The sequence below is a fragment of the Lactuca saligna genome, chromosome 8, assembly GCF_052625555.1.
Source record: "Lactuca saligna cultivar CGN05327 chromosome 8, ASM5262555v1, whole genome shotgun sequence".
In the NCBI taxonomy this organism is placed as follows: domain Eukaryota; kingdom Viridiplantae; phylum Streptophyta; class Magnoliopsida; order Asterales; family Asteraceae; genus Lactuca; species Lactuca saligna.
In genome coordinates, this window is record NC_136424.1 from 177,245,397 (window position 1) to 177,317,485 (window position 72,089).

Genomic DNA, 72,089 nt, shown 5'->3' on the forward strand with positions numbered 1-72,089 from the left:
TTGAGAAAAATAAGGGTTTTTGATTGCTTCGAGGATTCCGACCATGTATGTTTGGAACCAGCTTATATTTTTTTTACGATTATACCCCTTTATTTTTTAAATGCGATGTGTTTTGGAAGCAATTAACTTATTTACATTTATGCCACCGTATCGGATACAACTTTCATAGAGATGGACAGTCCCAACAATATAACTGGATAGGCCCTACAATATAACTTTTGTTCTCAAATGTTCTCACGAGATTGAACGCTCCCTATATATATATATATATATATATATATATATATATATATATATATATATATATATATAGAGAGAGAGAGAGAGAGAGAGGTTCATTTGAGACCACCTATATTTTGTGAGACATGGGGACCAAATTTGAGCCTTTGATCAAAACTAATCTTGTGGCTCATAAGAAACGTGATTAACACTAATTAATATAAAAAAATAGTTAATTAGGGGTAGATTAGTCACTAGGTTAAATTTTAGATCATCAGATCTGTTATCTTCACATTATCACAAAACCCAGTTGCTTAGATTCTTTCTACCAATTCACACTAATCGATCAACATTCCATAATCTTCCATTCATGCTGATCAATCTTCTATTTGCTTTGATTTGAGTGATTGAGGTTTATGTTCATCTATCGACATCAACAATTCATTACAAGATTTTTATCGATTTTAGTTCTGTGATCATCGATTTCATCCACGGTAGAAGTTCAAGCGTTCAGTCGATTTCTGCTAATCTTCATCTTCAACAATTGCTACCGATCTTTCAAGCTGTGCTTTTTACTCTACATCATGATTTTATCAATTGATCAAGGTTTGAGTTTTCTTCCCCTGAGTTTTCATCACTTTCAGATAAGCGATTTTTAGCTATTCATCAACATTGGTAATCAATCATCAATTGAAATCGATTTCCATCACATTGATGCTTCAAGTTTACTCTCAAATTAGGTGTTTTATCAATTTAACTTCATCTTAAATCTATTATCATTTCAAGTATTTGATTTCAGCCATCGATTATCAATTTCAAGCTTTTGGTTTTTTATGTGCATTCGAGCACATATTAAATGAAGATAAGCAAGCAAAAACAACGTATTTTTGTGTTATTTTGTGCTCATTCTATAAAATCAATGATGTATGTATATAACTATTATTCTTTTTGAGCCAATTCTCTTACATTATACGTGCACTCCACTTGTTTGATGAAAGTCCTAAATGAATAAAGAGTCTGATGTAGAGTCTAATATATCACTCCTTCCTTCCCACCCTTAAACTTTGTTACTATTTAATGATATTAACCCTAAATTCCAAGATGGTTTTTCTTAAATTAGTGATGATTGGTGTACTTCTTTTTTCAGTGGTTGAAGGACATACAACTATCATCTATGCAAATGTTCAGTGTATATGTTGGAAGAAGCATATCATCCCTATCTTGCCACCATTAGTTAATGATGAGAACTTCAAGATTCAAGAAGCATATTGACATGTTGGTTTCAATGGTTCTTGGTCCATGCTAAGAAGTTGATGGATGATGAGGATTTAGTTCATCTTTAGATTTGAAATCTGCAATGAAGATGTTGGTTTAATTTACTCCCTGCACTCTCTTTATTTATTTCTTGATGAAATTGTTCTCTACATTTGTGCAACTTTAAACATTGTTATTGCAGTAGATATATATATATATATATATATATATATATATATATATATATATATATATATATATATATATATATATATCCTAATACCCATAAAACCCCTTTCATCCCTCGTACAGTGTAAAGTGGTACATACAATTATTAAATTAGCTAAATCTTTCATGTCTTCTATCATTACAACTTTTTAGGTAAGTCTTGAATGGAGCTGTAAAGAATGTGGCTCGATAATAATTCTTGTAGTGTCTCATTCAATGTAATGGGATGTTGTAAATTTGCTTATATATATATATATATATATATATATATATATATATATATATATATATATATATATATATATATATATATATATATATATATATATATATATATATATATTTGGTTTCAAGTGATGTAGTTGAGGTAATTGAATAAAACGATAACACTATCTTCTAAGTTTTTTATTTTTACATTGGTATTTACAAATAAATTGTGCATTATTTTAATTTTCTTACATATATATTGCTATATTCTAGTTTGATATTTGATATTCATATAATCATTTAGTGTTACATTCTATTTAGAATGTTCTACATATACAAACATCCTATAGCATTATTCTATAAGAATATTAAGTTGTAACTTGAATATAGACAAACCTAATTAAATTATTATGTTAGAATGGTATGTATATTCAGAATATTAAATATAACATTAGAATCTTATGTAATATAAGTTCATTTTATATGTTATAACACAATTTAGAATATTACACTTTAATATTATAATATTCCATATAATTTCATAATATTATGTATCAATTAACAACATATATAAATACTGTAACCTTGTGATATATTTTTTATAATACAAACTTGAAATTTGGTTTTTAATCTATGAGGTTTTTAGAATAGGTTTCAACTTCCAGAGAAAAGTTTGATATTTATCCTAAGAGTATTCATTTCATTTTATAAACTTATATGTTTCTCACTCATTTAAAAAGTTTATTAGTCTAGGTTCCTACATATTATTTGGTTTTCTACACACTTGAAGGGAATGATGGTATGAATTAGAATATTTCATATTATAATATAATATTACATCATATTACAATCTTTCAGATTATTACACATTAACATTATAAACATTTCTTTTCTATAAATCAATTTTTTTCTATGGACTATTCTATATATTCCTATAACACTATAAGTTGTAAATTCATAATATTATATAATATTTCATATACTATTAGAATCTTACAAGTTAATTGTACACATTACAACATAATTTTAAAGGGCAAACATCTTTTGTATGATGATTGCAATATAATATTATATAATCTTACATAATTTCTGCATTGAAGTATATATAAATAGTCTTATGTATGATAATTAGAGTATAATGTTTTGTTACCAAATTATTATAATACAATATTATACATGTAAGAATATTATATTAGTATATATATGCAACATCTTTTATTATTCTAATAGAATAATGATGTCTTTAACATTATTCTATTAGAATATTCTAATTTTTTTTTGTTTACTATTGAATATTCTACCATGACCATTAAGAAGTGATCATATTACCAACTATTCATTAAGCATTAATCACCTAATAAACCATATCAAATTTCTTACATAATACTAGACAACATTTTTTTGTATAATTTGTTCAAAATAAGATAGATATTACAAAAGGAATTGTTGTTTAGTCACCATAACTACATTTAAGTAATTCCAAACTTCTATCAAATCCTATTTATTACCCTTTTCTCGACTAGAAAAAAATATAGTTGAAAATATGTCTCTAAACTTCCTTATCATCTCTTCGTTCTATTGTCTTCAGAGAATTTCGATAGACAATGCAAGATAATATCTTCCATATTATCCTTTTCAGTTGAGACATTGTTGAAAATTGTTTCATACTCCTGGGAAAAAAAGGCATTAGAATATTTTTCTTATATTAAGTTAGGACATAATTAAAGTATATTCTAAAACATAATTAAATAATATATTCTACTTAGAATATACCTCAATCGTGTGTCCTGATTCTCATTCTTCTAATTCTCATTCTTCTCACGTTCTAAATTTGAACTTTGTTCAATTAGATTTCCAACCCCAAATCTACCAGCTTCAATCTCAAAAGATTATCTTTCCTTCAACTTATCTGTTGTTCACATCGTAACAAATAGTGTTTTACGTTCTATTTTTTGGAGCTTGCATTCAATTTCATCACAGTAAATTAGCTGCATTATTTCAACATCATATTAGATATCCATTTTTAAGAAAAAAAAAATAAGTATATGAAAAAACATACCAACAACAACAAAAGCGGGCCTCTGTAATAACACTTGGGGTTGTCTGGACGCCATCTCCCTTTTGAATTTTTTACACAGTACAATAAATACGCACACCAATCGATTTTAGAAATATCATCTACTTCAACAAGTGCTCTAACTGGAACTAAGTTGTTTGTCCCCATAGGAATGGATTCTGCAAACGTATTAACAAATAAAGCGATGAAACCCAACTTGAAATTCATATCTACCTGTTCGGATTTTTGAATAATCTTCTTGTAGTTTGTTGCATTTGCCTTTCCACCTTCAAGTTCCTTCATCCATCCATCAAACACTTGATGATCTTCGCTAACCATATCCAAGTAAAATAAGCCTTTTCTAGTTTTGGGTAAACCAAACACTTTATGAATTTTTTCCTTTGTGATCTTTATTCTTTTTCCTTTAATCAGAATACTGTTTGTGCCTTCATCATAATGCTCAAGCATAAAAAGGCAAAGTTTTAAGAGAATACTCTTAATGTTGATCTTCAAAAATGCTTTAAATCTCATCCGTTTTACCCACTCTTTTTGTTCTAATGTCAAAGAACTTACAGCATCTGTCATCAATCCAGGTGTCGATCTAGTGTTTATTGAAGGCAACTCCTTGACGGTTTTTCTCTTTGACAGCATCTTTCACAGTCTTTTTCTCTTTGACGGTTTTTTGCTTCTTTATTGCTGCACGATTGTCCTCACTATTCTTCTTCCTTTTTGCTTCTTTAATCTTTGTCACTCCTTTAACATATTTTCCATCACCGATTCTCTTTTTTACATAGATTCCTTCATTAGATTCATCATATAATTCATTACATCAGTCATAAATGTTAGTAACACCACAAAAATCCAAAAATCCTATATCATTTAATTACAAAGTGATATTCCAAAAGAATATTATACATATACACTTATTATATCAGAATATTTATATGGATCAAATTGGTGTTTTTGTGTGCTGAACGAAAAAGAATGAAAATTTCCGTTTTTACCCCTCTGTGTCTTGATCTAATACCAAAGTCCCATTCAGTTATTCTATTAGAATAAGATTAATAGAATGTAGAAAAACATTAATAGAATATAAAATATTTTATTATAATACATAGAATAACATAAACAAATAAGATAAATATTTTATTAGAATAGAATAACTGATAATGTACCTTTTTTTTCTTTTTCTTTTGAAGTTGTAGTTGTTGATTCATCGATAGACTTCGATGATTTTCTTTTTTGAACCAACCATTTGCCTGTTGAAGTTTCCACTTCATTACTTCTACCCGCTGTCATCATTTTTACTTTTGATTTTGTCATTCTTGTTATAATATTAACTGCATGAAAATAATTAATGTTAGTATAAACAGTTGCATAATATTATAATTATAAACTATAAAGTCAAAGATTGAGCTTAAAAGTGTAGCAGTTTAAAAGTATTTTCTTCCTTCTTTAATTGATCATCATTTTTACTTCATATGTTATATGTTCTGTTTAGAAAAATAAAAAATCTAATCATTATATTTATACCAGGGAATTGTCACCTAATTTCATCTTTCAACAAAGTACCAGTCAACAATTCTAAAAATCTCTCAAACCAGCCATTTTTGAAACAGGGGTAAAATTTTCAATACTTTGCAATGCATTTGCACAAGGTCCTTACTCCTGCTAGTTTGATTACTACCGATTTTGTAGATTAATTTAAGGTTATTTTTTACATTTTCGCTTGCTTCTTGAAAGTATGGTATATCTTGCATCTTATTTCATTTCGTTTCACCTATTTTACTTTATGATCCTAATAATGGGTATTTGCCTAACCCTAATCACTAACAGTGTGTAGATTTGGAGAATGGAGCAACAATAGAAGATCAATTCTCGAAGCAACATCCTTGTTATCAAACGAGAACAATGATATATAATGATAATTAACAGAACTATTGAAATTACCTGGAATTTCTTGAGAAGTTTTGGTAATAATGTCATTTAGATGATCTAATGGCGTAGATTCTAAAGCACGTGTTGATGTATCCATTTTCTTTGATAGAAATATTCGATAAGAATCAAAGTAAGTAAGTTTAGGGTTTTATCGAGGGATTAAAGTGCAGAACTCCGCAAATGAAATCGATCCAAAGAGAAATCAAAGATGACGAGTTCAACATCACAAGAAGTTAGTGTTCTAGTTGATTATCGAGGGTTTTCGTGTAACAATCGGAAGATGAATTTCAGGAAGCAGAACGATGATTGAGATTTGGATCAAATGGGTTTTAGTGTTCGTATCTAGGGTTTTTAAGAAGAATACCGAGTGTTTTTGTGTGCTAAACGAAAAAGAATGCAAAATTCCATTTTTGCCCCTCCGTGTCTTGATCTAATCCCAAAGTCCCATTAATTTACAAAAATGTCACCGCCTATTTTATGGTTTAATCTAAATTAATATCAGCCTTTGATTATTCAAGATGAGTGGTCAAGATATGGTCTCCCCGTCTCACAAAATCTAGTGGCCTCACATGAACCTAATCCAATATATATATATATATATATATATATATATATATATATATATATATATATATATATATATATATATATATATATATATATGAGTTAGGTTCAAATGTTTTCACTATCTATTGTGTGCATGTATGATTAATTATGGACTAATCATTTTAGTTATTTTAAAAAAGAAATTAATGCATATTAAATGCTGAAGATGTAATTAATATCCATTATATCTTCAACATTTAATATACATTAATTACTTTTTTTAAAATAACTAAAATGATCGGTCAAGAATCAATCATACATGCACAGTGAAAACAAAATAACTAACTCATATATATATATATATATATATATATATATATATATATATATATATATATATATATAATTTTCATTGATATTTTAGCAACTTTTGAAAGAGATTATACTGTATTTATGAACAGTAATTACAAAAGATATACGGCATGTTTTAAATTTTATTTTAATTGCACCAATATGAATAGTTTTCCAGGTTCTTGTTAATCATCTAGTTAGTTGACTACTAACTTTGTTCTAGAAACAAAACAGATTCTCAGCCTAACATATACCTACATATAAAAATAAGAGTTGTCTATTTTTTTGCTTAATTAAATTTATGACTCAACAACGTTATTGAATTTGTATATAGATTATAAACCCTAGCTTCAAACATAATCATTACTTTGTAAATATTAGAAAATGCACACAAAATCATACCTTTTAAACAGGGAAATCACGGCCGCAGTACTCTGGATCGAGTCGGAAAATCCATTGACAATAGTTTGTGAACTAAATTCATCGAAAATACCATATAAATATCGAAATTAACAGAAAAATTAACGATTCCATCCACCATGAACATTAGGATAACCAAATGATTCTTGAAACTCATATCCATAGCAGCTAGGGTACAAGCCCTAATCCCATACACTATTTTGGAAGCATAAGAAGAGAGGGTTTAGTAGTACCAGGTTAAACAATTTGAAAATTACCAAATTGACCCTGGAAGGATCTGGAATATTTTAGTGGCGTCAAATTCGAAATCACTGTAAAATCCATATTTTATGCCTCAAAAAATAATCCTAATAAAATATCATCTGTAAAATTTAAATATAATAGATTGGTTTCATTTTACAAAATACTTTTTGTCAATAATACGATTTTCAAAAAAATAAATAAAAATAAAAAAAATTATAGAAGATTAACTATATTTGTAAAAAAAATGTAAATATGTCAAAATAGTATTGTGTTTGCTATTTGATTTTTTTCTACTAGAACTATATATATATATATATATATATATATATATATATATATATATATATATATATATATATATATTACCATGTTACCAAATGCTTAGATTTGAAGTGAATCGAACTCGATGCATATGCTTGACTCGAATGCTAGACATGTATCATTAAATTTGTAATAAGCTTGTGTTCAAGTCAACATACAAGAACAAATAATATTTACCTGTTACATTAGAGAGCCATCCATAGAGAAACAAGAGAGATCCATGCCACAATTTAAATCTCGTTTTAAACTTCCCAATAAAGATGAGGTTACTGCAAATTTAAGCAAACAAACTAACTTTGTGGTGCCTGATTTCATTGGAAAATAATGATAAAGCACGACAACCATAAAGAATTGAATTAGTGTACATATAAGAGTATCCAAATCAACAAAGGTTTATGTTGTCAAAACATAAGGTTTCTTGTTCAAAACACCAACCACAATCTTTGCCACAAAATAGTAAATATCCAAATCAAATAAGATTTCTTTTCTTGTACACCGTTGTGATTGGATAAAGCCGAAATATGTTTTTTTATAGAATTTAAGAAACATACATACATAAACCCTTGAAAGAAAATATACCAATAGCCTAATTAAATTCAATATCATTGTTGTACAAGCTCTTCAATGGCTAAATCTTCTCCGCATTAAGACGGATAGTAATGAAATATGAGAACAAATCTAAAGCAACATGTGATTTGTCTATATAACATTTAAAAAAAAGGTTGTGATCTTTTGAGAAAAATGCATAAGAGTGTTCTTATAAAACTTTATATTCATATAGCATAATAATTGTGCTTCAACATTCTATCTCACGACTCAAATAACATAATATTATACAAGAAAACAAATGTATTAGAAGAAAGAAAACACTACAGCTACAGCTTCAGGAATCTCCAATGACAAAGACCACAATGTTATGATACAATTGACTTAAGTACTTTGAGTTTGTATGTTCCTTGGGTATTGTTATCAAAATTGGAAAACCATACTCTAAAAGAGATTAAGTTTTCTTTTTCTTATTTACATTTTTCCATAATTCATATATGGCTGTTTGCGATGAGAATATGGTATCAAAAGCATTCGGAGTTGGTTATTGTCATTTCTTTATCTAATGGGTCTTATATTTTGGTTTCAATTTACGAGCATCAAGGGATGAGAAATATATGGGAATTGGATTGTCTGAAAGAAGAAAATTTTGCCTTAATACAAACTCCAAGAATTACGCACATAAATAAATTAAGACCTTTGATGGGTTAACCCATTCAACATACAACAAAATTTTGGTAGTTTTTTAGAACATTTGTTAGTTACACTTTTCCTTCATATTGGAAATTCAATTTGTAATCATGCTGTAGATTTGCCAAGGTGTTCCTGCATGGACCCTCTGGAACATACAAAGGTAAAACAAGTGAATTAGTGTTGGTGTTTATAATAATCATTTTAAAAAAAAAAAAATAGTTTAATGGTTTGAATATATTGAGAGGGATTAAAATAAGAAGGGAATGGGATTAATAATTACCTCCTAAAACAGTATGAATATATTGGAGATCATCTGATGAGCAAGCATCTATTAAAGCATAAACACCTGGTCTCAAAGCTTCATCTATCTCCCTGCAATCAAAAAATTTCCATCAGATGTTGTAAATACAGAATGAAACGAAAGTAAAATTACAAAACTGACCTTCTGATTCCGGTTTTCAGAGGACCATATCCTGAAAACACCACTATGTAACTGGATAAAAACAGGCGACAATTCTGCCCAATCACATCTTTCTGTTGTCGTATCTGCCAACAAAAAAATTTAAAAATCTTCATAAATTGATAAGGGATGAAAATTAACAAAGTGAAAGGAATCACATTTCCTTGAATGAATAAACAAACCTCTTCATAAATTCTTCGAAGGAAAGCTCCACATTTTACCCCCTCTTGTAACCCCCATACAACACTTTCGAGGGTAGTTTGGTCATTGTTTACCATCTCCAAACAATGAAGAAGAACAGAAACAGAAGCTTCAAGCAAAGCAATGTGCTGTAAACTTTCCCTGCAATGTACTTAGTTTTTTTTACCTATAATTCAATCGAATATTATCCACATTAAAAAAAAAAAGTAAAGATTTCAAACCTTTTATGATGCCTGAGTAAAGTATGAAGCATCCTGCAACATGCTGCATATAATTCAATCGAATATTCTCTATCTAAAACATCGGTTTTCACACCCTTATTCAGAATATTTTGGAAAAGTGTAGCAGGAATACTAAGAGCTTGTGCCACATGGCACGAATCCATTTGATAAAGCGCGTGTTTTCCCGACACTTTTGTAAGTACTTCAATACACATAAGAACAACAGATCCAGGATCTGGATCAGTAGAATAGAATGTAACTGAAGTGAGGTCTCTGTAGAAGATTTGTGGGCCCTCCAAATGAAGAACAATGTTGAAGAGACAACAAAGTGAGCCCAATATATCTGTTTTCACTGTGTTCAGACTCTTCCTTCCTGTTTAAAGAAAATGGAAATTTTCAGTATCATATTAGGAAAATGTTTTCAGAAATATAAATGATGAACATAACTTTACCTGTAATGGCCTCAAGGACTAAATCAAGACAATCAATTCCAGCTGCAACAACTGAAGAGACATTTCCTACAACCATTGCTCTTTTAATAGACTGCATAGCAGAAGATATATACACCTCTGAAGATTTTCCAACAAAAACTTTGAATGATATTCTTAATCTGTTTTTGAGTTCATCTAAACAAGAAACTCCATTAATTTGATCATTCATTGTTTTTGTACTTGATTCAGTCTCATGAGACTCTAAAGCAGCTTCTTTTCCTTGTAAAGAAATGCATTTTCCAATTGCCTTTAAGTGCAAATCAATCAATCTTTCATAAACTTTTGGAGGCAAAGTAGGGTTAGATGAAGAAATATGGTTTCCCAATTCTTCTAGAAACTTCCCAATCGCATCCAACAACACGAAAGTTAACTCTGATGGTGTTGTTGTTCTATTTCCAGTGTTCTTTGAGAATCCCAACAACAAAACTTCTGAGATTTCTAGGAATATAACAACCACCTTTGACAACAATGGAGTTTTCATCTGTGAATTTAACCTTAGAATAGCGGAATAGGAAATGAATAGCTGTCTAAGAAATAAACTTTCTCCTTCTAGAAGATTCTGAAGAAAGGACTTGTTTATCTCTGTGTTTCCCATTTCTAAAGTTTCCAAATTTAGGCGTTTTTCATACCCATTAGAGGAAATTTCGGAAAAAGAAGCTTTCAGAAAGAGCTCACACAAAGATTTGTTTATAGAAGCTGTGTAAGTATCTATGCAGAGTTTCAATTTGTCAATAGGTTCAAACTTTTTTCTAGAGAAAATGGCTTTGAGATTAATATTCTTTGTGTCCATACGAGATAAAGCAGATGAAAGTCCCCACAAAAATCCCTGAAAGCAAGAAAGAACAGATGTCGCCTTTCCATAACAACTGGTTTCCCTTTCCCCTAACATAATTTCTGCATAATCTTTTAATTCCTCAGATACATGAATCAAAAAGTTTGTTGCATTAATTCCATCTTCTTGATCAGATGGAGATACAGATTCAGTATTCTTGTGAAAAGGATCCCTAGAGGATATAAGGGAATGGCTTGCATTGACAAGAGTACCCTTGATGAGGGTGAAAAACACATATGATGTGTAATCAGTAAGTGAAAACATCATATTCTTCAATTCAGTGTTGTGATTTGTTGAAAATGTGTTTTGTAGTGAGAGTAATGACTTTAAGAGCCATAAAGCTGGAAACTTGCCTTTAAAGTGTAGGGCATTAAGAGAATTTTGATTGGTGGAAATATTCTCTTCACAGAATGTCATCATTAGATACTTTAGGGTTTTTCTACAACAAAGAAAGAGCCTCAAAAGCTCAAGATGATCATGCAATTTTTCACCCAATAAAGTGTTGAGTATAACCCTGAAAAAAAAAAAGCATTTTTAGTTGTTAATCAATAAGAGGAAAGAGGAAAGAGTATTTTGTAATTGTTACCTTTCAAGATTTAATATACAAGTTGCATAGAGAGAAAAAGATTTAGAATTTATCCATCTTTTGGGCATCCAACAGAGAAAACTGAGTGAACTTTGACAAACTTTATATATCTGACTTGATTCATCAACTTCTTGCTTCTTGATAGAGAGAGAAGATGATGGATCCATTGAAGAACAATCATTCACCTCACTGATATTATTTGCAACTACTGAAGGAATTTTAAGGGAGCTTAAAACCTCAGGCCATTTGGGTTCCTCTTGCAATTCAATATCTACTCCATTGTTAAATAATGGTGACACTAACTCTTGAAGAAAGCTGCAAAACCTTGATGCCATATGTCTTCGAATAAACTGAATTAAAGAACAATGTGAATAACATTAGATGCAATTATTCTTCAACAAAGAATACACATACACAAACACTAATCAAGTAGAAGGATTAATTTTATAATACCATCTTACTTTTTCCTCATATAGCATTGTATTGCTGAGAAGCTCCAATGAGATTTCATGTATCATGACCTTCTTCAAGTTTCCACCTCCAACAACACTCTGCTCTCCAAATTGCTTCAAATTACTCTTCACAAATGGAAGAGAATTTTGAAGAAGAATTGAAAGAAACATCTTTAATTTCTTCTTAGCTGAATGAGCACTCCAAACATCGATATTCTGACAAATCATGCACCAAAGTGCAGAAGGTAATGACTTCTTATCTATGGAAGCAACCGAAAAATCCCATCCACTTTCATAATTTGGCTCAGATTTATTCAATAAAGACAGGTGTCCCATTATATAACTTGTAAGACCTTTCGCCTCTTCTGATAACTTCATAAGTCGCTTTCCCAATCGTTTATTTTGTTTACCATTAATACCCTCTGCTTCTTTCCCCTCACTAATTATCATTTCATTCCTCTTGATCACAAACTCAAGGGAGTTGACCAATCTATTCAAGTCAACAAGCCTCTGAAGTGCCATAGCATTCAAAACATATGTTAGAGGAGAAAGATCTGTCTTGCTTTCTTTACTACAAACATCTGAAATTGCTTCTATAATGAGAAGAAGAGAGACTGAAGGTTGGAGAATCCAAGAAAAATACCCTTTGTCCTTTTCTGTCTTTTCCAACCAATCATTTCCAGAATAAGCCGTAAAGGGGTCCCGCATTATTTCTGACATCTTTTTGGATGTAGTAGGAGGTGCAAGAGTGATGGCTTGTCGATATAAGCTTCTAGAAGACATATATAAACGAAAAAAGAAAAGAAAAATCCAATGAGATTTCACTTTATTGGAGAATTTTCTTCCAGAAACTACAGAAAGAAACTCATCAACTCCTTTTGGTTGTGAGATCAAAACACTCATAGTAGGAGAAATGAGTTTCATCAAATCATTTAGAGAAACTCCAACAAGACTACTATTACCTGTAGTGACAACCAATGAGTCCACAATTAAAGTGTACACTTCGGATAAACCACTACCAAGAACCTCTGCTTTCAACTGGACATTATGATGTGAATTGTCTAAAGTACCCTTCATCCATTCAAGGGATTCGGAGACATCAGTAGCTAATTCTTTAATAGATAAACCCACTTGCCCTTCAGGTATGGACTTTACAGCATTATGGATGGAAAGTTTTAACTCTGGTGAGCATAATATCAGTCTCAATGAATTTCCCCATGATTTTGAATGATTAGATTCTTTTTTGTTTGCAGATGATATGAAACGCCTGATTGCTTTACAAAGTGCAAAAACAGATGTTCCCACCTATCAAATATAGATGGTTTATGTTAATAAGTCTAACTTCAATTTGAGATAACAATTTACATAAACAAGTTAAGCTTATTAATATGTCAAACAAAGTATTAGTTCAAATCAAAGAATGCTCCACTAACCTGACGAAGCTCACTGTAAAGGTTAACCATGTGGCATCCAAGATGAAGAATTTCTGGAATTATCGAGGGCTTATCCTGTGAATTTGTCAAACTGTGTCCAAGTGTCCCATATGAGAACATCAAAAGCCATAAACTTTCAAGATCATTCCCAAGAACCTCATAATCAATTTCCAATAAATAATCCAGGCATGAAATAACATCTTTGGCTACCAACTCCACCAAATCCTTACATGTTCCATTGTTTGCATCAAAAGTTGAAGAAACTAACTGATTTATTTTGGAAGAAAGTAGTGTTATTTTATCACAGACCAATTTCAAGAAATTAGCACAAGCCCCTTCAGATGCATCATCTACCCTTGTGTAGACTTTCTCTTGCATTAAGTTGATAAGAATTGAGTTGAATGATGTGAGTGTGCAATGAACATCTTCTAGCATTGTTCCTATTTCCATTTCATCTTGAAGGTAAATATCAATGTCACCTAACAAAGGCTCTAGAATTTGTACAAAGAAATCAAACAATGACTTCCGAGTTTCAGCATTTAAAGCAGATAGACTATCTTGCCTTTTGATACAATGGACATACATACGAAAAAGCTCCCCTTCACCAGATAATGCCAAGGCTTTCTTCTCCACCACTATTCTTCCTAGTTTATCAAACAAGTGTCTGTGATAACTTCTGATAACTGTTTTTGAGTCTTTTGGCTTTCCTTCATCAGATAGTTTATACTTAGATAAGCTTTGTAAGCTCAAAAATCCATCAATGTGAGAGGGATGAAATAATCCCTGAGAGAAGACTTCTTCAATTAGCTTCAATAATTTACTTGTGGCAAGTTCAGAAGAGTGTATTACATGCAGTAAGCATAGCAAAGGTTCCAAAAGCTTATCCACAAAATCTTGAAAACCATTTTTCCGATTTGGATGAAGCCTTAAGAACTTGATGAATGGATCAAGTACTATGCATGTCAAATTCATGACAATTGTTCCTGATATGGTATCATTGAGATTACTGGTGATAACTTTCAGAACAAGATCAAGTAAAGTACCAACTAACAAAATCCATAAATCTAGATTTTCATTTGAAACACCACCATGTGATGTGAAAATGAGTGAAATGCAATCAAGAATTGTGTTGTATAATGTTAACTCATCTTCATTCAAATCTTTGATTTCCATGTTCCTAGTGATGCAGTGAATAACTTTTAAGATATCCTTAGAAAAGCTCAGTGAAATGTTTAATTTCATACCCTCCTCCAGGCAGAACTTGAAAATCTTCCAGCATCTATAATCTAAACAAGAACCACTTACACCAAACTGAGGAGTAAGCCCTGAAACCCTAATTTCTTTCTCTGAAGAGATTAACGTTGACTGGACCCAATTGTTGAGAAATGTAACTACTCTATCAAAGCTAACAGCCTCTGATGGATGAGTTGTGTCATCTGCTACTTGACTAAAACTCAAATTCACAAACTTACATGCGAGTTCTACCTTTCTGCACAAAAAGTATTCGAGTATCAGAAATGTATAACCAAATATTACAGTCAATATAGCCATGTTCTTGTTACAAGCCATTTGACCTCAAATTCATTCCGTTTCTATGATTCTTCCCTAACGTTTTTCATGTAAACAAGCATAAAACCTACAATATACGCACACACGGAAATGAAAACAAATACCAGGAGAGTAGAACAAACACTGTTGTACGAAAAGAGGCTTACTTCTCAATACTGAGATTCTTCTTCTGTAGTGACAAAATTAACTGCAAATTTCTCCACGGAGTTGCATCTTCAAGCAATTCTGTTGTCGTTTCCTTATCTCCTTCTATTGGTTCGTTTACAAAATCATCCGATTGATTGATACGAGATGATTTCGAAGCCTTGTCCTCGTATTTATTCTCCGAATCTGGAAGCTTTCTCTTTTTCTTCCTCTTCATTGCGCTGCTACTGCTGCTCTTTTCTGCTCGCGGCGACTGATAATCCGCCATTGTTGAAGTTCAAGCTTCCAAGGGTTTTGTGGTTTCAAGGGTTTAAGACTTTAACCAAAGTAATGTTACACAAATCATCCTTTAACGCTCTGAATAATTACATTTAAGCCCACTACTCATATGTTGTTACACAAAAGTTCCTTGTATTGAAAGGAAATACATCAAAAGTTCAAAACTCGTTGTTAGATGAAATACGTACACAAACCATCCCTTGTTAATTCTAATGGAATGCCTAAACGGATTCCGAATAAAACCAAAGTAGGTTACATGTTTATTAAGAGATATAAATGTGTGTTAAGAGATATAAGCTATAAATACAAAAATTTGGAAACATTTTACGAAGAAGTGAGGTGTTGGTTATTAATGCTAAACACTTATGAAGAAGTGAACAAATGTGCTGGTTTCAAATGATAGGAGAATACAAACACAAATAATAATGTAAGACAGAATAATAAAACCAAAAAAATAAACAATTGCAAAAACATAAAGATTTAAAGTGGATCATATCTACAATAAAAGACTATTGTATTTTGTCAAAATAATTTCATCTATCAGGTAGATTTAATCTCAAAAAAATATTCATTAAAGAAATGAGTCACATAAAGGTGGAAAATCAATCTATCTAACTTTCCATCAAACATTAGTTTCATTAGATAAATTCATATAAAATCTAGGTTAGGTTTCATTACCTTCCATCTATATTTTTTCTGCTCGAATCTTTTCATATGGTAAAATATTTTTTACTGTGTTAACTTAATTTTACATTTTTACTAATGCTCGTCATTGGTGATATGTTTTGAAACACCACTTCTTGTATAGGTGGTTTAAAATAGGATTTAAAAGTATTTTTGAAAACAATTTAAGGAAAAAATTGCAAAAAAGCACAAAACAACCTCTTCCTAATTTGTCAAAGAGTATACTATGCATTGCAATCGATGTAAGATATATGGCATCATAATAATGTCTAACTATTTCAAAATTCAAACATATAAAAAGATTTTCAAAAATCAATGTAAGCTTCTCGACCTTCAAGATGTCACTACAAGACTATTGATAGCTAAACACATATCAAAATAATGTGTTATTCATGAAAAACATCATATGTATATCGGGGTTATACACAATAGGCATCCAAAAACATTATATATATATATATATATATATAAATATATATATATATATATATATATATATATATATATTGTTGAAAAGAGTTAATATATGTCTGCAAACTTAAACATTAATTTTATTAATTATAGGGTAAGAATTGTAATATTATATATTTGAGGGGAGGTGTTGTGAATTGATTATGCATGTAATGGATATACACGCGGGTTAATGGGTGATACCCGACGTTAAAGTGATCTGATGTATATAATGTGTTAGCTTGATTCAATAGGGTATGAGTCGAGATATTTTCATATGTATTTTCTTAGTTCACTCTCATCTTCAGTTTAGGGTTTGTTCATAGATCGTCTTCATACTTGAGTTGTAATATGAGTGTGACTGATTGTGTAGTGAGGTTTGATTTGTAATCTGTTAATGTAAACCATCTATTTCATAGTGAATGAAATGATGATGTTGGGAATATTTTGTGTCAATTACGTTTCTTTACATGGTATCAGAGCTTAGGCTCCTTTGGTGTTCTTGTGATGCTTGTTGAGTAACTTTTGTTCATCTCACGATCGTACCGGTAACTTTAGCATTTTGGCCCATTATGGGCCATAAAGGATTTAATTAGCCATAAAGTGCCCTAAACCAATTTATTTTACCAATTTGGGTCGTGAGCCTCCTTAAGAGCCCAATGGGCCAAAAAATAATTCTTGGGCTCCATAAAAATTAGACAAGACCAAAATGGGCCAAATTACTTCATTCTCATCTCACATAAGCTCAATTCTCGGCCCACAATGCTTATTTGACAAAAAAAAAAAAAAAAAAAAAAGGGAAATTTGTTCATATGACACCTCATGTTTGCATGGTGGATATCCATGCAAACATCACCTCAAACTTTCTCTCCTCCCTTCTTATTGTCTCTTGGCCGAAACACCACCATACCACTCTCATATTTTTCCCCTTCAAACACTCTCAAAAAACCTCTCAAAACTTTTCCTTCTTCCACCAAAGTTTCGAGATTTTGGTTGTGTTTCAAGAGGAGTTTTCATCAAAGATCATCATCCTTGGTAAGATCTTACAACCTAAGTTGATTCACTACATCTTTAAACCCAAATCATTCCTCTTACACCATATTTTCGTGGATCATGATCCCTAGAACCCTTTAAGTTCGACAACATCCTCAAGGAGTTTGCTAGAGCCGAGATCTACTCATCTCTTCACCAAAAATCGAATCCAACACCCCAAGGTGAGTTCATACCCCTTGTTTTCGGTTTTCATATGATTTTGGGGGAGAATACAAGTTGTTTTGTGTAGATCTATGTGTATTTGCATGAGTATATGTGTTTTCCATGAATTATTTGGTGATTATGTGTTGATTACTTCATTAATCTAAAAATATGTTAAGAACTTGAAGTTTATCACTTGGATATTCATAAGAACCTTGAGAAAAGTATGTTTTTATCACATATATTACATATAAACTTGTAGATCTGGGAATTATACACTTAAAATAGCAAAAATAAGTGTTGTGCTCAAAGATCTATAACTTATACTCAAAAATCAGCTTTTGACAGGAAAGTTTTAGCCCAACCTCGAACTATTTTGACCCTCTTAATGGAAGTATTTTTCAAAACTGTTTTACATGGATAAAGTTACGATTTTTCTACAATTTTTGGCGAATTTTACAAATCTGCCTATCAGATTTTAAATAATTTCGGATCAGCCTGCAAATGTGAGCAATTTCACACTTGTTAGAAGCCATTAAAAATTATGAGAAAAATTGTGAACAAAGTAGACAAAATTTCCAAACTTCTAGAATTTACGGATCCAAATTTCAACTTACGATGATTTTTCTACAAATTTTCCAACTAGGTCGGAAAAGCTCAAAAACAAGAAAATGTGTATTTTTACAAAAAAAAAAAAAAAAAAAAAAATCAAGCCAATAATGATATTTTTGACAAATTGGGGTTTTAAAATGTTGTTTTTACCACAAAATAGTCATCAACACAAATTTTGAACAAAATGGAGACTAAAGTGTATTTCTTACAAAAATTGGGCTTTAATTGTAAATTTTTGGCTTATTGGGCCAAGAACGTCATTTTACAAAAAGTGGGCTTTATGCTGTTTTAGTGAATACTTGAACCAAAACCAACGATAAAATAACAAACGGATTAATTTCATCATTTTATAGGTTATTTAGGCCTTAGTGACCCATTTTTATGTGTCATAGGTCATGTATATTATTTATATGTTTATTAGGCCTCATTGATCCATTAACATGTACGACGGACATTGGATACTATTAGTGTGCTATTTGGGCCTTAGTGACCCGTTTTTATGTATGATAGGTCTTGTATACTATTTATACGTTTATTGGGCCTCATTGACCCAATAACATGTGCGACGGACATTGGATACTATTAGTGTGCTATTTGGGCCTTAGTGACCCATTTTTATGTATGATAGGTCTTGTATACTATTTATATGTTTATTGGGCCTCATTGACCCATTAACATGTGTGACGGACCTTGGATACTATTAGTGTGCTATTTGGGCCTTAGTGACCCATTTTTATGTGTAATAGGTCATGTATACTATTTATATGTTTATTGGGCCTCATTGAGCCATTAACATGTGTGATGGACCTTGGATACTATTAGTGTGCTAGTTGGGCCTTAGTGACCCATTTTTATATGTGATAGGTCATGTATACTATTTATATGTTTATTGAGCCTCATTGACCCATTAACATGTGCGACAGACCTTGATACTATTTGTGTGCTATTTGGGCATGTAAATACCTTACGTGTGAAATGAGCCTTGGTTGTCCTTGAAATGATTTACATGTTTAGCGATGCCTTAGTGGTTCATTTACATGGTTCATTGGGCTTGGAATGAGTTTGTACTTTTCTTCGCGTAAATTTAATTAAGGATCTAGTGAGTTTTGTCGGTTGGCACCTATTAAGTGTATGATCGTAGCCTGTAGTTATAACCATAACCAAAGTCTCTTGGAGAGAGAGCGGGGATTTGTGTATAGATTTATACGGGGATGACACCCCACACCTGAGTTGTTCGCTACAGTTAGACTAACTCAGTCTAGGGTGACGAAGACCTTATAATCAAAAATCAAAATTGGCGTCCAAAAACGCCAAGACATGCGAAATTGTCATTATTTAGTATGGTTATGACGGCTCACTTAGAGGAATTAACGTTATGAAGTTTATAGAATACCATTCTCTTTTCTCTTGGATTACTCAGAAACATTCTTGTACTGGTACTCAACCTCGGGGGTTGGTATGACAGCTTTCTCTTTTACAGACAACATCGGGTTGTCTGGGAACATTCTCTTTACATGCTCATTACATTCCCTCTACATTATCTTTACATCTTTTAGTCAAATAAACAAAAACATACATGCATTAATACAAGATCTGACACAAACATACTAAACAACTTGCAGAAAATATCGGATTTTCTGGTGGTTTTCAGAGTTATACAAATCATTTTCACAAACATGTTTATGAACTCACCAACATTATATATGTTGACGTTTTCAAAATAACTTGTATTCTCAGGAAACCGTTGAAGCAGGATGAACGAAACAAACTAATGGATATTATGTTATATTTTGTTTCATCATACTCCTACTATTTTGGCACGTAATATTCAAATACAATACTCGATGTAAACAATAAATGTTGCTATATTACATGTGTGATGATGCTGATGATATGTTTCAATTATATACTCTGTAATGATACTACAACAATGATGTAACAGCCCGAAATCCAGGTATTCTTCTTTTGGCCTTGCATCTTGGTTAAGTTGTTAATTTAGGGTTTTCATGGTAGGCGAGTACGTTGGGCGTACAAGGTGTACGCTGCGCGTACTCGCGCGCCTCCTTTGGACGCGTTCCCCCTCAGGTACGTTGGGCGTACCCAAGGTTACGCATGGCGTAACTTGCCCAGATCTAAAAACCCTAATCTTTTTGGAGGGCTATAAACGGAATGTGTGGCTGGACTTCTCAGCCACCATCCCTCAGAGTGAAACCCTAAATAGTGTGTACCTTCATTCTTAAACCTTTGTGTGTGCATTCTAAGCTTGGTGGTGCCATTCCAAGGTTACACAGGAGAAGAAGAGCTTATTGGAGAGGCTAGAAATGGTGCTCAAGTGTAGATCTGAGCTTTGCAAGGGTTAAAGCTTCATTATCAGGTAAAAAATTCGGATCTTGTCACTTGGTTCATGTTATATGCTTAAGGTATCATTTTCTAGGGTTTAAGACCCAAAGGTGGAGACTTTTTGTGCAAATGGTCTCCATAAGCTTAGATACTTCATATTTCTGATCTATTGGAGTTGTAGACTCATAAAAATGACATCTTGGACGTGGATATTGCACCATGCATGAAATCTAGGTCCTTAAGTTTGAATAGAATGTTGTTATGTGATGTTGGAGCCTTTACAACCATGCCAAGGCTTAAAGGTCTCGACTTTATGGGTTTAGACACACTAAAAGAGTCAGATCTAGAAGTTGGAGTAATGGCTTAACCGATTAAGACCAGAAATGAAGAGTGGTTGATTCTGATGGTTACGCTGGGCGTAACTTCCAGTACAAGCAGCGTACTGGGTGGAGATCCCGATCCAGGGGATTGGCGATGTACGCCCCGCTTACATCTAGCAGTACGCCCCGCGTACTCTCAGGGTTGACTTTTGTTGACTTTTAGGGTTTTGGTCAACATGAGGACTTTAGGTCAAGGAAGGGTAAAATGGTCTTTTACCCTCTGAGGAATGATGATAAGGGGTAAAGCTTAGTGGTGGAAGTCTTTGTGTATTAAATGATATTTTATGTTTAGGTGAGGTAGAGTCGTCGTTGGGATTCGGTGATAGCAAGGACGCGGGATCTTAGACTTTCCACGAGGTGAGTTTTCTCACTATACTGTACCCGGAAGGGTTTGACTGTGTGACCGGAAGGTCGGATATGATATGAGATATATGTATTATGTGTGATAAGTTATTCGTTATATGTGCCATGTATGATATGCTTGATATGGGCCGGAAGGAGAATATGTTATGGGCCGGAAGGCGTTGTGATGTGGACCGTAAGGTTGACGTGGGTAGGACCGGAAGGTTTACCTAGTCGGGACGGAAGTCCCCTGAGACACATGGACCGGAAGGTCAGGGCCTGGAAAGACGTATGTGCGTAAGTTGTATTTTGGGAAAACTCACTAAGCATTTATGCTTACAGTTGTTGTGTTATGTGTTTCAGGTACTAGCGAGGACCGTGGGAAGGCGCCGGCGTGATCGTACACATTGTCGGGGGAAAACTATTTTATGATCTTTGGGATGTATTTTGTTGTGATAATATTGTTTACGTTTGAATTTGAAATATTAATCGATGTTTTTGATGTTTACAAAAATGAAAAATTGGTTTTAAAATTTACGTCGTTACAAGTTGGTATCAGAGCCTTGGTTTGAGGGATTCGGATACACCTTCGGGCGTAACTGAACTCAAACCGGGGATTTGAGAAATTTTTAATTAATAAAATCAATAAAAATTTGATAAGAGATTTTGAAACAGCCAAAGTAGAAGAAGTGTGTACCGTCAGCCAGCGCCCGAACGGTAAACTCCCCAAAATACTCTTACAATATGTGTTATGAGATATGAAAAGATATGATACGCATGCTACTAGACTAGGTATTCATATTAGGACTAGAGTGGCCTGATTTGTGATGCCTTAGTCTAGGGAAATCTGCTGCTATGAGGTGCTTTGAGAGCGAGTGAGTAGCTAGTGCATGGCAAGAATAGAGTACTCATGATCCAAGGTTTGGGGAGGAGGACTTGGGGTGAATGCTGATGCGGTGTAGTTGGTAGTATTGGGCCCGTACTACTGAAGACACCGGGTCAGTGGGCAACCCAAGTAAGAATCCTTAGGTATCGGAGACTGAGTAGGGTTGCGTTATCGAGTGCGATTATGCTCCATAGAGTCTCTGATATTCCTATGTTGTATTTCAGAGGTATCATGGTTGGACCACGCCACAGACCTGGTACGAGCAGTGTGGGGGACGAGAAGCTTCGTCAGATGATTCATGAGGAGGTGGTTGCAACGATCCGGGCTGAGATTCTGGAGATGTTTGGGTCTATTAAGACCACAATGATGGAGACTTTTGATGAGCGGTACGCCGCGGTGACTGAGGTCGCAGTCGCTGCAGCTACCGCAGCTGTGGCCGCCGCCAGACCATAGGGAGGTGACTCGTTACTGTTCCGGGAGTTTAGCAACACGAAGCCACCCGAGTTTAACGGGACGCAGGATCCGATCGCTGCAATGAGATGGATTGCTGATATCGCGGGATGCTTCTACACTTGTTCATGTCCGGAGCATCTGAGGGTACGGTTCGCTTTGAACCAGCTCCGCCTGGGAGCAAAGGATTGGTGGAAGTTCGTGACGGCGAACTTCACTCTGGCAGAGGTTTCATCCGTGACTTGGGAGAGGTTTACTGCTATGTTCAGAGACGAGTACGTTCCCCCGGTGGAGAGGGAACGGTTGGTTCAGGAGTTCTTGACCCTCAAGCAGCGTAATGATTCTGTCATGGTGATCACACGGAAGTTTCATGAGAGGGCGATGTTTTGCCCTGAGCAGGTTTCCACGGAGCAGGCTCGGATGAGCCGGTATTTGGGTGTGCTGAGGAGGGATATCCGGGAGTTCGTATCGAACTCATCATACCAGACTTTTGTTGAGCTCCAGGCGAATGCCAGGAAGCGTGAGATCGAGTTGGAGACCCAGGCTAGGGAGGAGGTCGAGTCTCAACGGGTGGATCAGCGGCCGACTCAGTCTCAGCCGGCAGCCAAGCGGACCAAGTCCGCCGATTCGAGGTCGGGAGGTCAGAAGGGCCGCACTTGCAGAAAGTGCGGCAAGGGTCACGAGGGGGCATGTCGATCGGGTGTTTGCTACAAGTATGGCAAGGAGGGGCACATTGCTAGGGATTGCCCCAAGGGATTCATGGTTTGCTTTCATTGCAACCAGACTGGCCATCGGAAGGCCGAGTGCCCCCAGCTTCGCCAGGGATCTATGCCTGCTGCCAGGGTTACCGAGACTCGGCCGGTGAAAGCCGAGGCTCCGAAGGCTCGTGGGAGAGCTTTTCAGTTGACTGCAGAGGAGGTCCGCGCGGCGCCTGATGTCGTAGCTGGTATGTATTCTTTCGTGTATTTACTTTTATGATAAGGTATTGTGCTTATATTATGATATGCGTAGGTACTTTTCTTGTGAATTCTGTACCTGCCTTGGTATTATTTGACTCGGGTGCGAGTCGGTCTTTTGTATCGTTGACTTTTAGCCAGCACATCGGTATTGAGCGGGAGGTGATGAGTCGACCCCTGCGAGTTTCTATAGCGGATGAGAAAGTGGTATACGCCACTGATGTGATTCGAGGATACGTGCACGAGATCTTTGGGGTCAAGTTCCTTATAGACTTGGTTCCTATAACGATGGGGGATGTCTACGTCATCGTGGGCATGGATTGGTTGAGTAAATTTGGGGCAGTCATTGACTGCGAGAGACAGTTGGTGACTATTCGAGACCCTAGTGGGGGAGTGCTTACTGTGTATGGCGAGGGGACCCGGTGTGGATCGGCGTTTTGTTCGGCTGCCAGGACGAGGCAGAGTTTGCAGCAGGGTTGCAATGGATTCCTAGCCTACGTGATGGATACTCGAGTGGCCGCGGTGAGGCCCAATTCGGTTGACGACGTTCCTGTAGTATGCGAGTTTTCGGATGTGTTCCCCGAAGAGTTACCAGGTGTGCCTCTGGAAAGGCAAGTGGAGTTCCGTATCGATTTGGTTCTGGGAGCGGCGCCCATCTCCAAGGCGCCTTATCGCCTCGCTCCACCGGAAATGCAGGAGTTATCCTCGCAGCTTCAGGAGCTGTTGGAGAAGGGGTTTATTCGACCGAGTAGCTCACCTTGGGGAGCGCCGATTTTGTTTGTCAAGAAAAAGGACAGTTCACACTGGATGTGTATCGATTACCGGGAGTTGAACAAGTTGACGGTTAAGAACCGGTATCCGTTACCTAGGATCGACGATCTGTTCGATCAGTTGCAGGGGGCATCTTGGTTCTCCAAGATAGACTTGAGGTCGGGTTATCATCAGATGAGAGTTCGGGATGAAGATATTCAGAAGACTGCACTCGGAACTCGTTATAGACATTATGAGTTTGTGGTGATGCCTTTTTGGCTCACCAATGCGCCGACCGCGTTCATGGATCTTATGAACCGGGTGTGCAGGCCGATGCTGGATCGGTCGGTGATCGTATTCATTGATGATATTTTGGTATATTCGAGGTCTAGGGAGCAGCATGAGGAGCATTTGAGGGAAATTCTTGGGTTATTGAGATCGGAGAGGCTGTATGCCAAATTCTCCAAGTGTGATTTCTGGTTACGAGAGGTCCAGTTCCTTGGGCACCTTGTTAACCAGAAAGGGATATTGGTCGACCCGGCCAAGATTGAGGCGGTGTTGAGATGGGAGGTGCCGAGATCGCCCACTGAGATCAAGAGTTTTCTGGGATTGGCCAGTTATTATCAAAGGTTTATCAAGGATTTCTCCAAGATCGTCGTGCCACTTACTAGGATGACCCGGAAGGGTGTTGCGTTTTCGTGGGGACCGGAGCAGCAGTCCTTATTCGAGACCCTTCGTCAGAAATTGTGCGAGGCCCCGGTGCTTGCACTTCTGGAAGGGATGGAGGATTTTGTAGTGTACTGTGATGCATCTATATCGGGTTTAGAGGCGGTGCTTATGCAGAGGCGGCATGTGATAGCGTATGCTTCGAGGCAGTTGAAGCCTCATGAGTCGAGATATCCCACCCACGACCTGGAATTGGGGGCTGTGGTGTTTGCCCTCAAGATCTGGCGGCATTAGCTTTATGGGGTTCGGTGTACCATCTACACGGACCACAAGAGTCTAAAGTACTTGATGGATCAGCCAAATCTGAATATGCGATAGAGGAGATGGTTGGACGTGGTGAAGGATTACGATTGTGAGATCCTGTACCACCCGGGCAAGGCTAATGTGGTGGCCGATGCGTTGAGTCGTAGGGCGGAAAGCACCCCGATCCGAGATATTTGTATGAGGTTGACGGTGATGACCCCGATTTTAGATACCATTCGAGGAGCTCAGGCTGAGGCTGCGAAACCAGAAAACTAGAAGAGGGAGCGGGTTGTAGGTCAGGTATCAGGATTCATTATGGATGGTCGAGGGCTTATGACTTTTCAGGGTCGGATTTGGGTACCGTTTGTGGGCGGTACGCGTACTATTTTGATGGAGGAAGCTCATCGATCGAAATTCTCGATTCATCCCGGGGCTACAAAAATGTATTTGGACCTAAGGAAGGAGTATTGGTGGCCCTGTATGAAAAGGGATGTTGCATGGTTTGAGAGATGCCTGACTTGTCGACAGGTTAAGGCCGGGCACCAGCATCCGCACGGTAAATTGCAGCCGCTAGAGATTCCCGAATGGAAGTGGGAACAGATTACCATGGACTTTATCACCAAATTGCCGTGGACTGCGAGGGGAGTCGACGCGATTTGGGTGATCGTGGATAGATTGACGAAGAACGCTCATTTTCTAGCCATCAGCGAGAGCTCTTCTGCGGAGAAGTTGGCAGAATTATGCGTGAGGGAGGTGGTATCGCGACATGGGGTTCCGATGTCGATTGTTTCAGATCGGGATGTGCGTTTTACTTCCAGGTTTTGGAAGAAGTTTCATGAGGAGTTGGGTACGAGACTGCATTTCAGTACCGCATACCACCCGCAAACAGACGGACAGAGCGAGCGGACGATTCAGACGCTTGAGGATATTCTCCGAGTATGTGTTTTGGATTTTGGAGGGAGCTGAGACACCTATCTACCTTTAGCAGAGTTTTCATACAACAACAACCATCATTCGAGCATTGGTATGCCACCCTTTGAGTTGTTATATGGTCGGAGGTATCGCACCCCCATCTGCTGGGGAGAGGTGGGGCAGCGGGTGATGGGTAGCACGGAGATTGTACTCCAGATGACCGAGCAGATTCAGCAGGTCAGGTAGAGGTTGTTGACCGCGCAGAGTCGCCATAAGAGTTATGCGGACAGGCGGCGGTCCGAGCTCGAGTTTCAGGTTGGTGACCTTGTACTCCTAAAGGTCTCTCCTTGGAAATGAGTGATACGATTCAGGAAGAGGGGAAAGTTGGGACCCCGGTATATTGGACCCTTCACGGAAATTGCTAGGGTAGGCCGGGTGGCCTACCGGTTGGATCTACCTGCTGAGTTGGGGCAGATCCATGATACCTTTCATGTCTCGCAGTTGAGGAAATGTATTGCCGACGAGTCGGCAGTGGTGCCATTAGATGCTATTCAGGTGGATGCAGGCCTGAACTATGTGGAGAGACTAGTAGCGATCAGGGATCAGAAAGTTAAGGTTCTGAGGAACAAGGAAGTACCCCTGGTACAAGTGCAGTGGCAACATCAGAAGGGGTCCGAGCTGACGTGGGAGTCCGAGTCTGAGATGCGGGATCAGTATCCAGAGTTGTTTTTAGTATGAGACTTCGGGGGCGAAGTCTGATTCTAGTGGGGGAGAATTGTAACAGCCCAAAATCCAGGCATTCTTCTTTTGGCCTTGCATCTTGGTTAAGTTATTAATTTAGGGTTTTCATGGTAGGCGAGTACGCTGGGCGTACAAGGTGTACGCTGCGCTTACTCGCGCGCCTCCTTTGGACGCGTTCCCCCTCAGGTACGCTGGGCGTACCCAAGGTTACGCATGACGTAACTTGCCCAGATCTAAAAACCCTAATCTTTTTGGAGGGCTATAAACGGAATGTGTGGCTGGACTTCTCAACCACCATCCCTCAGAGTGAAACCCTAAATAGTGTGTGCCTTCATTCTTAAACCTTTGTGTGTGCATTCTAAGCTTGGTGGTGTCATTCCAAGGTTACACAGGAGAAGAAGAGCTTATTGGAGAGGCTAGAAGTGGTGCTCAAGTGTAGATCTGAGCTTTGCAAGGGTTAAAGCTTCATTATCAGGTAAAAACTTCGGATCTTGTCACTTGGTTCATGTTATATGCTTAAGGTATCATTTTCTAGAGTTTAAGACCCAAAGGTGGAGACTTTTTGTGCAAATGGCCTCCATAAGCTTAGATACTTCATATTTCTGATCTATTGTAGTTGTAGACTCATAAAAATGACATCTTGGACGTGGATATTGCACCATGCATGAGATCTAGGTCCTTGAGTTTGAATAGAATGTTGTTATGTGATGTTGGAGCCTTTACAACCATGCCAAGGCTTAAAGGTCTCGACTTTATGGGTTTAGACACACTAAAAGAGTCGGATCTAGAAGTTGGAGTAATGGCTTAACCGATTAAGACCAGAAATGAAGAGTGGCTGATTCTGATGGTTACGTTGGGCGTAACTTCCAGTACGAGCAGTGTACTGGGTGGAGACCCCGATCCAGGGGATTGGCGATGTACGCCCCGCTTACATCTAGCAGTACGCCCCGCGTACTCTTAGGGTTGACTTTTGTTGACTTTTAGGGTTTTGGTCAACATGAGGACTTTAGGTCAAGGAAGGGTAAAATGGTCTTTTATCTTCTGAGGAATGATGATAAGGGGTAAAGCTTAGTGGTGGAAGTATTTGTGTATTAAATGATATTTTATGTTTAAGCGAGGTAGAGTCGTCGTTGGGATTCGGTGATAGCAAGGATGCGGGATCTTAGACTTTCCACGAGGTGAGTTTTCTCACTGTACTGTACCCGGAAGGGTTTGACTGTGTGACCGGAAGGTCGGATATGATATGAGATATATGTATTATGTGTGATAAGTTATTCGTTATATGTGCCATGTATGATATGCTTGATATGGACCGGAAGGCGAATATGTTATGGGCCGGAAGGCGTTGTGATGTGGACCGTAAGGTTGACGTGGGTAGGACCAGAAGGTTTACCTAGTCGGGACGGAAGTCCCCTGAGACACATGGACCGGAAGGTCAGGGCCTGGAGAGATGTATGTGCGTAAGTTGTATTTTGGGGAAACTCACTAAGCATTTATGCTTACAATTGTTGTGTTATGTGTTTCAGGTACTAGCGAGGACCGTGGGAAGGCACCGGCGTGATCGTACACATTGTCGGGGGAAAACTATTTTATGATCTTTGGGATGTATTTTGTTGTGACAATATTGTTTACGTTTGAATTTGAAATATTAATCGATGTTTTTGATGTTTACAAAAATGAAAAATTGGTTTTAAAATTTACGTCGTTACAAATGAAGTCACGCTCAAGCCCTCGGACGTTTTCGCCATCTGGTTCGGGGGTGTGACAAAGATGGTCATCCACTTTCTTTCTGTTATCTCGTAAGTCCCACATCCCTAGTGATATGTAAATATCAGTTATCCTCACCATTATATAGTAAATGAGCTGAGGGAAATTAAGAAATAAGTTTGAGATTTGGTTTCCATTATAAAACCGAAACCGAACCATGAAACTGAAGTTTAAAACCGAAAACCGATAAACCGAACCCATTAGTTTGGGTTGAAATTTTTAGAAACCGATCATGTTCAGTTTGAGTTCGGTTTTAGGTCAAAACCGACCCATGCAAAACCCTAGTTATGGATCCAATACATGCATTTATTTGTATATGTATCAATATTTTGGGGGAACTCACTAAGCTTTTGACTTGCATTTTCAGTTTTTGTTGCAGGTACATCATATGATCGCGGGAAGGCAAAGGCGTGATCGTACAACTCTTCATATTTGTGTTTATATTTTTTGGATACTCTGATATTATATTATTTTAAAATCAAGTTTTGTAATAATTAATGGTTTTGAAATTTTTAAAAATGTCATGACTTTATGGATGTTATATTTTTTCCACAAATAACACTAAGTTTTCACATTTTTCAAATTTGACACTAAGTCTTTTTTTTTTTTTTTTTTAAAAATTATTTTTTAATAATTTTGACGCTTTATTTTTTTTGTTCTAAGTCAACATATTTTTTTTTTCCAATTTTATTTAATATTGACCATTTTTTAATAATTGCGGGGTATATATAATCACAAACATATATGCCACATCATTAGTAGTTCCAGATCCTTTGAATATAACAAATATTTTAATTGTTGTGTCTAAGGATCCATGATTGGAACAATATAATACATTCTTATTATGAGAACCAATTAACCAAACTAATTATAAACTTCAAACAATAATAACAAAATTTTATCAATTATCGCTAATGAAATTTGATTTTATTTAACTTTTTGTTGTAGATTTTATACATATTTTATTTATAATTAAATATTCTACTAGGTATATACTTAAAATGAAGAACCAATAAAAAAGTAGAATACAATTTTTATATAACTAAATCATATTTATACATAAAATTATGATTCAGATGTAAATAAACATTGTATTTATACAAAATTGTGGTTTTTTAATGAAAAAAATATATTTATAAATGTTAAGAAAAACTCTTTAATTATATGGTTTCAAATACAAAACGGTCAACATTGAACAAAATTAAAAAGGATAATGTTCGATTTGGAACAAAAACATGGAGCGTTAAAATTGAAACAAAATTAAAACTTAATGTCAAAATTGAAAAAGTGAAATATTAATGTCTTTTATAGGAAAAAAATTCAATTTTGACATGTCAGTGTGTCATGTCAATATCCATGTCATCAAAACCGACACACCATCATGCCACATTAGCAGACAACCGGGTTGACCGGTCAAGTGACCAAAATTGTAACAAATTGAAAAACGCGATGTCAAATTTGAGACAAAAAAACACAACGTTAAATTAGAATTTTCGTGTAAACTTAGTGGGTTTTGTGCTATTTACCTTAATTAATATTATTTAATTAATTTATTTTAAAATCGATACCAATGATATTTGAATAAGCTAGATAAAAAATATTCGCTATATATTATATAGAAAGTTGAATAATTACCATTAAAATTTATTAATGATAAAAGTTAACATTTTAAAAATTAAACAATATATATTTATCTTTAATAAGTTTTGATACTTGTGATATTTTTAAAATAAATAATAATATCCATATGTCAATTTATGATTTTTTTTAATTTTTAAAATTAAAAGCTACATAATCTTATACTTATATATGTAAAATATCAAATGTAATAAATATTATAATAAATTGCAATAAATATGTTTTTTCATTATTTATTTCAAAATTTTATTTTAAAAATACTTATTAGTTATATTTAAACATTTTATTTTTTTAATCAACCCGCATAATATATACGTGTGTGTGTGTATATATATATATATGTATATATATATATATATATATATATATATATATATATATATATATATATATATATATATATATATATATATATATATATATATAGGTTTAGGTTCTATGGAAAACAAAAAACCCTAAAAAAAATCTTAAAAATCATAAAAATGCATAAAAAAAATACTTAGAGATCACAAAACTTTTTTTGAATTTTTTTTATAAAAAAATCGCAGCTTTTTATAAAAAATCGTTAAAAAAAATAATATATATATATATATATATATATATATATATATATTTGTAAAAAAAAAGTTTTTTTTTCAAATTCTTTTCAGCGATTTTCTTTAAAAATCTGCGATTTTTTCTTAAAAAATGTCAAAAAAAAGTTTTGTGTATATATATATATACACACACTTCAATTTTGATTTTGAAGCCAAACTGAAACCAATTTTCGAAAAACTCTTAGAAAAAAAAACTAATTCAAATTTGATTTTGAAACAAACCAAAACCAAAATTTGGAAAACTCCTAAAATACCAAAAATATAAAAATAAAGCCAAAATGAGAGTTTCTGAAAAATGTAATACCAATCGAGGCCCGTCACCCGTGCCATTTCTATTTTGGTCCAGACCAACTTTTGTACATTTCAAATCGGGTCTGTATGAACTCATAGATTCTGTTTTACCAAATTACCCTCCGATTTCCTCATTTCTCTCATCATCGGCGTAATTCAAGAACTCCAAGAACCTCTTGATTCCCTTGATTCTCCGAAGGTTTCTTCTTTTCAACGACCCTTCCGCCCACAATTCTTCGATTCATCATCCTCGAATCTTCAAGTAAGATTCTTTTTTCAATTCTCAAGCTTTGAATTCGTTTTAAGGGTATCATTTGTTTTCAATTTCTGCTTTACTTACAAGACAAGAAGGGTTTTGCTTCTCGTAACAGATGGATCGATTTGTGCTTTTGATCTCGTTCATTCCCCCCTAATTTGCGCCTATTTTAATGCTTGATCTGGGGCTTTCTTTGAAGATCCTAATTTTATTTAGGGTTTTGAGTATAGACTAATGAAGATCTGTTACTTGATTATTCGTTAATTGATTTGATGATTATCACCTGCACATTCTTGATCGTCGGAATTTTGAGAGAATTAGCTGTTACATGCTCCGTTTGACTATAATTCTACCCTAATTATGCATACATTACTACTCTCATATGGATCGGACTCTCTCCCTGGATTAGTCATTGACATTAGAAACTGCAAACATCATTGGTTATCTTGTGCCAATTTTAGTTTTCATTGTTAATTTTATAATTCACACTTCACAGCTGCTATTGTTTCCTTTTGTGACTTAATCCAGTAAGCTATATATGAGTTTTTCTTTTTGACTTAATGCAGAAAGAATGACTTAACTTATAAAGTCATGGAAAGAAGGGTTTTCACCATTTAAGTCTCAATTTTTTTACCACATTTTCTCCTTCCATTTCCCAAGTATGCTATTGTTTTCTCAAATATCTTTAAAACACCATTTATAAATTTGTGTAGCTAATGTGTAAATCTTGTTTCCAATTTGCTAATCAACTACTAACAATGCTTCAAATTTGGACTCTTTAGATGATTGATTTAGTATACTTACATAACACTTACTTTATTCAACACTAATTCCACTTACACTTTTATCAAAACAGGTTTCAAGAAATCTTGATTTTCTAAGGTGTAGAGGTTCTCACATATGAGCGGCAATGGCCGATCATCAGCCTAACTTTCCCGCCGGATACTCAGTCGGAATTGCCCCCTCCACCCCCGAGCCACCACCATCCCGGAGACCCGACCCCAAAATAAGTCCACCACCTTTCACACCACCACCGGGTCCCATTTTTGCACCACCCACCATACAACCACCACCAAACCAGATACTCTCCCCCTCCCCTTCCATTAAGTCCTCACAATTATCTGCAAATGGAGTCAGAACAGGTGGCCCTCCTCCACATTTGAGCACGCCGCCAGGACCACCGGTGTTTTCTTCACCGGTGCAACCTGCCGCCGTCCCTTTCCGAACATCTCCGGCGACTCCTCAGCCAGTTGCATACTCTTCCATGTCATCTTTGTCAGCTTCACCACCACCTTCTGGTTTTTCAGATGGGAATAATGAGTATCAGCGCCAGGTGTCGACTGATGGAGATGACATGGCGGCTCTTTCTGATGCTCCAAATGTTTTACTTTCAGCACGTAAGGTATCTCTGTTATATCCATGTTTTTTCTTGATTGAATTTTTGTACATTTCTTCTTTTAAAAGCATTACATTTTATATGAACATATAAAAACACATTTTCCTGGTTGCATGGTTTTGGTATAAGGGTATTCACGTCTTTTACATAAACATGAGTGCAAGAACGAGTCCCTATCCCACCTTTTTAGGTGGGGTTCAATGCAAAAATTAGCAACATACTTTCATTGATCACTTATTATAACATCCTACTTCCATTTCTTCATATTACAACATTGCACTTCAAAAACTCTACCAATTATAGCAATATTTTATTGCTATAATTGGGTAGATATTTCAAACTTCAATGCCTCAATAAGAAAAAGAATTGAAAGTAGAATGTTGTAACAGAAAGAAATGAAAGCAAGATGATATAATTCACAAATCACTCAAAATACATTGCTATTTCTTGCATTTAAGTCTTTCAAGTGGGACAAAAGAATGCTATTATCCATAATGATTTTACTTATTTACCCCTTCTATTTTCTACATGTAGGTACTAAAACAAAAGAAACTCATGAATGTACCAAGCCTAGGTTTCGGGGCACTCGTGTCCCCAGGTCGAGAAGTCCTCCACGGTCCTCAAATAATCCAACGGGACCCACACCGTTGCCAAAATTGCGGGGCCTACGCAAATCTCTACTGCAACATCTTACTCGGATCCGGCCAATGGCAATGCATAATTTGTAGAAACCTAAACGGAAGTGAAGGCGAATACATCGCCTCCACCAAAGACCAACTCCTTAACCTCCCGGAACTCGCTTTCCCATTGGTCGATTTCATCCAAACCACAAACCGTCGCCCCGGTTTCATTCCCGTCTCCGATTCCCGTGTCTCCGCCCCTATCGTCATCGTAATCGACGATTCCCTCGACGAACCCCACCTCCAACATCTGCAGTCTTCCCTACACGCTTTCATCGACTCCCTTTCCCCGACCACAAGAATCGGAATCGTATCCTACGGTCGAACGGTCTCCGTTTACGACCTCTCCGAACCGTCGATCGCGTCCGCCGATTTGTTACCGGGACACGTGTCACCGAGCCAAGACGCGTTGAAACAACTTGTGTACGGAACGGGGATTTATCTTTCCCCGATCCACACTGCGTTACCTGTCGCGCACTCGATTTTTTCGTCTTTAAGACCGTATAAGATGAACGTTCCGGAAGGTTCTAGAGACCGTGCGATGGGGGTTGCGATTGAAGTCGCGTTAGCGGTTATCCAAGGTCCGAGTCCGTCTGGCGAAATGACGAAAAAGCCCGGAGGGAGTAGTCGGGTGATAGTATGCGCGGGCGGGCCGAACACGTACGGTCCCGGGTCGGTCCCGCACTCGTTTTCCCATCCGAATTATCCGCACATGGAGAAAACCGCGTTGAAATGGATGGAGCATTTGGGCCGGGAAGCTCACAGGCGGAACACAGTTATCGATGTTTTATGTGCGGGGACGTGTCCGGTACGAGTCCCGATTCTACAACCGCTCGCGAAATCCTCCGGGGGCGTTTTGGTCCTTCACGATGATTTCGGCGAAGCGTTTGGGGTAAATTTGCAACGCGCGTCTACTCGCGCGGGCGGGTCCCACGGGTTGATGGAGATTCGGTGTTCGGACGATGTTTCGGTTACGCAAGTTATCGGACCGGGAGAAGAAGCGGTTACGGATAACCACGAAGCGTTTAAGAACGACAACGCGGTCGCGATCCAAATGTTGAGCGTTGAGGAGACGCAGTGTTTCGCGGTTTCGATGGAGACACGCGGGAATTTGAAGAGCGATTTCGTGTATTTACAGTTCGGGATTTTGTTTTCGAATTTATACCAAGCGGATATCACGCGGGTGATTACCGTGAGGTTGCAAGCGGTGGATAGCGTCCAAGCGTATCTCGATAGCATCAACGATGAGGTGGCGGCGGTACTTATCGCGAAGAGAAGTCTTTTGCGGGCGAAGAATTTTAATGATGCGGTGGATGTTAGGAAAACGGTTGATGAAAGGGTTAAAGATATTACATCTAAATTTGGATCTCAAATGCCGAAATCGAAGCTTTATCAGTTTCCAAAAGAGTTGTGTAATTTACCGGAGCTTTTGTTTCATCTTAAGCGGGGCCCGCTTTTGGGGAGTATTTTGGGACATGAGGATGAGAGATCGGTTTTGCGGGATATTTTTTTGAACGCGTGTTTTGATTTGTCTCTTCGGATGGTGGCGCCTAGGTGTCTTATGCATCGGGAAGGCGGCACTTTTGAAGAGTTGCCAGCTCATGATCTTGTCATGCAGTCGGATGCTGCGGTTGTGCTGGATCATGGGACAGATGTCTTCATTTGGTTGGTAAGATACATTTCTATCCATTTATCTAAAAATGTGTAAAATAAAATAAAAGAATCTTCTAATCTTTTATTAAACTTAGGGTGCTGAACTTTCTGCTCAAGAAGGAAGAAGTGCAGCAGCATTAGCAGCATGCAGAACATTGGCTGAAGAGTTGACAGAATTGAGGTTTCCAGCTCCTCGAATTCTTGCGTTCAAAGTAATGTTTTATTCTGATAATTTGTATTTATGTTTTTTTTTTTATATTACAAAGAAGAGATTTTGACACGTTATGAGATTGTTTTTTTTTTAACAGGAGGGAAGCTCTCAAGCGAGGTATTTTGTATCTCGGTTAATACCTGCACACAAGGATCCTCCATATGAGCAAGTAAGTCGGGATTTTCTTTTTTTGTTTTTTTTTTTGCTTATTTGGATATTGTACTTTGAAAATTTACTTTTTTTTTTTTAATTCTTTTAAAAGTAAAGTTGAATGTTTTTTTGTGAATAGGAAGCAAGGTTTCCACAGCTTAGGACATTGAGTACAGAACAAAGGACAAAGTTGAAAAGCAGTTTTATTCACTTTGATGAACCGAGCTTTTGTGAATGGATGCGTAGTCTCAAAGTATTGGCACCTGAACCGAGTTAACCGGGTGGTTCTGATTGAGATTTCTCTTTTGTTTTTTTGGTTTTTTCTTTTGGGAGCAGTTGAGGATTTGTTTTATTTTTTGTTTACATTTGATTTCGATATGCTGAAAAGCAGCAGAAGTGGAGGAAATAAGTAAGAACATGGGGGAAAAAAGAAACACAAGGTACTTTTGATGATAAAAATTATGGTTTTTTTTCTTCTTCATGGGTTTCTTTTTGGTTTATGATGTTTGATTGGTATTATTCTGATTAACAACAAAAGGAAAGACATTATTATTGTGTAACAAAATTTCATATCTTTAAATAGGTCATTGAAGATATGTCGTGGAAGTAAACCGATAAGACTCGTCACTTTATTAGTAATAATGGTTATAAATAGATGTCACAATGTGAGTACTAACTCAAAAGGCACTTATACAATTCCGGTAAAACAATGCTAATTTAAATTATAGCAAATATGTTACGTAAAATATAATAATATAATCAAATGTTGATGTGTATGGTATTAAAAATAAGTTAATAATTGTTTATACTAATTTATAATAATATATCCTAATTATTTTATATAATATGATAAAATAATGTACATATAAAAACTATGATTTCAATAGCAACTGTTAACTACAAATAAAAATAAAAATAAATCTATTTTTTTTATTGATAATAATTTTAACTATTAATAATTAATTAATTAAGGTACATGTTTTTATAATTAGATCAATTAAATTTAATTGTTTGTGAATTTTGATATTTGGATTTAGTTTTGATATTTGACATTGTATTTAAAAAATTTATTATTTTTTAATATTCAAGAACCTAATTTTTTTGAAAAAAGTATTAATATAAAAATAGTTTTTAATAACTCTCTTCTTCTTCTTCTTCTTTTTTTTTTTTTTTTTTTTTTTTTAAATATATTTTATAAATTTGGCATTTAAAGTTAAGATTTTTTATTTAAAGATTAACCATTATAATCATTATAATTAAAATTAAATTTCAATGAATCGCCAAAAGTTTTTTGAATTGTAGTAGCAAAGTGAAAAATCATGGAAATTCAAAAATATGAAAAAAAATCATCTTTTTTTATAATAGATATAATTTTGATTTAGATTTTATATTTAATCAAACTATTATTATTTTAAAATTAAAAACCATCTTTTTCGAATATATAAAATATTTTTTTTGGTTAATTTACCATTTCAATTTAAGTTTTATATTTAAAGATAAACTCGTGTAATCCTTATAATTATCATATGTCAATTAATCAATTAATCATCATTAGTAAAAAATGGTCTCTTTTATAACTAGATATATAGATTTTGATTTAGGTATATACAAATTTTATAATTAGTAAAAAATTGTCTTTTTATAATTAGATATATAGAAGTTTACCATCCGACTATATTCGTTTTATTTAAAATTACAAATAAATAGTAAATTTAGTTTATATGGTATATCTTTTTTCCGTTTTGGTAATTGGAAAAAATAATCATATAAAAATACAAATAACAAATAGTAACTATAACCATATTTAGGTGTGTTTGTTTTTTTAAAGCCAAAATGTCTGCAGTCTGCGGACCACATCTACAAGCCTCTGCGGCAGAAAAGGTGGACCAAATATCTGCAGTCTGCAATAAGAAGACTGTTTGTTTTTAACGTCTGCAGTTGTTGAAATAAATTAATTTTTCAAACTTAATTTTACGTTATAAATATTAAAAATACATTTTCAGCAAAAAGAGAAAGAAAAAAACTGGTGGATTTTTTTTTATTTTTTAAGGTAAAAATGAGATCTGAAGACCTTTGAAGACAATGGTCCATGTCTGCGTCATGAAGACCTCGCGCAGACATTTTTTGATCTGCACACTTCCAAAAAACAAACACTCTGCGAGCACATATGTCTGCGCGGCGCAGACAAAAGTGATCTGCACACTTCCAAAAAACAAACACTTTGCGAGGGCATATGTCTTTTTGTTTGTGACTTCAAACGTGCCAACAAATAAAATTTTCTTAACAACGATTTTGCTAAACACTACTTTTATAACATAAAAATAAAATAGTATCGAAAAATAATATATTAATATATAAAATTTACAATATAATTTATTGGAAATTGAATCTATTTTGAATTTAAGTAAAATACAATAAAATATTTTGATACATAAAAACTTCATATGTACAATAAAGTTTAATTTTTGACTATATCAAAAGATCACATATATACATATATAATAATAATATCAAATTATTATATAACTTAGTATAACTTCTAAAAAGAATATCACTTTAAAATTACCAAAAAATGAGATTGCTTATATAGTTTTGTTTCCAACAATATAAAGAATATCACTTTAAAATTACCAAAAAATGAGATTGCTTATATAGTTTTGTATCTTCCAAAATAAAATATTTCTTCATCATTCAATATGAATACATGTATGAAAAATAGAGCTTAATGTATTCTCATATCCTCCTTTTTTATGTATCCAATTCAAGTCATTTTTTCTCCATCTTATTCTTTAAACCTTAATAACCTCAACTATACTTGTGAAATATATATATACACGATATCATAAGTATCTATTAATAACCACAAGTTAAAAAAATCTGTAACACCTAGTTTTAGGATGTTTCTAATACCGGATATTAGACCGTAAATGGATCGAGTAAAGGTCGTGAGCTTCAATGGAATAGAGTCCAAATCCTTTCAAATGTTGATAATGTTGGATTGAGCGATTTAATCCCCCGATTTGAGCTTTGAAGCAAAGGGTAAAATGGGAAAAGTAATATTCGGGCTTCTTGCAGGAATTATGGTTTTAGCTCGACATGTATTAAGTTAAAAGTAATTACATAAATTTGTGGGGCTTGTCAATACCTTTCTATGCATATAAAGATTGTCAAAAACAAAGTTGAAACGAAGAAGTTATGACTGTTTGGAGCTGGAGTGGAATGGGGTGAAAACCCATCGTCATGAGGTGACAAGCATGTTGTCACGAAGTAAGAGCTGTCATGAGGTGAGAACTGTCACGAGGTGACTAACATGCTGTCATGAGGTGAGCATTGTGCAACCTAAGCCCATTGATTTTAGGGTTTTCAATGTATATAAAGGTAATGATTGATGTTTTAGGGTATTTACTTAGCCTCCATCACATCTAGAACTCATTGGGAGCAACCATAGCCTCAATCTTCAAGATTTGAGCTCCACCCCTCTCCTATCTCCTTTTTTGGATGCTCTTGGTGATATTTTGATGAAGCTTGAAGATCAACAACATTCTTTTGGTTTCTAGGAATGTTGTTTCAAGTTTGGATACACCAAAGTCACTCCATTTATGACTATTGTGAGTATAAAGATCATATCTTGCTCTTTAGATCTCTTCATTTGTGGTTTTGGCACTTTTGGTCCATTTTATAGGTGATCTTGGAGTTGAGTGAACTCCGATACCTTTTGATCAGTTAAGAATGCTTCTTGGACCTCACAGACTAGGAAAGTTATGATCTTTTTCCTTCCCTTTTAGCCATGCAAGTTATCTTGGTCCTTTAGGTCATTTTGGTGTATTAAAGCTTAGATCTTGAAAGATTGAGACATTATTATGGATAAAGTTGGAAACTTTATCCAACTTTATCCATCTAAACATCATGTTGATTCGGATCTGGAAGTTGGAGACTTGGACTTAATGGATTAAGTTGAGAAAGATGCATTATTGGCTCCTTCTGAGACTTAAAGACTAGATCTTGGTTCTTTGGACCATCCTAATGGATAAATTTGGAAACTTTATCCATTATGAAGCTATTTAGGAACTAGATCTGAGGTTATGGGCCTTGGCCGGAAGAGGTTAAGCACTTAATGAATATTTGGCTTTTTGACCAGATGTCACGACGTGGCATAGGATGTGTCACAACGTGAATGTGCCCATAATCACGATTTTTTTTTTTATCTTTGCATCACCACAACGTGACTAAGGAATGGTCACGACGTAACATTGACTTTGACTAAGTTGATCATTGACCTTGTGGACCTTTAATTGCTGACTTTTGACCAATTTGACCTTGGGTCAAACTTGGAGGAAGTTAGGTGTTAATTGAGAATTTATCTATTCTAGGTGTTAGTTAGTTCGAGGGATTGATCGATGCAAGGAGCTAGAGCGATGTTGTGCTTCTTTGGTTATGCAAGGTGAGTTTTCTCACTATACCTTGTATTGCAATATGTGTTCTTGTGTGTAGGATGTTGGTATACTATAGTGATATTTTATATCGGTAGATATGTATGGTTACATGTATTTGCTGGTTATTGTTTATCTGTTGCATATATCGATATAATACAATTGGGTTAAGGCGCTACGACTTTTTGTTGTATGCTAACAAACCTGAGGGAATCCAACCTTGTGTTGTGGGTTGGGGGCATTCCAATATGAGGATTGTGGGCCTGGGGGAAATCCAGTCCGATGACTATTGGCCCGGGGCAATCTAGTGTTATACTGTTGGCCTGGTGTGTATACATTATATATGTATTGTTGTGTGGGCAATCTAGTGTTATACTCTTAGTGTGAGTCGGGATCGAATTATTAATTAGATGTTATTTTATTTTGATAACGCGAGGATTTTAGCAGACCAGCAACCAGAGATTTATTTGTGAGATCCAGTAGTCTCAGGTGAGTTTTCTCACTGGGTTTAGCGGCTCGAAGGCACCAATGCCGGCCCATGATTGTTATGTTAGGATGCTAGATGTTTGTGTGACTCTTGCATGTGCTATGTGTTGGTAAGTATACCGAGCGGGGCTCGATGCCGGTCGAGGCCCGAAAACTGTATTATATGATATTGTCTTTGTGATTATCGCACGTGTTAGCATGATTATATGTTTATATATATACCGACATAGGCCTAATGTCAGAAGGGGCCTAATAAATGAAAGATCTGTAATCCGAGCGGGGCTCGATGACGGGTAGGACCCAAGGCCGAGTGATACCCGATGCCGGGCGGGGAACCAATATGTTTTTATTATGTATGGTATGTGGTGTTATGAAGAAATCACTAAGCTTTGTACTTATGGTTTTCAGTGTATGTTTCAGGTACTTCTGATTGAAAAGGGAAGAGATTGGGATGATTGCAGAGGACACACCACCTCGTTCCACATTTTGTGATTTACTCTCATATTTTATGATGTAGCGATACACTTTGATCTATCTTGGATGTATGACAAGACTTTGGATTATCGTTTTATTAAATTAAAAATGAAAATTTTGGGACATTACAACTACAGGTAGAAACATCCTATATACAAGGATACAAATCTAACAGATCACTACATCATAACAACATCCTATTTACTAGGATATAACTGTAACAAATCACTACAGCATAAAAATATACTAACTACCAACAATCCAAAGAATACATGACCATATATACTCAGAGGTGAGATAGACACCCATATAAGTGATCATACTTTAGAACCACAACCAAACAAGGAACACACAAGAAAACCTAGATCAAGAGTCCACGATCTATCCTACATGACTATATGAATTCCCTATGGTATCCTTCTACTAAAAGATAACCAAAACTAGTGGGGCGACATTGGTGCCCTCAACCCATGGGTATAATGAGGCAAAACTCGCATGAATCGAAGAACTCTGAAACACTGCGATACGATCCCTTTTCAGCATTACTTGCATCCATGAATCTGCTAATCACCAAAACCAAGTAAAATCTTAATCAACAACCCAAAACCCTCACGTTTGACTTTGGGTCAAACTTGGTAAAAATGTCAATGGTCAACGCCACGTCGTGGTCCTCCGTGGCAATGCCAAACAAGGCAGTCACGATTTTTGACTTCGCCACGCCGTGGCCACTGGAAAATTACCAATTTCTTAATAAGAGCTTAATGCTTTCAGATCTAAGCTCACACTTCCAGATCTACTCCTCCACACCGACTTAATGGATAAAGTTTCCAACTTTATCCATTAGTACCTCACCATAGGACATAATTTTAAACATTAAGTCCATTAAGTTCTTATCGCAACCAAAACTCAAACATGAGGCTAAGAACACTCAAGTTAAGACCTTTTTCTCACTATCTTAGAAGTTCATGACCAAATGAGTACCATATTAACTCTTGAGTTCCTCAAACTCCAAGAGCACTCAAGAATGGGACCAGATCATCCAAATTAGGCTCAAACATCAAACAAGAAACACAAAGGTCAAGATATGAACTTTATACATTCAATAACTTAGAAATGTGAAGAAGATATTGGATCCGAGCTTGCTCCTTACTTCTTTGCAACAAAATGAACCACCTTCTTCTTCAAGTTTCGCCAAATGAAGCAAAAAACCTCAAGATATAGCCACTAAGCTCATTTTCATGGAAGAGAGGCTAGGGTTTCGAAATGAAGGGATGGAGGCTGAAGAAGATGGCCAAAAATGGGGGTTAAGATGCTTAAATACAGATGAAACCCTAAAAAAACAAGGGCTTGGCCCTAAACAGGCGCCACACCATGGCCCTCCATTACCACACTGTGGTGACTCTTGGAAACATGCATTCGATAAATATCACGCCACATCATAGGCATCCAAGCCCTACGTTGTGGCTAAGGGTCTGATCCAAAAATCCTTAGTTGATTCCTTAAGTCTTGGACCGCCTTCTCTGAAAAAAAGGGACGTTACACCCTTGCTTGTCAAACAAGTGAGGGGTACAACAACCTTGGAGAAATCCTCAATAAATCTCCAATAATACCCTGCCAAACCCAGAAAACTCCTGATCTCTGAAGGAGACTTTGGGACCTCCCACTGCATGACAACCTCAATCTTAGTTGGATCGACTAGAATCTCGTTATGGTTAACGAGGTGTCCCTGTAACATCCCAATCTTCATGTATGAAATTTGAAGGATTCTATGCATTTCTCTTTAGAACTCGATGAGTTGGTACGCCCCAACTCGTCGTATAGAGATCAAAATGGCCGCACATTTTCATGGACCTACTTAACGAGTTGAGGAGCCTCAACCTGACGAGTTGACGACTGTTTATGAAACCCTAATTTTCAGGGTTTTGCACCCTATTTAAAGAACTTATAACTCCTTTATGGCCTCCCTCATCGTCCCCTCAGTCCAGAAGAAACCCTAATTGCGCCTATTTACCCATTTTGAGTGTTTGTGAGCTTAAAGAGTGTTATTTGGTGCATTTCTTGACGAAGCTTTAAGTGATTAGTGCATAGTTGAAGGAAGAGGTTGTAGATCCGACATTTACACTGTGGTAGCAACCATTTAGAGGTAAAAAGTATTTACCTTGAACCCTTGTTTCTCAGATCTTCTTTTATGGAAGTTTAGTGTCGTTTTAGCCCATTTTGGAACCATTATTGAAGTTGAGCATGATTTGAAGTTGTGACTTTAGATTTGGACACCTCTAGGCCTCCTTAGGCCAAAAGATTCAAGATTTATCAAGCTTTGGCCATCCTCCATGCCCTAAAACCCTTATTAAGCTTCATATGAATGTGTTAACCCCTTTGATGCCATGCATGGACGTAAAGTTAGCAACTTTATGTGGTATCTTAACCCTAGGGGACTATATATATAGTTTGGGGCTTTGGGTTCGACTAGAAAAGACTAAATATGAAAAGGCTGAAGGAAAACGACGAGTTGCTTAGCCAGATCGACGAGTTGAGTCAGGTTGTTACCACATTCTAGATTCTGAATAAACTCGCCGAATTGATGAGATGACTCGACGAGTTAGTTTGGGTTTTTCCCAGTTTTTTTTGAGTTTTGAAGGAACTCGACGAGTTGCTAGCTGCACTCGACGAGTTGGGTCAACATGGACTGTTGACCTTGACTGTTGTCTTTGACCTTAACCAGGGTTGGCCAAGTTTAACTTCTGAGTGTATTTTGGTAATTTGGGTCTTGATAGAATTGGTCTTGTGGTGGTTATAGGTGTTTGAATTTGGAGCCGTGATTTGAGAGCTTGATCTTTTCACTTTAGTTCGACATTGTGAGCTGAGTTTTCCTCACTATGCTCAAGGGTCGAAGGCACCAAGGATGACCCTTTGGATTGTTATCCTACTTTATTATTATGATCTGTTACATCGGTATCCTGGTAGATAGGATATTTCTATGTAGTTATGAATGGTTAGATCGGTATCGTGGTAGATAGGATGTTGCTATGCTTAGTGATTTGTAGATCGGTTTGATTGGCTGTAGACTGTTATGTGATTATATGATACATGTGCACATGATTGATTGGTGGTTGAGGCTTTTCTGCTTTGTGCGAGAGCTAAAAGATCGGGGAATTCCAACCCGATGGTTGTGGGCCGAGAGTGTACTATCCTGAGGATGACTGAAATCATAGTATGTAGGAATTCCAACCTGATGGTTATGGGCCAAGGGTATACCATCCTGAGGATGATTGGACCCATAATCTGTTGGCATTCCAACCCGATGGTTGAGGGCCTGGGAATTCTAACCCGATGGTTGATTGGGCCCATAGTATGCTGTTATTATATGTGAGTTATTTGTCGTGCGGGTGTTTTGGGGGAACTCACTAAGCTTTGGGTTTACAGTTTGGATTTTATTTCAGGTACTTCGGGTGATCGCGGGAAGGTGAAGGCTTGATCGTGCACCTCCTCACATTTTATGATTTTGATTTCTAGGATTATCTAATATGAAACTATTTTGAAAACATTTTGTAGTAACTAATGGATTTTGGGTGTTTGAAAAAGTTTTAAATTTTTATGAAATTTACAATGTTACAGTCCCATTAATCGAACCTCTCGTAACCAGAACTCACACTTCAAGAAATTGGCATAAACTCTATCCTTCCTCAAAACTCCCAGCCTCAAAGGTGCTCCTCATGATGCTCCCTGGTCTTGGAATAAACCAGGAAGAAATCGATGAAAAGAATAATTGATCGATCGGGAATCGGCATGCACACTCAATTCATTAAATCCATGAATACTGCAGATGCATTGGTGAGCCCAAACGACATCACCATGAACTCGTAATGGCCATAATGAGTTTGGAAAGTTGTATTCTTCACATCCTCCTCCCTGACTCTTTTCTGATGATACCCTAACCTCAAATCGATATTGGAGAACCAAGATGCACCCTACAACTGATCGACGAGGTCATCCATCCGTGGGAGTGGGTAATGATTCTTCAACATTAACTTGTTCAGCTCCCGGTAATCAATGCACATCGGGTGTGAAACATATTTCTTCTTCACAAACAGGATCGGTGTTCCCCAAGGTGAAATGAGCGGTCTGATAAACTGCATGTCCAACAACTCCCGAAGCTGAGAGGAAAACTGATGCATCTCTGGAGGTGCTAAGCGATACGATGCCTTAGCAATCAGGGCCGTGCCAGGAACCAAATCGATCCTGAACTCAACCTGCATCACAAGAGGCACATCGGGTAATTCTTTCGAGAACACATCTGGAAATTCTTTGACTACACGCACATCCGAAACTAAAATCCCATTCTCTACCGAAGTATCAACCACATATGCAAGATAACTCATACACCCATGCTGAAGATAATGCTGAGCCCCGACATCTAAATAGAAAGTTGACCCAACACAAGTATCCTCGCCATAAATAAACAATTCTCCCCCACTTGGGGTTCGAAACACCACCTGTTTCTCCACACAATCTATCATGGCACCAGACCTGCTCAACCAATCCATTCCTACTATCACACATACATCCCCCAAAAGGATAAGGATTAGAACGATCAAGTAAGACACCCCGAAAATCTCCAAAGTACAATCCCGAAAAATGATCAATGCAAAAACACTGTGCTCGTTGGGAATATAAATCAGCAACGGATACTCCAACTCTCCAAGAGGCATATCAAAATTCCTACTGAAGGTCTGAGATACAAAAGACCGACTTGCACCCGAGTCAAAAAGCACAAGAACAGGCATGGAATTCACTAAGTAATTGCCTAGCAGAATCATAATCATAAGCATACAATAAAATAACTTGACAAAATAATAAATACAAACATACTACTAATGAAGTCAGGCGCCGCCTTGGCCTCCTCTAATGTGAGCTAAAAAGTATGACCCCTGACCTTCGGGAACTCAGCTCTCCCATGTCATCCACCTGTAATCCTCAAAGTAATCGGGACAAGTGCATTCACGGTCCTGTCAGCAAGCAAGGGAAACTGGACCTTTACATATCCTACCTGATCACAATGGTAACAAATATTGGTGCTCGATATTGGGGCCTACCGGTGACAATCCCTCACATAATGCCCCTCCTTGCCACATTTGTGGCATCTAGTATCTGATCGACAAAGACCCTCATGCACTTTCCCACACTTGCCACACGTGTGGCCCCTCCGACCTCCATATCGTGAAAGAGCGGGCTTGAACCGCTTTGCCGCAACCTGTGTGTAATGTCCCAAAAGTTAAGATCAAAAATTTCATTTTTTTTATTAAATAAACCATTATCCATAACAATATCATAAAACCATAGTGAAATCATATTATATCAAATAAATCCAAAAACATCAAAGTCATGTAAACTGCAGAACAATGTGGTGTGTGCACTGCAATCATCCTGACCTCTTCCCCTTTCAACCAGAAGTACCTGAAACATAAACTGAAACCGTAATCACAAAGCTTAGTGAGTTTCCTAAAATACCACATACCATACATATCAAACATATAATGGGACCCACCCACTGTAACACTGTAAATTTTCAATTAAAATTTTCATTTTCAAAATCACATAAACTCAATATCTCATTTCCCAAAACCACAAAATACTCGAGTTGTCAAAACACAAGTCAATAATGTTTAATGAAATCCCCAAATCCTCAAAATCAGGATCTCTATCTAGTGTGTACAATCAAGCTGACGCCTTCCCACGATCCTAAAAAAGTACTTGAAATACATATCACACAAAACGGTAAGCATGGAGCTTAGTGAGTTCCCTAAGATACCACATACATAAATAATAAGCCTCTCATGGCTATAGCTCAACATGGACCCTTCGATCATGCGTCTCGGTGAGGACCCTCTGGTTTCACAGCTCGGTGTGGACCCTCCAGTCATGTGTCTCAGTGAAGACCCTCCAGTCTCATAGCACGATTTGGACCCTCCAGTCCTGTATCTCAGTGAAGACCATGCAAAATCACAACTCGGTTTGGACCCTCCGGTGCTAACTCAATAAAGCACAGAATAATATAACATCTATCACAAAGACAAAATGCATAATATCACATAACTAAGTATAAGCACATAGGACCCTCCAGTCGATAACTCAAATAAGACCCTCTGGTCACTCAGTATTACCACTTTGGTAAGTATAGTGAGAAGACTCACCTCAATTGTTGTGCGATAACCCTACACTGTCGTTGTTGTTGCCTACTGCCTCCTGAATTGGGCAAAAACAACCCAACACTATAAGCAAAGACTATACAAGGCTACAACCAACACTATGCCCCATAGATGGCCCAACTAATCAGGACCGCTACTGACCCAACTCATTGGGCTTACTAAGGCCCAAGACCAAAAAGGTCCACAAAGGCCCAATAATGGCCCAATTTTCCAAATTGGGCCCAAACCCTTGCTTGGCCCTTACCCTAAAGCCCACGACTTAACTCTAATCCAAAACACCCTTTCTCAGATGGCCCAACCAGTTACTAGCAATCGGGCCCAAGAAGACATCCCAAACCGAAGCCCAAATATGCAAACCCACTTAGACAGAGTACGCAGGGCGTACTCAGTGGTATGATGCACGTACTCACTTAATGGCTTGTATGCTGCGCATACTGGCTTATACGCCCCGCGTACGTCCCTCTTAAATCCACTTTTCCATTCAACACTTAATGCATTAAGCCATGAGTCCAAACTATAGATTTGAGTCTCAAATAACGTTTAAACCCATAAAGTCACTGGATTGGTGACTTTGCATGCCCCACATAAGCCCAAACTCCAAAAATGGCATTCTACTTCCATGAAAATGGTCTTAACTCTTACATGAACCCATTAAGACTTCCAAGATAACAACTTTATGATTCTAGGTCCCAAATAACACTAAGAAAGGCAACTCTAAGCTCCGAAAATGACATGAACTCAAGGGACTTCATCAATAGGACCAAAAGAGTCCATAAACTCAACCCAAAAGAGATCTAAGAAAATGACCACCAAGTTTGAGACTTTATACCACAAATGAGAGCCAAAGGCCGATGAGGTTCTAGATATAAAAGCTCTAGCTTCTTCAACGAGTCTTCAAGAGTGAGCACCTTCTTCAAAATCACCCAAAACACTATTCTAATGGTCTTCTATTCTCCAAGAACACACAAGAAGTATTAGGGTTTTGTGAAAGTTGTTTGTCACACCCCCGAACCAGACGGCGGAAACGTCCGAGGGCTTGCGTGACTTAAATTGAATATCATCACAATGAATATACATGAATCATAACATAATCATCAGCATGCATCAATACATTACAACTGACATTGTTCACATCAAGTACATTGTTTAATCATTACATATCCTTAATATAAATTTTTTGATAGTTTTTCCAAAAGCATAATACCCTAACATACTTGGTGTTACTCCTCAACTTACCTGTTACATGAGAATACAAGTTATTTCGAAAACCGTCAACATATGGAATGTTGGTGAGTTCATAAGCACGTTTGATATGACAATGTTTTGTATAGTTTGTAAGAAGACAACCCAGAAAATCCGATATTTTCTGATAAGAAAATTGTTTATATAAAAGTGTGAAGATCCGTAAATATATGCATGATGATTTCCAGACGTGTATAGTTGAAAAGCTTCGTATTAAAAGTACCAGTGAAAAATGTTGAACTTCCCTGGAGAACCCGATGTTTTTCGACAAATAAAAAAATATCATATAACTGTTCGAATTGTTATTCCATCACTTGAATGATTTTTGATTTGCCTTGATTACTTGATTATTATTGGATTTATTTATGTGAGTCGTTATAACCATGCACGATAATGACTAATTCGTCTGTCTTGGTACTCTGGTTAACACCGTAATTGATCTTAAGATTTTGTCACCCTAGACTAGCTGAGTCTAACTGTAGTGAACAGCTGAGGTGTGGGGGAGTCACCCCCGTATAGATCTATACACAAACTCTCGCTCTCCCTTCAGGAGACTTTGATTATAACTACAGACTACGACCAACACACGTTGGTGCCGCCCGTTATTACTCACTAAATCCCAATTGACTTTAATTACTATTGATTATCAACCTGTATTTGTTTACTTGGATTGACGATAGGCCTAATAAACGAGGAGAAGAGGATTACAATATCCTACTATTCCCGCGTATTATTTATGACTATTGGTTATACGAAGAGCACGATGGTCGGTTTCGCATTTGATTCATTTGGACCTTACTAGCATTGCTAATGGGCCACTAAGTCCTAATAGCATTTGAAGCCATTGAGGGTCCTTTAAATATGAAATTGGGTCATAGAAGGCCCAATAACATTTATTATTGTCTCTTGGGCCCAAAAATCATGTTAATGGGTCACATAAGGCCCAACAAGCATGATTGGACCTTTCAAGCCAAGAGATTTGAATGTTTAATTGTTTTAGGTATAGTTTGATTGTTAGAAAGTTTGATTGGATGACTTGTTAATTTCGCACCGGAACAAGGCCGGTCGGTTATTTTTAACGATGTTGGAATTATGCGTATTTTCATCTTTCCATTTTCATGAATTGTAGTTTGGTATTTTTATTTTAACTCAAATATCTTAAAATATAATAATTGACTCAAAAATCTTGGTTTGAACCCCTTTCAGTCATTCTTTGGTAAAATTGACAATTTTAGTCCTTTTATATATAAAAAGACATTTTAAGCCCTTAAACCATTTTCTTGACACTTTTGACCCACAGACTTGTTCAAGTGATATTTTTAGCTCAAAACTCATTCTTTGGCAGTTTCAGCCCTTACAGAAAAGTATTTTTCGGTTAAAGCCAAAACTTTTTGCAACTTTTACAATTTTGACCCAAAATCCAAAAAGTTTACAATTTTGATCCTTGTTTGGAAATTATCTCATTTTAACCCCTGAATTTGTTTTATTCACCCTTTTCCCCCTGTTTTGAGAAGTATACCATTTCAACCCCTTGAAAGTTGTAATTTTCGCAAGTTTTGGCTTAATGGGGCGAAAAGCCCAAGATTTAGTCCAATAAGCCTTAAATTTTATTTCTAACTTTCAATAGAGTATGATATTCATAAAAACACTTATTTTTACTGTTTTGACCCTTTTAGTCCTTAAGCAAACCGTAAATAACAATTTTTTTCCACTCAACTTTGGTTTGTTTGACAATTATAGCCCAAAAATGAGTTTTATGTTGCCGTATGTTTGTTTTAATCTTAGAGGGTAATTTTTCTTAACTTGTTTAGTGTAATATGTCTTAGATCATGTTTATCTTCCTCTTAAATCCATTGATCTCGATATTTCCATTCTTTTTGTTACATATTTATCACATAAACACATGAAATCACACATAACATACACATACACATACACATAGATCTACACATTTTACTTGTATTCTCCCCCATAAAACATATGAAACCAAAAATAAAGGGGTATGAACTCACCTTTGCTTGTTGTTTTCGATTTGAAGGAGAAATGGAAGATGTTTGATGCTATTTTCGGCCCTAGAAAGCTTCTTGGGAAGACTTTGGCTTAGATGGGTTCTAAGAAGCATGATTATGAACTTTCATGAGTAAGAAGGAGATTTATAACAATTTCAAGAAGCTAAACCATGGATCTAAGCTTTAACTTACCTAGAATGATGAATTTTGTAGAAGAGCTTCCTTGAAGTGCCCTAGATCTCAAAAATTTTGATGGAGGGTAATAAGATGTTCTTGAAGACTTAGAGAGAGTTTGAAAGAAGTTTGAAGGTGTGTATGTGTTTTTCCTCTTGCTCTCAGCCGAAGAAGAAAAAGAGAGGGGGAGTGAAGTGCATGGAAACATGAGTGTGCTTGGTTATTTGATGAATAATTGCCTAGTCATCCTCTAAACAAAAATAAGGTGGCACCTCCAAAGTCAACCTTCATTTCCCCCTCCGCCCCCCCCCCCCCCCCCTTTTTTTTTTTTTTTTTTTTTTTTTTTTTTTTTATAACTTGGGCCGAGAGAGGGTGAAGAAAGAATAAATTTTTTGGGCCTTTGGTGCTTAATTCCATATCATGGGCCCATTTTGATGATTTTCGGCCCATTGGGCTCCTATGATGGTTTACATCCCAATTTGTCAAGAATTATGGGTTTCATAGCCCATTAAAGCTAATTAGGTTAGTTATGGCCCAATAAGGTCCATTGGGGTATTTTATTTCATTCTAGTCCTATTATCGCCCAAAATGTTAAAATAAATGAAAGTGGGTCTAATTAGATTCCATTTAAGAGTTCTAAGCCCAACATAGTCAAATTGGAAACATATTGGCCTATTAGGCCCAATAAGGAAATCCTAGCCCATAATGGACTTAAACCGAGATTTCTAGGATTTTCAATTCTTTGTTGACTATTTGAAGTGCTTGTATAGAGTGTTTGATGGGGATTTTGTTTTTATTGAATAAGCATCATACATGCTTTCACATTTTTGGTTCACAAATGTTATCATTGTTGTTGTTACATGGTATAGAATTCCTAGTTGTGACATTGTCCAAGGGTGAGAGGGAGGCTGATCTTTTAGGCATTATGTTCTTTATATAGTGTCCATCCCTAAAATCAGGGTTTTTCATTCTGACCCTTGTATGCCCCACGTACCTTCTTGTACGCCCCACGTACGAGACCACGCACCCCGACTCAATCCTCACACCTACGCTGCACGCTCTTCCTAGCTACGCCTCGCGTAGACCTTTTCTCCCTGGTACACCCTGTGTATCGCTCGGTACGCCCTGTGTACTAGGGGTTTCTCCCAAACCCAAACTCTTCCGAATGCCATGACTCACTCGATATAACTCCGATGTCGACCATCCATATATCCGTAGAAAGGCATCGAGACGCTCAACACTATTATCAATTCATACGTTCCATCAGATATCCTGAATCTGAAATCCATTCCCCATAAAGCCCAATTGACAAATTATCGAATTACTCTTTTTTCTCTAAGTCACAATCGAATACCCAAACCTTGTTCATCATTTCGAAATGAAAACGTCTTGGAAACAAGATGTTATACCCATGTTGTGAAATATGGTTTTATTATTCTAAAATTTGAAAATTTTGGTCTTAATTTTTGGGATGTTACAAGGGCTCTGATACTAACTTGTAACATCCCAAAAATCAAGGTAAAATTTTCAATTTTTTAAAACCAACCTAAAACCATAAATGTTTACAAAACATAATTCCTAAATGTCAAAATCATAAATCGGTGTTTCCCAAAATCAAATCTCACAAAATCCGAAGGATGTGCACGATCAATCCTTTGCCTTGCCCATATCCTCTGAAGTACCTTAAACAATAATAATCAAACTGTAAGACAAAGCTTAGTGAGTTCCCCCATAGTACCACACACAACCAAACAGATAACAACATGCATATATGAGCCTTCAACCTAAATGAACTTCCTTGTAGGGCCTACAACCTATCTGGACTGCTCTCTGGGCCTTCGATCTGACTGAGCTACCTCTCGGGCCTTCAGTCTATCTGGACCACCTTGGGTATGTTGGACTTTAGCACAAAGCAGGACCGCCTCAACCCAATAAACCATACCATTACGACATATACAATAACAATCAATAATCAACAAGTACAAGTAATCATACAGATCTACCAGTCTACCTTATACTCAATGAGCACATGTAGTCATACAGATCTACCAATCTAATACATATTCAGCGAACACAAGTAATCATACAGATCTATCAGTTTATCATATAACCAGCATAACCTCAATCCAATATACCAGAATACATAATCCAGTGGAACGACATTGGTGCCTTCGAACCACAAGTAAAGTGAGGAAAACTCACCTTACACTCCGAAATGTAGCTAAACATATCACAACTCTAATTGTTGACTCTACCAGTCACCTATACAATAATTAGTGACCTAAACTGAATCTACTACTCAAAATACCCAAAATACCCCTAAGTTAAACTTGGTCGATGGTCAAACGTCAAAATCTTCATTCAAAAATCTCATAGCATGCTATCACATTGTGACCCTCTAGCTATCACATAGTGACTCAATGGGACAAAATAATCAAGATGGACCATTCTCACGTTGTGAGCGATGAATACTCACATCATGTGAAACACTCTGAACAACTAGATACATTAAGCTCTTAACCCCTTTTGGACAAACAACCAAAACTTCCAGAATGTCTTATCTACTCCATAATATCTTAAAAATCATGGATTTTTGGACATGTATGTCCAATGCATGTCCGAAACACAAACTAGGGCACAAAAGGAAGACATGGCATCAAAACTCATGCAAGAGTCTTAAAACTTAACCACAATTCAGATCTAGGACTTATTTTTATCAAAGGGATGTTGGAGATCCATAAAGTAGGAAATTTTATGGATTCCAAGCACCATAACACTAAATCCATGCAAAAAATGTATAAAAAGCTAGGTCTAAGCTCATAAACCCATAAAGTTATGATCATGAAAACTCAAAATGATCCATAAGGTGTGGAAATGAATGATGGAGAGGTTTGAATGCTTAGATGATGTCTAGATGGTCTCATTCTTCTTTTTCTTTGCAAGAAATCACCACAAAGAGCTCAAAAACTAACTATAGGGTGCTAGGATTTCAAAGGGGAGTATAGAGAGGTGATGGGGGCTTAGGGTGGGCTAACCCTAGCCCTCACTTCCTTTAAATACGACACAAAACCCCCAAAAATTAGGGTTTGCCTAACAGAGAGACCTCATGTCGTGAGCCATGTGAAACTCCAAAGTTGACTTGATGAAATGCTTACCTGAACTGGGTGTTAAAATTGTGACAACCTGAAATTTCCATTCTGAATAAACCATATCAAGCCAATAGAGGTAGATCAGTTACAGTGAAAAATCAGACTTAGAATATAAGTTTGGCAGTTTCAGGGTTTTACACCTAAAGAGATATTAGGAGAGTGGTTGCACTAGGATTTTGTGCAACACTGTAATTCCATTACTCTAGGTCATTAGAATCCATTCCGAGAAAAGAAATATTTTCTGCCAAAAATCTCAGGACTATAAATAGAATTCTGAACCAAATTGGTTCATTAGTTGAATTCCATTTAGAGAAAAGCCAATTTCTCTCTCACGGATCTTCGGGTTTTCATCCCAGATTGTGAGTCTACTTCCCTAGATGTGTTTTAATACTTGTTATATGCTTAATAACATTATTTACATGTCCAAAACATAAGATCCGGGAGCTTACGGCCCAAGAACGTTCTTGGGGTGTAAACTCCAAAACAAGGCCTAAAGGCCATCTAGTCCCATTTCCTTGTTAGGAAACTAGTTAAGGACTTTATGTATGAACATTAGAGGCTAGAAATCAAACAAAACCATATAGTTTTAGGAGTTTACGGCCAAGGATATGCTCTTGGGCCGTAAACCCCTTTTTAAGGGCTAAAAGTGCCCTAATCACCCCCAAAGGTTGGACTCTATTTTTGGCAAATACCTTAATGTGTTTAGGACCTAGGAAACATAAGAAAAGCACAAATATTGAAGAGTTTACGGCCAAGAGTGATTCTTGGGCCGTAAACTCCCATAAAGGGGTCAAAGGACACCCTAAACACTTCCTTAGGCCATGAGACAATTTGGGCATGTACCTAGATGAGTTATGGACTAGCTAAAACATTTAGAACCTCATGTGTGAGGGAGTTTACGGCCCAAAATGTTCTATGGCCGTAAACTCCAAGAAATGGTACCAAATGGTGCCATAAACCCTCCTAAAGCCAAGAACTAAAGCCTAGACTTGTTCCTAGAAATGTTAGAGACTTGAAAGCACCATAATCACCCTGCCAAGGGAGTTTATGGCCGTAAACTCCAAGGGAAAAGGGTCTTTGGGCCGTAAACTCCCCAAAGGAGTCAATATGGTGCCCAAACACTTGTATAGGCCTTGAAACAATTCCCACTAAGGTTGTAGTAATTGAAAGTACCATCCCAAGCCTTGGTTGGGAGTTTACGGCCAGGAGCTTACTCTCTTGGGCCGTAAACTCCAATGAATATGGTCTTTTGACCTTAAACTTCCATTAGGGGCATTGCACTCCTTTGTTGCAACCCATTAGCCTCCTAGCACTTGACCAAAAGTGTTTTCCTCGCGCTTAAATGTTATTACTTGTATAATTAGTGTTATAATCACTAATTATTTATATACATATGTTTTCATATGTAATTAGGATCATTGTGTGTGTCTAAGTCTCCACTTGACACCAAGCACTTGTCCGATCCTTCCGTACGATAACAGTCCGTTCAATTCCAGTCACTTACTGCAGGTGAGTTCATACCCCTTAATTAATGTTTTAAACTATTTTTAAATGTTTTATGGGGGGGGGGATACAAGTAGAATCATGCTACTTATTATGTCAATCACATGTGATTAGTAAGTAGGATTATATTACTTATTACATCAATCACATGTGATTAATATACAGCATTCAAATGATTTGGCTACTCATTAGCCGTTTTACCAAACAGTTTCCTTCAAATGACTTTTTATAAACATTTTATATGTTTTAAACTCCTTTTTACACTGTACAGCTTACTCCATACATTACCTTTCAAACTTATTTACAACTGTGTTTCAAACAAATGTTTCCTTATACTTCAACTGTTTTATTAAACTTATGCCTTCAAATTGTTTTATAGATTGACATCAAGTCGATCTTTTCTTAAAATAATACTTATATTTCAAATGTCTTACAAAACTTATTTATGCTTTTATATTATAAATGGCATGCCTCTATATGTATGGTTATATAAGAAATGTTTAAAAGACTTAGGAAGGCTATCCACCCTATTTCCTTTTCGCGCCTTGAGATGTGGTCTGGTGGGATATTGGGTATTCATCCGAAAGTCGTTTAAATATTAGTTATATATCATGTGTACATATATAGTCATAAAAGGTCCTTCCAGTTCATCCTATGCCCTTGGGTAGCAAGGGTATACATCCATGTCCATACGTACCACTTAGATTACTAGAAAGCTACCATATGGGTAGTTCAGGAAGATACTAGAACCATTACTAGAACGCGATATCATACAATGAGTCAGTTCATTCATGAGTCAATACTTTCTAGAACTTTTCAGTACATTACATATACAATTATACTAGGACGAGAACATATACAACTATACTAGGACGAGAACATATACAACTATACTAGAATGATTACATTACTATACTTGCTAGATAGAGAGAACACACATTACAGCTAGCACACGTAGAACATTACAGTACACTACTGTACTATTACATGATCGCTCTTACATGAGTACAATTACATGATCACACTTACATGAGTACACTTACATATACATAGAATAGACGTCACTAGGGGCTATAGCACGAAACCAGTTCAGGATCTAACTATACTGATGAATCACACCGCAATTGTGATAGTTATATCGAGTATACATGATCATTAGTAATGTGGATGCTCACGGCTTGCATTCAGGCAAGGGTCGTGGGTAGGTCCCAAAATCCCTTTGATAGGGGAGCGTATAGTCTGGGATCTAGACATCACATTATACCTTATCCCTCAAATAAGACAGTTGAGTACCGATGTAGTTATTTACGTTAAATACTACAGTACTTGGAAGTATTACCCTAGATTTAAGGTAATAGGTACGGTTGTAGTTCTGCACTACACCATAGTACTGCATAGATTTTTCCATTACATATTTTTAGTGATAACCTCACTTAAACATTAATGTACAAACTATATTTTTAGATAATGATAGTTATACTTTGGAAAAATACATCCTCTTACAAGAGACACACACACACAGAACAATTAGGTCTTGGTAGAAGACACCTTCATATACTAGAAGGAATCATCGGGATTCTAGGGTTTTTCAAACACTTACAATTCATATACACTTACAAATTCTTACAATATATACACTTACAAATTCTTACAATATATAGACTTACAAATTCTTACATACAAATTAAGATACTAAATACTTATGATCTCACCAGCTTCAAAGTTGATACTCGCTTTCAAAATTACTTGTATCCTCAGGTCATCATAGATAGGTACCGATGCAAGGAGAAGGGAAGATGGAGCTTGTTCAAGACTTATCTTTCATTTTGATTTATGCTTTAGTGTTTATCAAAATTTGACAGAACATATTTGTATAATAATTAAATTATTAATGCAATGGATGATGTTGTTGCTTGTTTACTACTTTACATTGTTGTTGATATTATACATGACGTCCTCCGCCCCAGAACGTTTCCGCCGCTCCTGGTTTTGGGATGTGACAAAAATTCTCCTCCACTTGGATCAGACTTCGTCCTCGAATCTATTGTTGCGAATAACTCTGGATAATGATATCTTATCTCCGCCTTGGGTTCCTAAGTCCACTCGGAACCTTTCCAAAGCTGCCACTGGACCTTGACCAAAGCTACCACCTTGATGCGTAAGGCCTTCATCTTTCTATCCAAAATTACCACTAGCCTCTCAACATAATTCAGACAATCATCCACTTGAATATCATCCAAAGGAACCACTGCCAAATCATCTTCCACATACTTCCGAAGTTGCGAAACATGGAAGGTGTTGTGAATATGTTTGAGCTCCTTATGTAGATCCAATTGATAGACCACACTGCCTACCCTAGCCGATACATAACATACTGATGAATCGAGGCACCAACTTTCCCCTATTCCTGAAGCGTATTACACCCTTCCGGTGAAACTACAAAGTTGACTTGATGAAATTTTTACTTGAACTAGGTGTTACACCTTGTAGCCGTTGAAAAAGAAGCATAATGGTTAAGCAATTTGATTTATGAAATTCCTTTGTGGCCAACGCTTATATCACATATCTCTATACATTGTGATAATGCTGTCCACCTTAGAAAATGCATACATTAAAGTGTATAGTGGAAAGTCGTGACATTTGGATGTTAGGGACAATATGATACGTAAGCTTATTACTCATGGAATCATTTCTGTTGAGTTTGTTCGATCTTAATAGAATTTACTTGATCACTTGATAAATGAGTTAGCTAGAGACTTGGTAAGAAAGCCAATGATATGGATAGGTTTGAGACCCACTTGGCATCTTTATATGTGAGATACCCAATTCCTTTCTAATATAATGTTAGAAGTTGAAGTCAATGTGGAAATCTTGCTTATGGATATTGGAACACATTTATGTTACTACATCCCACTGTATATGCTTATAACCTATAGAGTTAAGGTAAGATGAATTAAGTTATTAATAGTTCGTTTGAAAAAAGTACATCAATAGGTGCATGATATAGAAGAACTACCTAAGTGAGTGTGAAGTGTTGCCGCTTCAGAAAGCTTGGGCTAGGCTTTTATGTACTCATGAATGGATAGGACACATGACTGTAATAGTGTCAAGTATGAAATATTAGAATCCGTGTAAAACTTATGTGTATAATATCTTCAGTTACTCAAATGAGTTGAAAGGTTCAATCGTTAGGACACTAATTCTCGAGTATTTGAAATGTGTATTATACTAATGTAAAAATTCAATCTTCAAGATATTTTCATTTATGTATGAGTTTGTTTTTAGTTAATAAATGATTAAACTAAAATGAGGGATGAATGTTGGTGATTTAGTGTTATCAACATATTTTAGTGTAATTATAATTACTATCGAGACATGTTGCATTCAGTTTACTATTCGAGCCTACAGGTGCTATGTGCACATTTAGAATGTTAAATGTGAACTCGGGTATATGGGGGTTCGGGGGCAGCGCCCATAGGTACGAGGTTAAAGGGAAACACCACGAAACACAAACACATTTCTATAATAGGAAATGGTCCGAACATATATTTCCCACTAAAAGCAGTTTATAACATCATGATGATGTAAGAATCAGTTTTGTCCTATAACCACCATTCAACCAACTAATTTTGGCACCAATTTGGTGTGTAACCACTTTTAACCACCTTATTCCTTGAATATGAATGTTCTAGAAAATGGTTAACAACTTTGATACCTAGAATTGATTCTTTGCATCTATTTGTCTAATTAAAAATACAAAACAATAATGTATTTTTCTGTGTTTCGAATTTGGAAGTAGTCTGAATTCTAAATTGTTATTATCGGATTATCTCAAATCAGATTTCGTCGTACCCTAGACTATAGGGTCGAAATCATAGATTTTAAAAAGTATTGCAATCACATTCCTAAAATCATCCAAAAATTATCCAAGTGAGTATTGATATTTTTAGACCCAAAATCTAACAATGTTGATAGTGTTACGTTTAGTAATTTGTTCACTTTAATCATATTGATATGTGTACATATGATAGAATTATTCCAAAGATCAGATTTATGTTCACATGATCCTATGTTCACATGACCCTATCGGTTAGTGTTATAATATGGATGGTGGTTCTATAACAACAAAATATATGACATTCATTATAATATTCCTAAATGTACGAGGCACATGATGATGCTTGATAAAAATATATAACAATGTATAAATTATGCACCAAATTGTAATATATTAATCATTTACATTTCTATTCACAACTACCGGAGCTTTTGGATTACACCATACAATAAGATAACATTTTTAATCAATTTAAATTTTAAATTTTAAATTTTTTAGCATTTAGATATTTTAATGTTCATTTTATAAATATTTTTATTTTTATAAAATAAAAAAAGTTGAACCAAATCTTAATGTATAGATGGGGCCGGGGGAGGATTTTTGTATCTTTTTGGGTTTATAATGATGACGCATCAACACGTGCATTCCATGACAATTCTCAGCTACACACAGACTCTGAGCCATCGCCATTTTTGTTCTTGTACTTCTTGGCCTCTTTCTCTTCTCTTTTGTAAGCCCCACAACCACTTTCGTGACTCCCCATGCTCCCCATCAGCCATTCACACCCCTAAAACCCCACTCTACACATAGGAATCTCGTGGAGATTCCCCCTTCAATCTTTCAGCCCTGTTGTGCTCCACCTTCATATACGTACAAATTTTTGTAGCTATTCAGCCTGTTCTCATGTATGAATGTCTATTTACACATCGGATTCACCGTCTGACGTGACCGAACTGCACATTTTGTGTAGAATTGGGAATCATCTGTTGGTCTCTGTCTCTCGCACTTTATAGTAAGTTTCAGCTCTCTATCCGATTGATTTTCTCTTTTACGACGTGGGTTTTTGTTATGGATTTGAATTATCCGATCTTGATTGTGTGTGCTGTCATGCGTTTATTTTTCGTTGTTGATCGATTGTAAGTCCGATTCTTCAAAAGCATGTCGGACGGAAGGTTTTGATCGGAATGCGTTAGTCACTAGTATGTTTACTCATTTATGTACAATTTTGATCAAATTTTCCATAATTTTCTCTTTTTAGACGTTGATTTTAATGGATTTAAAGTTTCCTGATCTGGATTTTGTGTTTTGTTATGCGTTTCTTTTTTCTACGTTCGATTCTTTGTTGATCGATTATAAGTTCATTTCTGCAACAAATCGGCGAGGGTTAAGGGTTTTGGACGGAATGCATTAGTCACTTGTACTGTACTCATTCGTGTTTCATATGATCGAATCATCAGTAATCTTCTTTTGTTTTTGACGTTAATTTTGATGAATTTGAAGCTTCCCACTCTGGATTGTGTTTTGTCATTCTTCTTCATCCGATCTCTGTTAGTGTCACGTTTTTCAGAACGGCATTAATGTCAATTTTGATCAAGAATCCAACAATTTTCTCTCTCTTTGATATTAATTTTGATGGATTCGAATTTTCTCGATCTGGGTTTTGTTGGGTTTGTTTTCCTTGATTCGGATGTTTTCGTAATTCATAGGAATTCTATTTTATATTTCTTCAACTGCCATTAATCGAAACAATTCTTTCCTCTTGATTAATTTTAATTATAGTATCTTCACATAAATTAAATGGTATGGGTGTTGAGTCTTGATTTATTTTCAGTACTATGCATTCAGTTATCAGTGGTACTGTGTGCTAATTTGGTGATACGCTGGCAATACTTGACTCTGAAAGAACCCTAAAGGTACCATTTTTTTGGGGGCCCATTTAAGGTTGTGTGTTTATCTAACTATGGGGTAGTAAAAGTACTTGTAATAATGAATTTGAGGGTTAAATCTATATGATTGTACACTGAGTTTTACGCATAAATAATTGAGACCCTTTTAAGTAGACTTTGAGGCATGTTATGCACTTAAGTGTATGCAGTACTGCAATCTTTTCTGTAGAGTAATTTGAATGTTATACTTTTTGTCATCAACATGAGTGATGAAATACTTCTGCAATTTGTGAATATGATCGAACAAATAGGTCCTTAATATCAATGTATTTCCAATTTATTATGTGAGCATCACACGGGTTATACATTTTCAATGGCTTGTGGTAGTGTCAACTTTTTTGTGTACTAATTTAAAAACATTCAGTTAGACAATGTGTTCAATGAAATCTCTATTTTTTTTAATAAAATCGAATGACATCTTGAATCTTGATGTGTTTTCAACTTACAATTTGAAAGCAGTGTCAAATAACCCTTTTGAAGAAACATGAAAGTTAGGCATGTCACACATTTTACCTTGTAGTAGTTAAGAACATTCAAACATTTTCATCCACAACGTGTTTGATAAAATGCCTCAACCAAAATGCAGATAACTAAACTTTTCAAGATCATTATCACATCCAAGAATGTCTACAGCGTCAGCTGATTTGGCGCAAAACAACGATAATGTGAAAAGTAGTGATTGTGAAAATGATTTTGATTTCTCAAAGCTGCCACATAAGCCAAGAAACTTGAATATGGAGAGACAAAGATCTTTTGATGAGAGATCACTTGTTGAAGCATCACCTCGATACACACCATGGGCAGAAAATGGGCAAAGACATATAGACAATGAGAGTGTTTTTTCACCAAGTAGAAGATCATCCTTCAATACACCTAGATCACTTTATGGGTTTGAACCACACCCAATGTTTGCTGAAGCTTGGGAGTCTTTGAGGAAAACCATGGTGTACTTTCGTGGTAGACCAGTTGGGACTATTGCAGCTCTTGATAATTCTGATGAGAAATTAAATTATGATCAGGTATGCTTTGTTGTTCTTCATGGTAGTTAGTTTAAGCCAATCTTGTAGGGTGTTATAGGACATGAATTAGCTTAAATCAAGGCCTTAGGGTTGTATTTGTTACTAAGGATGAGACTTGACAAACTTTTTATGGTTATTTTTTTGGTGTTGAGGATGAGGAGGGCGTTTTTGTCTTTTGCACAGGTGAGAGGTCGAGGGAAAGTCCCTGTCCGACCTTGTTCAATCTTTTTGGTTTTGACAAAAAAATGTGTCAGTGTCAGTGGTGAACTAAAAAAAGCAGGACCTGAATTGTTAAGATTTGAATTTTTAAGAGGTCTGAATTTTTAGCATGTTGTTTGGTTAGAACCTTTGAATTGTTGTGTTGAATGATAAAGATGACCACTTTACCCTTTTGTGACAATTTAGGACAATAGGAAAAGGGAAAGAACAATTTGAGAAACTGAAAGTTAACACTTCAAGTGATATTGAGGACTCATGTTTAGATAATTTTGCTTAAACTTGGATATATGTAGTTGATATAATTATAAAAGTACAAGTATAAGATTAACAAATCGGTATATGCCAATGAATAATGTGAAAGTAGGAGAAAGTTTCTTTTATCCATTTTCCCACATATAGAAGTTTTCCACTTTTTAAATCCCCATGTTTTGAATATTGTGAACAACTTTCTTCTTGTATAGGTTTTTGTGAGAGATTTTGTTCCAAGTGCATTAGCTTTCTTGATGAATGGAGAACCCGAAATTGTCAAAAACTTTCTTCTAAAGACTCTTCGCCTTCAATCATGGGAGAAAAAAATCGATAGATTTCAACTAGGGGAAGGTGTCATGCCTGCAAGTTTCAAAGTTCTTCATGATCCGATTCGCAACACAGAGACTTTAATGGCGGATTTTGGTGAGAGTGCAATAGGCCGAGTTGCCCCGGTTGACTCAGGGTTTTGGTGGATCATATTGCTTAGAGCTTATACAAAATCAACTGGAGATAGTTCTTTAGCTGAAACACCTGATTGCCAAAAGGGTATGAGGTTGATTCTTGCATTATGTCTTTCAGAAGGTTTTGATACTTTTCCTACTCTTCTTTGTGCTGATGGATGCTCCATGATTGATCGAAGAATGGTGAGTTTGTAAATATTTTCAATTTTTTATTTTTTTTTTGTCTTATTAAGTATGTTAAAAACATAAGCATATTCACTTTTATATATGTAAGGTTGTACTTTAATCACTGTACATTTTTTGAGAGGCTAAAAAACTGTTTTCTCATTATGTGGTTGTCATATCATGGCAAAGTACAAAAAAGCATATTGTACTTTCATCATTTTATTGATTTAGCCATTGATCCAATGATTAAATTTAAATGGTGAAAAAAATATAGTATAATGGTTAAACTGATAAAATGTTAACATATTTTCATTTATATATACAGGGTGTATACGGATACCCAATAGAAATACAAGCTCTTTTCTTCATGGCATTAAGATGTGCTTTAGTTTTACTCAAACAAGATGCTCAAGGAAAAGAACTTATTGATCGAATCACAAAACGTCTTCATGCCTTGAGTTTTCACATGAGAAGCTACTTTTGGTTGGATTTAAAGCAACTAAATGACATTTATCGTTACAAAACCGAAGAGTATTCTCACACTGCAGTGAATAAGTTCAATGTGATACCCGATTCACTTCCTGAATGGGTTTTTGACTTCATGCCAACTTTTGGAGGATACTTTCTTGGAAACGTGGGGCCCTCAAACATGGATTTCAGGTGGTTTTGTTTGGGGAATTGCATTGCTATTCTTTCATCTTTAGCAACTCCAGAACAATCAATGGCAATTATGGATCTTATTGAAGCAAGATGGGAAGAGTTGGTTGGAGATATGCCTTTGAAAGTTTGTTATCCAGCTATTGAAAGCCATGATTGGAGGATTATTACAGGATGTGATCCCAAGAACACAAGATGGAGTTACCATAATGGTGGATCTTGGCCAGGTATGTTGTACAATTTGTCTTTGTTTATGTGTTTTTGTTTATCGATTTAGTGATTGAAATGTTATCTTTTTATTGATTGTTAGGTCACTCCTCTTCTAATTGTACAAATCGAATCAAATGAGTGGATTTAAAGTTTATTGATTTGGTGTGTACCTTAATATGGAAATTAACCCTTATTAATCTCCATAGAAAATAGTTAAATACTTAAATTGATAAAATGGTGAAAGTACAACTGATTTTCTTTATGTTTCCCTTGGAATAGTACTTTCTCTGTGTTTGACTTCTGGAAGTCAAAGCTAGTAATTTAAATTGTTGGATTGATGCTCATATTTTAGTCTTTTAGATACAAAAATTTATTCCTAAACTACATTATCTATTTTTTTTTTCATCATAGTTCACCTTCCAAACTCATATGCTCATGATAATGTTAATTTGCATAAAATAACAATGTACTTTAGTCCTTTTACCAATATAGGCACTACACAAATTTTTAACAATGTAATTAGATTTTTTTACCCATAATAATAACATACTTATATCTTTTTTATTTTTTTATTATTATTTTTTTTACCAATAATAGCAAATTTGTGACTCACAATAACAACACACTTATAGTTTTTATTTTTACCCATAATGTAACCAATTTTTACATTTCTTTATTACACATAATTAACAATGTACTCATAAAGGTAGCAAAATATAAATACATTGCTGTTTTGAGTAAAAAAATTGATAAAAATAAAAGTACGTTGCTATTTTGAGTAAAAAAATATAAATCTTCTGATGATTTTTTTTTTGGGTGCAGTCCTCTTATGGTTGCTCACGGCGGCATGTATCAAGGTGGGCCGCCCCCAAATTGCAAGGCGGGCCATTGAGGTGGCGGAGCTCCGGCTGGCGAAAGACGGGTGGCCGGAATATTATGATGGAAAGAGCGGCCGATATGTTGGAAAACAGGCTCGAAAGCATCAAACATGGTCAGTTGCTGGTTATTTGGTGGCCAAAATGATGCTTGAAGATCCTTCACATTTAGGTATGATATCACTTGAAGAAGATAGACAGATGATGAAACCCGCTGTGAAAAGATCATCCTCTTGGACTTGTTGATGTCAATTTTTCCGTATTTTTATCGTATTTGTAAGATTCCGGGTACTTTCGTTAGGGTTTGTGTAGACATGGGGATTTCAGGTTTTAGATTTTTCGGTAGAGAATTTGATTGTGGTTTGTAGAACTAGAAATAGATGCAAAACTTATTCGTCTTGGTTCGTTTAAGAAGTCTAATTTAGGAAATACGTTGCAAGTTCATTTGCTTATGGTATCGTTCGTGAGCATCCAAGTTTTTAGAATTATAGAAGGGTCAATCACTACGGTCACCAAATTGGGAGGAGTGAAAACACAAAATGAACACCTTTTGCGAAGTATCAATTTTTTTTTTCTTAAAAGGTGATTGTTTTGTGTTTTTGACACCCTCCCATTTTGGTCATTTTAGTGATTAACTCTATTATAACACATGATTTTTGGATGTTTGAGTTATAATTCTATCTATATTCTATGCAGATAGAGTAATAGAATTAGTTTGTTAAATATGAATGCGTGCATGTGATTCGAACATGATTGCATCATACCAGAAGGGAAACGAAGCATTATATAGTCGATAGAGATAACGACACTAGCGAGTATTTATCTAATGGTATTGTGTCTCCTACGTATGTGTAGAGACTTACCATTATTTGGGAATAGATTTAATAATAGGAAATAATTTTCTTAAATTATATCAGCCATTTATACAAACAAATGATTGTATAAGTTTCAATCACCTGACAAAAAGTGTTACAAAAACTGCAATTATCAAACATTTTGATATTATTAAAATAATTAAACAAGAAGTTGGTTTTCAATTACGTATATTACTAACGTTTGCTAAAGAATTGCTGAAAAACAACTTGAAGACGTATGCAGTGAAAACCCACTAGATCATTTAAAAAATAGAAATAATCAAGAAATAATAATATTGTTAAAAAATCATGATGATGATGTCAATGTCCCAAACAAAATTCCATATAGTATAAAAGATGTTTCAGAATTTAAACAAGAATGTACTGAATTACTAGAAAAAGGAATCATTTGACCTAGTACGAGTCCTTATTCTGCACCTGCATTCTATGTATAAAATAATAATAAAATAAAACGAGGTAAGAGAAGGATGGTAATTAATTACAAAAAGATGAATGATGCTACTATTGGAGACTCATATAAATTACCACAGAAAGAATATATTTTGGAAAAATTAAAAGGAAATACACATTTTAGTACGTTTGATGCAAAATCCGGATATTGGCAATTACACTTACATAAAAATACGAAACCACCAATTGGTTTTTCATGTCCTCCTCAGAAGCATTATGAATGCAATGTCCTTCCATTTAGTTTAAAGCAGGTACCAGCAATATATCAACGATTCATAGATGAAACCTTAAATGGTTTAGATCATCTTTGTCTTGCATACATTGAAGATATAATTGTTTTTACAAAAGGAAATGAACAAACACATATGGATGCAATTATCAAAGTTTTACATAGAATCAAAGAAAAATATTTAGTTTTATCAAAAAAGAAATCAAAACATTTTCCAACTACAGTTGAATATCTTGGTTTAAAAATTGGAGAAAATTGTCAACTATCTTTAACAGACAACATACGAGAAAAAATAAATATGTTTCCTGATAAACTTGAAAATAGAAAACAAATACAATGATTTCTTGGATGTTTAACCTATATTGAAGAACAAGGATTTTTGAAAAATTTAGCAAAAGAAAGAAAAGTTTTACAAAAGAAAATATTAGAAAAAATACATTGGTCTTGGACCAATACAGATACTATTTTGGTACAAAATATAAAACAAAAAATTCAAGTTCTCCCTACTTTATATAATGCAAAAATCAACGATTTTTTAATTGTCGAAACGATTTCCATCACAAGACACTTAGGCAGTATGCCTAAAAGCAATTATACATGGAAAATTATTATTGAGATTAGATAATGAGGGAAACCTTATATCTGACCCACTAAAAGTATACAATGATAAAACATACATTGATAAAGTATACAGTAGTATGAAAATACCATCCGAAACATACAATAATGAAGTACACATCGATATGAAAAATATCATAAAAAGCATACAATGATACAGATGTATCATCTGAAGTATTAAAAACAGATAAATATGAGCCAAAATTATGCAAGTATATATCGGGAACATTTTCCCAAACAAAACAAAATTGTAGTACACATGAACCAGAAACACTAGCATGTCTCAAAACATTGATGAAATGGAAAGTAGAGCTACTACAAACTAGATTCGAGTTACGAACCGATTCCAAGTATCTACTTGGCTTTTGGCGTTATAAATTACAAGAAGATTATTGTCGTGGGCGATTGATTCGTTGGCAATTACGATTACACCAATTTCATCCATATCTCAGATACATCAAAAGCACCAACAATCATATAGCAGATACATTAAGGAGAGAATGGAAGCCATCGTGAAGCAACAACAACAACAGTTCAAACAAGAACAAAAATGAAAGAAAGACCATTCATGGGGGATTAACGTTAGCCATGACATAAGCAAACATTATTCAGAAATATCTATCCTTTCGGAGGCGGGAGGAATGACGCACGCAATGATGCATTACTCCATTATTATTGAAAACATTATTGAAGACAGTCAGACACGTGTCTTTTTGATTTGGAAGGATGTAATTTATAATTTGTATCTTATTTGTATTAGTTGGTTTTTTCGTTATCGGTAGAATAAGTGTCATGTGTCGATAGGTTATATGTCATCTATCGAATATGACGTATAGTTTAAAAGTGATATCTAGAATAGGACATAATGTTAGTAAGATGTGAGATAAAGTGTGTAACCCTCAATAGTCTAGTAGGCTATATTGTAAATGTGTTGTCGTATTGCAATCATACGATTGCAATTCAATTATATAATCGGCTCTCTTGAGCCTATAAATAGGGCCTTTGCCCATATAAAATAAACAAGTTAAGTTTGAGAGTTTTTAGACTTTAGTTGATCTCAAAGTTCTTCCTCTATTGAAATAGTTATTCTATTTCTGAATAGCAGAGCGTCTATCCAAATTATCCAAAACCATCCATATAATCATTCATCTAGAATAGGACATAATGTTAGTAAGATGTGAGATAAAGTGTGTAACCCTCAATAGTCTAGTAGGCTATATTGTAAATGTGTTGTCGTATTGCAATCATACGATTGCAATTCAATTATATAATCGGCTCTCTTGAGCCTATAAATAGGGCCTTTGCCCATATGAAATAAACAAGTTAAGTTTGAGAGTTTTTAGACTTTAGTTGATCTCAAAGTTCTTCATCTATTGAAATAGTTATTCTATTTCTGAATAGCAGAGCGTCTATCCAAATTATCCAAAACCATCCATATAATCATTCATATACCCAACATAATCCATCATCAAGATTATTCCGACGCATAATTCAGGTATAATCACCCATTTTTATCATTATAATCGTCGTTAATATTATGCCGAAAATTACCCAACATAATCCATCATCAAGATTATTCCGATGCATCATTCAAGAATCAAGTATAACCATCCACTATTATCGTTATAATCGCCGATAATATTATGTCGAAAACTTTAGTATCAAAGCTAAGTTTCGTTCTCATCATTTTTATTATAAATATAAGTATTCATCCGCTCGTTCATAAGAAAAAAATATTCATCATGCATCATTATAAATGTTATTACATTCATGCATATCATTTGTCATACTCATCATAAAAAATAGTAGATATAATAAACTTCACTATTATTTTTAAAGCTATAAACTATTAAATATGTCTCAAAAAATAGAAAATTCACCAATAATTATTAACAATGAAGAAAATGAATATGGATATACTTTTGATGCGTTAATTAATAAAATTAATATAAATAAAGATGCTATAAGAAAATCAAATTTTACACTATCTAAAAAACATAAGTTTAGAAATAACACATTAAAAAACTTTTTTTCTAGAAAAAATATTATATATTATGGAAAAATTATAGGAGAAGAACCAATACCCATTGAATGAACTCAAGGAAATGTTGTTGTACCTATAATAAATAAACAACAAATTAGAAATAGATTATCTAATATTAAAAGGAGTAGATAGAATAAAAATTGCTTATATTCATATATCAACTATTCAAGTAATTTTAAAAAGTACTTTTAGTAATTTAGATACACCATTAGAATTGGAAATTAGAGATGCTCGTATAATTAATAATCAAGAAAGTATTATTGCAAAAGAAAAATGTAATTTAACTGAAGGAAAAATAAAATTTGACATTAATATTCAACTAAGATTAAGTCTTAAAGATAAAAATCTAAATAATAGTATTACCGTACAATATAAATTATTAAGACAAAATTTTATGTTAAAAGGTAATCATCCATTTACTATTATATATCAAATAAATTATGCATTAACAAACTCTCATAATAGTATTACGTTTAAAACATATGATAGAATTTATATCGATAAATTATTTACCCCTTTATTATCACTTGAATCACCAAATATGATTAATAATAGAATTTTTAGTGAAACTAATTTTCAATCAATAATAACTACTTCGTTAATAAAAAGAAACCCAATTATAGAACCTCCAATTTTTAGTATTGCCTTCGGTTATTTTGTGTGGATGAGGCTGGAGCATGTGGTGTGGTGATAGCTTGAGTAGCAACATGGACAGTCACAGTTTGTTGTTTCTTTGATGATTCAAAATTTTGTTTTCCTTTCCGCTTGTTGTTTTCCCCCTTCTTGTTCTCCCCTTCTTTCTTAACTTCCGCTTCTCCTATTTTGGCTCCCCTTTTGTTGCCATTATCATACAATTTCTTGGCTAGCCTCTTTGCGCTATCATACGTGGTCGGGTTTGATGCAATTACATTTCCTTGGATTGGCGTGGTCAATCCCCAGATAAATCTCTCGATCTTCTTCCCTTCAGATGTGATCATTCCGGGACACAAAAGAGACAACTTACTAAACCTTGTTATGTACACATCAATGTTAGAGTTTTGAACCGTGAGGTTGCACAGTTCTTGTTCAAATTTCTAAATTTCTCCCCTGGGACAGTACTCAGCTAACAACATCTCCTTAAGTTCCTCCGATGGTATCGCGTTCGCCACCGGGAGTGTCATGGACTCTATGTGACCATTCCACCAGGAGAGGGCTTGATCAACGAACGTGCATGCCGCAAACTTGACCTTAGACTCATCCGAACATCTGCAAATTTCAAACACTGATTCCACCTTCTTAATCCATTGTTTTAGGGTTATTACGCCTCCTATCCCGTTGAAGGTCCGAGGCTTGGCGTTGGTGAAATCCTTGTAGGTGCAGTTTCTTACGGTTCCTTGGATTATCCCTTGATTTGTGCTTCTGGTTCCCTGCCCGTTACCTTCTCTGTTGTTCTCGTTACGAATCTGTGCAAGCGCTGCAGTGACCGCAGTGAAAACTGTTGCTTGGAATGCGACTGAGTTTATTTCTGGTGGCGTTGGTGTCACGTTATTCCCACAATTTGGTCTTTGATGCATCTTTCTGTCATGGAACAGAGAGATGATGAGTATATATTGCATTCCCAGATTAGAATGCCACTGACTTGGCAAATCGATTTGTGCATCTAAGTGATTTCATGTATTAACATAAAACAAGAAAGTAAAACACATAGCAGATAACAACGTCACGATAAAACATAGAGCATTTCCATTAATAATAATCGTTTTTAATACATGAAAATTTGACAAAAGGCATATAGTACATAGGAAACATATGACCCGTTAGCATGGCGACCCTATGAGTAGTGTTTTCACTTAAACATAAGGTGGATACTACATACAGTGATACATAACAGATACATAATACTAGTAAGAGACGTGGCTAATCCTAATTGCGACAATATGTGTCGGGTGGCGTAATCATATGCCAAAATGTTGTGCCATAAGGTTTTCCATCTCAATTATCTCCCTGGTAATTTCGTCCCTCTCTTGTTCAGCTTGTACGACTCGTGCCTCTGTTGCCAGCAACTGTTGCCGAAGAGTGGCAACCTCCTCCTCTAGGGTGTGTGTCCTATCGATGTGATTCTGTGGTATCGCAATGTGCTCCTGTACTGTCACCGGAGTGGGAGGCTCACTAGAAACTTCATCAGTGTTTCCCTCTTTCTCCATAATTTCATCGGAATCCCTAAACTCGTAATCTATCTCCATATACTCTTCCGGCTCCACTCCTGGTCCTACTTCCTGACCCATTGCAGGGTCCTCTCCAGGTTCCTCCTCTAGCTCTTCCAGCCATCCATTATTTCCCTGATTGGGGAAATAAGGATCTCCTGAGTGATGGAATATGACCATAGCGTTTGCCCAAAAAATGATACATACTAAGAATAAATTACACCATAATTACTCCTATAGTATTTTAAGTTAGAGTTCCTTAAAGTTATTTTGAAACACGGCAAGTTTCTAGATTTATTTCTCGCTATGATTACTCCCAAACACATGTTGGTCATATTTTGAACAAATATAGTTAATCAGGCTATATTTATACCCAATATGACT

The 72,089-nt window shown here is 35.6% G+C and overlaps 4 protein-coding genes across 6 annotated transcripts; 2 read left to right on the plus strand and 2 right to left on the minus strand.

The window, feature by feature from the left end:
• Positions 1–3,282: 3,282 nt before the first annotated feature.
• On the minus strand, positions 3,283–7,438 carry LOC145008304 (uncharacterized). The gene is made up of 5 exons (XM_078966918.1): positions 7,202–7,438; positions 5,140–5,304; positions 3,968–4,762; positions 3,682–3,896; positions 3,283–3,578 (listed from the first exon to the last, which is right to left on the minus strand). Exons 3-4 carry the CDS (start codon positions 4,613–4,615, stop codon positions 3,825–3,827), a joined length of 720 nt encoding a protein of 239 aa, XP_078823044.1. The 5' UTR covers positions 4,616–4,762; positions 5,140–5,304; positions 7,202–7,438; the 3' UTR covers positions 3,283–3,578; positions 3,682–3,824.
• A 1,496-nt stretch (positions 7,439–8,934) lies between these two features.
• LOC145008867 (Urb2/Npa2 family protein) lies at positions 8,935–15,713 on the minus strand. Its single transcript, XM_078967493.1, has 10 exons — positions 15,414–15,713; positions 13,699–15,187; positions 12,275–13,570; positions 11,814–12,163; positions 10,357–11,741; positions 9,905–10,277; positions 9,665–9,824; positions 9,465–9,568; positions 9,303–9,394; positions 8,935–9,167 (listed from the first exon to the last, which is right to left on the minus strand). The coding sequence occupies exons 1-10, from the start codon at positions 15,677–15,679 to the stop codon at positions 9,091–9,093; spliced, it is 5,592 nt and encodes a 1,863-aa protein (XP_078823619.1). The 5' UTR covers positions 15,680–15,713; the 3' UTR covers positions 8,935–9,090.
• A 16,013-nt stretch (positions 15,714–31,726) lies between these two features.
• LOC145009006 (Sec23/Sec24 protein transport family protein) lies at positions 31,727–36,475 on the plus strand. The gene is made up of 6 exons (XM_078967655.1): positions 31,727–31,910; positions 32,761–33,306; positions 33,835–35,649; positions 35,729–35,845; positions 35,942–36,013; positions 36,134–36,475. Exons 2-6 carry the CDS (start codon positions 32,815–32,817, stop codon positions 36,269–36,271), a joined length of 2,634 nt encoding a protein of 877 aa, XP_078823781.1. The 5' UTR covers positions 31,727–31,910; positions 32,761–32,814; the 3' UTR covers positions 36,272–36,475.
• Positions 36,476–60,176: 23,701 nt separating this feature from the next.
• On the plus strand, positions 60,177–65,763 carry LOC145009156 (putative alkaline/neutral invertase B). Of its 3 annotated transcripts, XM_078967827.1 has the most exons (6): positions 60,177–60,517; positions 61,337–61,418; positions 62,038–62,470; positions 63,151–63,582; positions 63,890–64,448; positions 65,254–65,763. In XM_078967827.1, the coding sequence occupies exons 3-6, from the start codon at positions 62,075–62,077 to the stop codon at positions 65,550–65,552; spliced, it is 1,686 nt and encodes a 561-aa protein (XP_078823953.1). In that variant the 5' UTR covers positions 60,177–60,517; positions 61,337–61,418; positions 62,038–62,074; the 3' UTR covers positions 65,553–65,763. The 3 variants fall into 3 exon arrangements, with proteins under 3 accessions (XP_078823953.1, XP_078823952.1, XP_078823954.1); XM_078967826.1 differs by lacking the exon at positions 61,337–61,418; XM_078967828.1 differs by lacking the exons at positions 60,177–60,517; positions 61,337–61,418 and adding an exon at positions 60,546–60,704.
• The last annotated feature ends 6,326 nt before the right edge of the window (positions 65,764–72,089 follow it).

Excerpts from the sequence above, each read along its gene's own strand:
- LOC145009006 (XM_078967655.1), top strand. The coding sequence starts at position 32,815 with ATGGCCGATCATCAGCCTAACTTTCCCGCCGGATACTCAGTCGGAATT. Across the intron at positions 35,650-35,728 it reads CAGATGTCTTCATTTGGTTG|GGTGCTGAACTTTCTGCTCA; the intron begins GTAAGATACATT and ends TATTAAACTTAG. Across the intron at positions 35,846-35,941 it reads CTCGAATTCTTGCGTTCAAA|GAGGGAAGCTCTCAAGCGAG; the intron begins GTAATGTTTTAT and ends TTTTTTTAACAG.
- LOC145009156 (XM_078967827.1), top strand. The coding sequence starts at position 62,075 with ATGTCTACAGCGTCAGCTGATTTGGCGCAAAACAACGATAATGTGAAA. Across the intron at positions 62,471-63,150 it reads AGAAATTAAATTATGATCAG|GTTTTTGTGAGAGATTTTGT; the intron begins GTATGCTTTGTT and ends CTTCTTGTATAG. Across the intron at positions 63,583-63,889 it reads CCATGATTGATCGAAGAATG|GGTGTATACGGATACCCAAT; the intron begins GTGAGTTTGTAA and ends TTATATATACAG.
- LOC145008304 (XM_078966918.1), bottom strand. The coding sequence starts at position 4,615 with ATGCTGTCAAAGAGAAAAACCGTCAAGGAGTTGCCTTCAATAAACACT. Across the intron at positions 3,897-3,967 it reads GCCCGCTTTTGTTGTTGTTG|CTAATTTACTGTGATGAAAT; the intron begins GTATGTTTTTTC and ends GAAATAATGCAG.
- LOC145008867 (XM_078967493.1), bottom strand. The coding sequence starts at position 15,679 with ATGGCGGATTATCAGTCGCCGCGAGCAGAAAAGAGCAGCAGTAGCAGC. Across the intron at positions 13,571-13,698 it reads TTTACAGTGAGCTTCGTCAG|GTGGGAACATCTGTTTTTGC; the intron begins GTTAGTGGAGCA and ends TATATTTGATAG. Across the intron at positions 9,395-9,464 it reads CTGAAAACCGGAATCAGAAG|GGAGATAGATGAAGCTTTGA; the intron begins GTCAGTTTTGTA and ends TTTTGATTGCAG.